General features: G+C 36.5%; 1 protein-coding gene, 1 long non-coding RNA gene and 2 pseudogenes across 3 annotated transcripts; 1 reads left to right on the plus strand and 3 right to left on the minus strand.

The window, feature by feature from the left end:
• Positions 1-8,356: 8,356 nt before the first annotated feature.
• On the minus strand, positions 8,357-19,504 carry LOC132279490 (polyadenylate-binding protein RBP47-like). 2 transcript variants are annotated; one of them, XM_059781477.1, is made up of 6 exons: positions 18,819-19,504; positions 16,186-16,666; positions 9,875-9,951; positions 9,666-9,796; positions 9,457-9,553; positions 8,357-8,768 (listed from the first exon to the last, which is right to left on the minus strand). In XM_059781477.1, exons 1-6 carry the CDS (start codon positions 19,158-19,160, stop codon positions 8,598-8,600), a joined length of 1,299 nt encoding a protein of 432 aa, XP_059637460.1. In that variant the 5' UTR covers positions 19,161-19,504; the 3' UTR covers positions 8,357-8,597. The 2 variants fall into 2 exon arrangements, with proteins under 2 accessions (XP_059637460.1, XP_059637461.1); XM_059781478.1 differs by having other exon boundaries at positions 9,875-9,942; positions 18,819-19,503.
• A 1,084-nt stretch (positions 19,505-20,588) lies between these two features.
• Positions 20,589-30,874, plus strand: LOC132279491 (uncharacterized). The gene is made up of 2 exons (XR_009471328.1): positions 20,589-20,845; positions 30,607-30,874. It is a non-coding gene; the product is annotated as an uncharacterized LOC132279491 (long non-coding RNA).
• A 14,672-nt stretch (positions 30,875-45,546) lies between these two features.
• On the minus strand, positions 45,547-45,645 carry LOC132280341 (small nucleolar RNA R71; annotated as a pseudogene).
• A 6,600-nt stretch (positions 45,646-52,245) lies between these two features.
• LOC132280308 (small nucleolar RNA R71) lies at positions 52,246-52,344 on the minus strand (annotated as a pseudogene).
• Positions 52,345-72,089: the final 19,745 nt, after the last annotated feature.

The following is a 72,089-nucleotide window of genomic DNA, read 5'->3' on the forward strand; positions in this document are numbered from 1 at the left end:
CTAACCCTAATCCATGTACAATTAGAGGCTAAGCCCTAATTCCAATCCTAACCGGCCCATGAAACTATCAAAGTTGTAACATACGGCGGCTACCTTTACGTGAATTTTAATCCAAAGTTTAAAACTGTAACTTAAAAAAAAAAATACTAACTCAATTTTACACTATCAGAATTATAGTAATTAACTACCAAGTTTAAAACAGCAAAATACAACTAATTAATTAAAACACCTAAACAATTAATTCCAAATAAATAACCTAATTAAATAATTAAATCAACTAAATAATTAATCAATTAAACTAGTAATTCCAATTAGCAAAATTAAAAAAAAAAATAAATCAAGTAAGTCAATTAAATTACCACAATAGAAAATAATTAAACAACTAATCCAATACAATGGCACATAATCAAATAAAATGCGACTAAATAATAAATGACATAAAACTTAAATCCCATGAATATCCTTTTAAAATTAGGGGTATTACAAGTTTACCTCATAATATATTACCTCGAGTTACAACACAAGTCACCTTAAGAGATGCTCTTCAGATTATGCTACACTTCGCATATTTAGGTGTCAATGTTTTCCATTCCTTGGCGATACAAGGAAAGACAAACTTTCTCCAAAATTGGTGTTATGTGTTTTCTTAGGCTATGGAACCTAACAAAAAGGATATCGGTGCCTTGACCCACAAACTGGTAAAATATATTTCTCTTGCCATGTTCGGTTCAATGAAAATGTGTTCCCATTTACTCAACTATTTACCACTGTCCTCTTAAGCCATCCATATTGGTTGAAGATTGGGCTGCACCAATTGAACCTACATTACCTACATCTCGTGGTCTGTTCCTACCTCCATCGTTGTTATCTACACCACCAACTATAACAACAGTCCCACCAATTACCATTCCTACACTGCCACCAACACCTCCAACTGCTCACAAAGTCCCACTAATTCCCATTCCCACGGTGCCACCAAAACTTATCATTACTTATCACAGGCAAAATATTGTACCTTCATAGCCTAGTGCTACAAACCATGTTGACTCATTACCATGTCCTAACTCAACCTAACCACCATTAAACCCAGCCAGATCAGTAGTACATCATATGGTGACTCGACTTTGTGATGGTACTATTCAACCTAAGAACCTCTTTACAGGTTATGTGAGCAAACACCGACTACCAAGATGCCTCCAAAGTGTGGTTCATTCTTTTGTTGACGAGCCTACAAGTTATATTGAAGCATCCAAATCACCTCATTGTCGAGCTATAATGCTTGATGAATTTAATGCCCTTCTTCATCAACGAACTTGGTCGCTTGTTCCAACTTCTCAAGCCTATAATATAGTCGGATGTAAATGTGTTTATAAGATCAAACGACATGCTAATGGCTCTATAGAATGACACAAGGCCAGACTTGTTGCAAAAGTTTACCATCAACAATATTGGCTGGATTTTGATGAAAAATTTAGCCCAGTTGTTAAACCCCCTACTATTTGACTTATCCTCTCTCTTACCATAAATCGATGTTGGCTTATTCATCAACTTGATGTTAAAATTGTCTTCTTACATGGCATTCTTCGTGAAACAGTTTATATGAAGTAGCCACCAGGTTTTATCGACAAGGTTTTTCCTATTCATGTTTATCGTTTTCACAAATCCATTTATGGGCTGCGACAAGCACCAATGATGAGCGCTGAAAAGTACACTTTTAAACCCATTAAGTTCGAGTATTCTAGAACCTTTATCTATCTTATTTTCTCATTTTAGTACTTATTTGTGTTTTTGTCTATTTCAGGTCGATCATGATAAAATAGGCTAAAAATGGTTTCTTAAGGCCTTTTTGGAGTCAAACTACGTCTTAGTGATGATCCGGAGCAAAAGGAGGCTGATTTGGAGCAAAAAGAGGCTGATGCTGAAAATCTGCCAAGTTGGATCGATCCAACTTTCTGAGATAAATCGCGGAAAAATTGAGATCGATCGAACTTTTCTCAGATCGATCGAAAAGTTGGATCGATCGAAAATCAAAGTTGGATTGATCGAACTTTTGCTGGCAGCGAGCTGTCTTATTCCGTGCGCGCCCAAAAGTCCACCTATCACATAGTACGGGATCAGATATTTTTGGGCCTATATTCCTAACTTAATGACTAAGAAAAGGACTTTCTATATAAAGGAAAGTGACCCATTTGTAAAGGAGCTTTTTATCTTTTTATTTTTTACATTATATTTTTTATTTCTCTCTCTAGCAAAGTTAGAGATTAAGGTTAGAAGAAAAGAGGGAAGTGGAGGCACATCTCAAGATCCATCTCTAGACCACTCTCTCTCTCTATCTCTAGAGCTTTAAAGAAGAAGAAGAAGAAGAGGAAGAAGAAGATGGAGCCATATTTGGAGCTTGATTCCATGACCACATCCACCTCCTCCATGATTGGCTAGATCTACACTTAGGGCTTGAATGAGTCCTAAGTCTTATGTAATCTAAACCCTTGTATTTCTATTTTTGGGGATTTATATATATTGTTGTGATTAGTGTTCTAGCCTTGTGAATTTAATGAATTTTGGTATATTTCTATGATTTTTATGGTTTAATTCTTCCTATTAATTCTCTAGTTTATTTACATGTCTATGTGTGATTAAATTGGGAATTATTTCTTACATGATTCATATGGATTAATTCTTTTTATTGATTCTCTATTTGATTACATGTTGTCTTATGTGTGATTATTTAGGAATTAATCTCTACACTAGATTCTCTATATTGGTTGCATGTCTATGTGTGATTAATTAAGGATTTAGTGATGGCTAAGTATGGTTTTTCATTAAATGGGTTTGTAAATTAATTTGATGGTTTATACTTATGCTTGATGGGTTGTTCTACAATTTAATTCGTGCTTGTAGGTAGGTAGACAATCTATGCTCGCTTAGATATTCCATGGATTATTATTGCAAATTCCATGATTCTCTAGATTGATGTGTGCTACAATTGTTGCTACTTAGATGGGTCATGCTTAAAATTGATAGGTTGTGCTACACTTAGTTTAGGTAGACAATTTATACATAAATTAGATGGTCCATGCTTAATATTGCAATTGGTAGTCGCATTTTGTTCACAACAATGTATTCCCCATTAACGGAAAGCAAGTGGTTAATTACATGAGCTTAGTGGTGATTCCAACACCCTAAGTCCTCTCTTCATATCTCTTAAATCCCTATCTCAACTTAGTTTATTTTAATTGTATTTTAATTTCCTTGCATCTTAGTTTAATCAACCAATATCTCTCTTTGCAATCATTTGGTACATTAGAGTTGAAGTTGAATTCCAACACATATAATCCCTTGGCACGATCCCTACTCACTCTTGCTACGTTAGTAGTAGTGTTGGTAGTGGTTTTTATAAATTTAAACTTGACCCAAAAGGCTTTTCTTGAACCGCACATTCACTACATTATTTTGGCGTATATCGAGCGGTCTCGTCAACCAAGAATATGGTTTAATGGCTTTAGTGCTGCACTATTTGAGCTCGGATTTGTTCAGAGTAAAACTGATGCGTCTATGTTTCTCCACTATGTTGACCATGATATCACTATTCTCCTCGTCTATATGGACGATATCCCCATCGCTGGTTATAGCAATGCTTTTATCTCAACAATCCTCACTAAACTGCACAAGAACTTTGAGATTAAAGACCTTGGGTCATTACACTACTTTATGGGGACTGAAGTTTACCGTGATTCTTATGGTATCCAAATGAGTTAAACAAAATATGCTCTCAGCCTTCTAAAGAAAGCTAATTTCCTTCTAGCTAGACCATACTTATCCCCCATTGTTGTTGGTTCTAAATTATCCTTATATGATACTAGTAACCTTGTTAATACCACATCTTATCATAGTCTCGTTGGTGCACTATAATACCTTACCATCTTACGTCCTGATCTTACGTATGTTGTGAATCAGGTTTCCTAATTCATGCTTCAGCCATGTGAAACTCACTTAGTCGCCATTAAAAAGATTCTTCAGTACATCAAAAACATTCCTCATTTTGGCATGCATCTTGTTAAATCTCGTGATAAACATCTGAGGGGATTTTCTGATGTTGATTGGGCTGGTTCTCCGTATAATCGATGCTCTACTATTGGCTTATGTGTTTACTTTGGTCCTAACATCATCACTTGGGCCATTAAGAAGCAAACCACTGTTTCTAGATCAAGTGTTAAATCAAAATATAGGGCATTAGCACACACTGCATCTGATATCCAATGGCTTACATACCTTCTTCAAGAATTGAAAATCCCATTACACCATCCTCCAATCCTTCACTGTGACAATATCAGTGCTACATACTTAGCCTCTAATCCAGTTCTTCATGCTAGAACCAAACATACTGAGATTGACTATCACTTCTTGCAGGAACATATTTTACGTGGCTCTCTAAAATCTTGTTTGTTCCAAGTGTTGACCAGATATCAAATTTCTTCACCAAAGCTCTATCGGTACCCCGGTTTCAACTACTAAGGGACAAGTTGCTGGTTCGTCCTTACTCCACCACCATCTTGAATGGGGGTGTTAAGAGATTAGCTAATGATATATTGGATAAACCAGAAAATTAGGTCAAAGGAAAATTTGGATAGGTTTGTTGAGATAAGTTTGTTGGGAGAATCTCTCAAGCTCTCTCTTATTATTGTAACTATAAATACACAATATGACACCATCATTTCAGTATTGTGAAAATTTTCCAAATTATTATCTTCTTCTTTTATCTATTCTTAGTTTTTAATTACTACCAATTGTACTTAGACATATCCATTTCATTATATAAACCTCAACAAAAATCAGAATTAGAAATAATAACAATAAACTAAGTTGCAACTATACATGGATGCCAACTTAAAAATATATTCGAAATCAACAAATCAGAGGGATATGTCGATACACACGCACCCTCAGTCATACACATTGCATAAATCGATAAAAGTTAGTTATTTTTGTAATCGGACCGCAGGTAACTACCCAATAAAATAATTATTTTCGGGCTACTAACCCGCATATAACTAACCAAGTGACCACTATAATAAAGTTGGGGAGCCTGAGCTCACCCTACGAGTGCTAAGCCCTTGCTGTCATGGATTAAACTGTACAATAATCCCCGAGAATATCCTAAAATCATCATCCAATTTCACAAGATAAACATATATATATATATATATATATATATATATATATATATATCTAAATTTCACTTCACAAGCGCACATAAGCTCATGCTTTCCAGACGAATCTGGTCTTAAAGTCCAATGCTATCATGGCATGTTCATGAATTCAGTGACAACAACATAGGCAATAATTGATCATAGTTAACCCTATATAATCAAGAGGGCATTTTATCAAATCTAATACAACATAGATATCCACATAGTCATACTTCCAAAAAAACAAGCTCACGATATCCTCCACATAACCTCAAAAGTAAATATAACACTTATATGTACAATTACAAAATTTGCCACATCAAGTAAGCACCTTGGCTATCAACTAATATCGCAATAACAAGTCTAATTAACATATTAGGCATGCAATCAATAACAATATCATTGAATTACCATTAACAAGCATTACTAGCTCAAGTATGAAATTATAAATACACACAAAACAGAAACTTTGGGCGAAATTTTAAATAGGTCCCGCTAAGAATTTCTTGTGGATCTATAGATGAATGTGGTATATTTACTTTCTCAAATCCGTTTCTGGGTAAATGAGAAATTAGCTTTAAAGTAAGGTATTTGATAAGCTTAAATGGGTATGCAAAATGTGAGAAGTTGTTGTTCCACATTGAAAATAAAGTGAAATCAATTGGAGTATATATAGCCTAAGTTTGGGATTTAGGTTTGGGCCCAAGGGTACCCAAGTTTTTAAGAGGAAGAGGACCTCGGCAAGCTTGGGTCCAAACCATTTACCACACGCGAGTCGCTGCCGACCCGACCCGGTTCGGTTCGGGCTTGGGCTTGGTTGTAAAATCCGGTCCGTTTTTTATTAAATGGAATGTTGATCTTGGCGTTTGGGTTTAATTTATTTTTGGGAATGGTTGTGTTTGGTCCAAATCAGTGCATACAAAGCGTCACCTGGTGTGAACCAGTGCACCCCATTTGAATAGGTGTTTTTGGTGATGGTTCAAGCTGAACCATTGTGTCCTGTGGTTGTTCGAGTCAACTGAAAAGACACCTGTATGCCTATAAATACCCCCTTGGGTCATTTGCAAATAACACCAAACTCAGAAATCTTCTTTTCTAATTCTGAGTTTTCCTATTTTCTTTTCTTTTCCTTTATTTGCATACACATAGTGTTAATGTGTGAGTTTGAGTCTGGTTCAGAGAGAGAGTATTTCATCGAGCCGGTTCGGCTATTTCTCTAGTTTGCAATATTGTTACCGAAGAAAGAAAGGTCTTTATATCCTAAGAGACATACGTTACAAAGGCTGTCAGCACCATAGCGGAGCGAATCTGTCTTAAGGAGATAAAATTAAATTCTACCCTCGGCCCATTACCAAGTTTCTTTATTTATATATAGTTCGGTTTTATTATTATACTAATATAATTATATTTTATTTAGTATAATATATATCATTAGAGAATTATAAATATTATTGTTTTATAATAATTATATATATATATATATATTATATTTTATATAATATTTAAATAGTAATACTATACTATATGATACACATACACATTTCTGGACAACAAAAAAAAAATATTACGAACCAGTCAATATGCAGGCGAACCATGGTTACTACTACTCTTTCTGATATCTCTCTCCAATTTGTGTATGAGATCGGGGACGGAGGCAGGATGTAAGGTAGGGGGGGCAACAATTTGGGGGGTAATAGTGAATTTTTTTTAGTAATTTTGGGGGGGGGGAGGAGTAGAATACTTAAAAAAATAATAATAATTCAGTGGATGGGGTTTTGCGGGAATGATGGACATCATATGCATAGAATCAGCACTGTTTCTTTGGAGTCTGAAAATTCTGAAGGGTCGGATAAGCGTTTCATCCTATAAATGGACTTCACATATCACTAACTAAGGGGATCAGCTTTTTCTAAAGCATTTAGACCACGTTCTCCTATGGTCACACACTCATGCTTTATGCACATGTATAAACACAAATAACAGTACATGATATAGTATATATATACGTGTGTGTGTGTGAGTGCGTGTGTAATACTTCTGTTGTGAGTTCATTTATTGAAAATCATACCAAATAATGGAGTTTATGGAAATGGTTAAATGGCTCCTCAGATACTTTCTTATATTCCATAATTTTTTATTGAAAAAATTGTTACATCGAACCACTGTATTTATGTCATTTCGTTTTTCAAAAAGATTCATGAGAGTGCAAATATAACATCTCATTTGAAACAATTAATAATAATTAGAACCCAGTTTCAGAATCATTTGAACTTCATTTGAAATTTCAATTTTGTCAACACCTAGGCATGCCCATCCATATGTAGTTGATTGTGATGCAAATGTTTTTATAATGAATTACATTTTTCACACGAGTTATTGAGATGCAAATGTTTTCTATTCCAATTGTAAAATTTGATTCGATAATAGATTGATTTAAGGTGTGTTCGGTTGTATAGAATTAAAATTTTTAAATTTTTTTTTTAAAAAATAATTAAGAAAAACAAATTTTTTTATTTTTTATTTTTTTATACTAAATTCTACCAATTCTAATTCCAATCCCAAGACTTTAATTTCATACACTGCAGTCGAACACAACCTAGTGTAATTTACCATGCAATAAATGTGTGCCCATTGAAACAAGTAACAAATGCAATGCCATTCAACGAAAATCATTCTTAAACTGATTCAAGTTGCAGACTTGTGCAACGGAAGGGATTTGAATTCACATTCGCTACACTGTAGACGTGATTCATCCAGACACCAAAAGTTCGTCCTACCATCCAAAATACAAAGCTACCCTTAACAAATATAAAAATACATAAAAATATATCTCTCTAACATATATAAGGTTTACTTTTTCAATTAACTATAAATCTACATCATGCAGTCAATTGCTTGAAATCAAATAAATATTGTCCATCACTCGATTCACTCGAGCTGCATCATTTGCAATGATAGAATGCGAATTCCAGAAAGCAAAAGCACGGAATAAAATAGCATGATACATCACCACATACTTTCTTATCCGATACAAGCTTTTTCCGAGAGCATAACATGTACTGGTCATGATAAGAAGAGCCTGTAAAAAACTCCCTCATCAAATGACAACCATCATATCATTCAGAACCAGACCACACTTCTGATTTATTATGAAGCACACAATCACACCATTTTAAGCAAATTAATTTATTCCCATTAAGAAGTTTCATGCTAAATCCCGAACTTTTTAACAAATGTTCAATAAAATTCCTAGAAAAAGCTACCTCATGTAGTCAAAATTCAGTTCCGCGGGGATCACGAAAATTCTACAACCAACCAAGCTACAGACAAATGAAGCGCTTAAGCTCATTCTATTCTGCTAAGGATGTCTTGTCACTCGAACTAAATATGTTCTTGTGGACAGACAGCCATTCAGCTTACTTGTTGTTGGTGGGTGCCGTACGTGGGATAAGCCCCATACGCCGCTGCTGCTGCAGTGTACATGCCTGGGTCGTGAGGTGGTGGCAGAGCATATCCATAACCATCATAAATTTGTCCTCCGTAATATGCGCCATTCCACTGGTTGCTAAAATCACCTCTCAACTGCCAAAAGCCAGAAATATCATCAAGTAAGGAAATTTCAGATGCAGATTTGAATCAATTGATACCAAGCTGCAGTTTGGAGGAAATTTGTTGCATGATAATTTCAAGTAAGGAAAAAATAAAACTGGCAAACATAGAACATAAGATACTTAATTTTTCAGACAGATTTGAATCGTTTGATGGCAAGCTGCAGTTTGGAGGAAATTTGTTGCATGATAATTTCAACCACTAAAACGGTTCTAGTTCCCATCATATTCTAAAGCATGAAATACATGCTGCTTTTTGGAAATAGTTCAATAATGATATTCAAGAAACTTATATAACAAATTTCTCGCAAACAAGAATTTTTTAAATAGTTCTCCTCAAGAAGCCCAACATAAGCCCAATGCCAAGTAGTTAGGAAAAGACCAACGGGTCGGTGGCCTAGCGGTATCAGGTCCTTACCTCCCAAAGGGAGGTCAAGGGTTCAAGCCTCAGTGGAGGCATGTGTGTGTGAATACCAACTAGGAAAAAAAGTAGTTGGGAAAAGACTATGTTTTTTGTTGTTGTAGTTTGTTTTCCTTGGGAAACCCAAACATAAACTCTACATTGATAATTTAAAAAATATTTATCTTGGGATATTTTTCCCCACTTCAAGAATACATTAGAGGGAGAGAGAGGAGAGCAGGGAAGGGAAAGAGATGATTGCCTGTTTATTTGCTGGATTTCGTCCCCAAGAAAGCCGAACTGTTTGCTTGCCAATCACTGTACCATTCAGTTTCTGCAGTGCCGACTCAGCATGATTTCTATCAAGATAAATTAAATGGTTGACAAAGTAACTAAAAATTTAGCCAAAGCCAAAAAAAATTGACATACCATCCGATGATGTAACTAATAACAATTTCAGGAGTAATCTACCTGTTAGCAAATTGCACGAACCCACATCCTTTACCAACTGGAATTTTTACAGAAACTATCTCACCATACTGGGAGAAAGGCTGCCTGAGATCCTCATCGGTGACGTTAGGGTCAAGCCCTCCAACAAATATCTGCAAACCAATCCTTGATTAGCCTAATATAAGGTGTTCACCGGTGGTTAAAACACAAGAAAAAGCTGGAAAACTAACTGTTGTATTTGTAGAATCTCCGTCAGATTGGGGGCCCTGGGCCGAGGCACCATTTGGCACATACCCACCTATCAAAACTAAAGCAGATTTAGATTTAAAAAGAAACGACAAGTGAAAAAATTTAAGATTACAAGCAATTGTTACTTGGAACTTCATGCATGCAAATTGCAAACCATTATTTTAACCTTCAGTAGCCTTGATTGGCATACTATTGCAGAGAACAATATAATTTCTAAGAGAACAAAGTTGTTAAAAGTTTTGAGTGATCAAAATTGTGATATTTACTATCGCCGATTTAAGACCAAAAGCAACCAGTAAACAACTTAATAGAATAAATGGAGTAACTAAATTCTTAATGTTCTTATATATAAGGGACATAAACCAGAAAGAAACAATTCTGAATCAACAATAAAATCATGAAGAGATATTTGTTATACTAAAGGTCAAGTATTTTTCCACGTCTGCCAGAGGCTAGAGCCATCTTCAAGATAAAATGCACAAAAAGAAAGCACGTGGTGGTTTTAAATCTGAAAAAAATTGGTTGCAGAAACCATCCAAATCATTATTTCCTTAAATATACGGTTGAACTGAAAGCAGTAAAATTTGCAATAATGACCTCAGCTGTAAAGGCATATTTTATTTCAGTTTGTCAGCTTGAAGAGGAATAAGATCTTACAACAGAAAACTGCCACCAGCACTACTTCAATCTCACAATGTGTCTCCCTTCAATGCAACCATCATACCATAATGTGTTAATGCAACGAACCAACCATCCCTCCACTTCCACCAAGATGCCTCCACCACTAAAGATTGCCACCACCAGAACAACCCAGTCTCCCTGCCCCAATGACAGCAACTTGCTACATTATATACTCCACATTCTCCTTCATAATATCACTCTACAGCCACCAACTCCACCACAACCACCATTGATCGATCCATCAGTTATGCAACAGCACCATGCCACCACTATAAACACTTTCTCCTCTACAAATACCACTAGGAATAAAGGTACGAGTAGAGTGGGTTTAAGTGACCCCCAACTGAAATTAAAGAGTTGTGGTTTATTTGATATTATAAAAATAAATTAAGATTTTTTGTGATTGCCTTGTCTAAAGTCAAATATTTCAGGTATAGAAATAGATAGGGTCATTCATTAATACCAAAAAGTGACGAGAGTTCTCCAGAATAAGGAATTAAGGTTAAGAACAATAATCGCTAATAATTGCCAAAATAACTACAATGGCAACCAAGGCCAACCCCAAAATGTGGTTGACTGGTCAAAAAGCATTGGTTAGTTGTGTAACAGTGTAACTGAAGGGAACATATTCTACATGTTAGCACAAAATTGTCAATATACTATTTATATCACTTAAAAAATAAAAAATAAAAAGCATTTAGAGTGTTCCTCCCACCACCAGAATTTAAAGTTTAGACATTCAGTTTTTATATTTCTAAGAATATATGCGAGAAGTTGATTAAATTATTATTTTATTTTGCAATGATTCTTTATTTTTATTTGTCAACAACATAAAAATTAATATTACTGATTGACCAACTTTAAAAAAATCTTGTCTTCACACCAGAATACTAAGATCAATACCACCTTCACCCCACAACCATTGCCACATTCACAACAACAATTACCAAGCCAAACAAAGAGGCAATTGCACCATCTCATCCTCCATCTCTGTCCCCACTTCAAACATTGTTGCTAAACCACTACCTCCGCCAGGTCTATCTAAGCTGAAAGTAATATACTCATCTAAACAACCCACCCCTAAAATCAATAAAATGCAATTTGTTAGAATGCAATTTATCCAAATTCATACTACCTAATAAACACAACTTCTGTCCAAACAAAGCTTTAGGATTTATGCAGTTATAGGTTTGATTTCAATATTACTTTAGACCTCTTTATGGTTGGTGGAAGAGGACTTCTGATGAATTTTAAAAGAATATTTGACATTTTGAGCGCACTATGTGGACTCTTTATTGTGATTGGATAAGAACTTGAAAATGTATGTTATTTATGGGTTTTAAATCAGATTAAATGGCCTATTAAAATCAATTGAAATTGCTTCAACAAATGATAAAGGCCAAAAATAACAATGGTGGAGGCAAGGAGAGTGGACGTGGCTACATAGGATTAACCAAAGATTATGACTATACAAAGAGCCAATGGGATCCATGCAGCTAACTCCATGTATTTCAACTTAACGCTTGTTAAGTTGAGTTGGATGCAATTCCATTTCTTCTCCTTGTTGATAAACAAGTTCCACAGCTGGTTTAATCTTTTCCTGATTCAGATTCCATATTCCTTCACAAAAAATCCAATATCATTTTAGCCAATCATACTTGGACTCTTTCAAATATGTGAGTACCCAAGTAAGAAACTGGATATGCGTCCAACATGTCTTGATTGACATGCACCTAAGAAGCATATCCAACAATTGAAGTCTACCAAATAATTGTACATAAAATTCTAGTATTATGTTCCTTATGTTACATCAGAGCATCAAAAGGACAAGTTTTACAGCTTCAAAATGAATAAGTTCCCATTTTTGAATGCCCTCTCACACAGAAACATCATTTGCTTAAAAAAAAAAAGAATATTAAAAATATATATAAATACATAGTCATGTCTCAATGTCCTAGGTTTTGTATAGTTGATAAATCTGACTCTTTGATGAACACCCACACGAGAAACATGTAGTCAAGTCCATAGCCTTCAGCAAGCAAATGAAGAAATTCAAACTTAACTTAAGTATTGAACCTAGATATGATTTCTTTCTCCAAGGCTCCAACAGATTTTAAAGGAGGTGACAAATATATGATTTCTTTTCATTTGGGGTATAATTTATTAAATTTTCTGTTTCATAACAACAAAATTCTTATCCTAATTGTTCACAGTGCATAATCATGATTTGGACAACCTCAAATCAAACATAGTTGGTATCAGGTGAGGTTTTATAAAAAAAAACCTTGATGCATTTTACAATAGTAGTACTCGCACCAATCAACATGATGTTTTAATGCTGAAAGACACCATGCAACACCAAGAAACGGTACTTGCAAGCCATGCTGATAACTTTTCACCACAAGAAAAGGCGGCAACAATATACACAAGGCTCCATGCATATGTTCCTCCCATGAGGAACAAGTGCCACAGTACATGAATACTCCTATAAACTCAACTGGAGTTATCCTTGGTCATTAGATCAACAACTGTTTCCCCTCTATTTTTATTTAACAAAGACACACACATCTTTATGCATTACAATACTAATGCAATTATTCAATTAAATCTCAAACCAAAATTAATAAGAAAATAAAAACAAATAAATAATAAATAAAAATAAATAAATGCACAATAAAACTAGTTATCTCACTAATTCAAAGTCATGTGGACAAGATATATACTTATACACACACATTTGTGCATGTGTCGGAGCAGGATCTAGTTAAACCTGCTGAAAGAATAAGTTATTCACAATTCTCAAAAACTACTATGATTTATCTTTTATCAATCCAAACATTAAATTGAATGTCGCATATTAAAAAATCACTATCACATAGTGGTTAACTGCTGGAATGAATTTAAAAAGAGTGACTGGAATTATGGATTCAATTCTGACCACTCGTTTAACTTGGGCTACAGATTTTATTTAACTCTGCCCGTGTCATGTTTAGTGCCTTTATCTTTACACAGCCAGACCAAGCCCGGAAAAGGATGGTTGTGTTACCTAGCCTAAAAGCCAGAATAAAACTTTTGTCAGGACCATATGAACATGAATCATAAGAGAAAAATAGGATTCATGTAGTTGACCCCAAATAGTTTGGGAGAGAGGCATTGTCAAGTTGAGATGTAGATCAATTGAACTTTAATCTCAATTTTTAGTTTTTGTTACCAGTCTATCTTTGTGTTGGTGGTTTTGGGTCTTAACTTCCAAATCCTAGGTCAAGGTTTCGAGATTGGTACAGAAGAAAAAATATATAGTTTTTGCTTGTCTTTTAAAAGGTAGTTAAGTTAAATTAGGTAGCTGAGAACTTGAGTTCAGTTAAGTTTGGTAGTTGAGTTACCTACGTCAAGAGCAAATCGGAGTTTTCAAAGCTTCAAAAAGGTAAATTCAACTCTCACTATTGTGCACTCACTAATTTAGGGTTTACATGCATTCATTCATATTATTAAATATGTTAGGCTATTTAAATTGCATGTTTTGATCCATAAAAACAAGTTTTGAAACACATAAAACTGTTCTGGAAAGTCCAATTCTATTAGAACTAGGACTGGGGGTTCGACAAATTGAAGGATCTCTGGGGACCCAATTGAAGGATCCCTTGGGACTCACTGAAAGGATCAATCAAGACTCACGGCACTAGATTCAATCGATTGAACCTCAAACAATGGAAAGTTGTGGAAAGGCAGTTCCCAAATCCGATTTGAACTCTTTTAAACCTAAACTTCGTCAGCCTCCAAGTTCTATAAATAAAACCCTAAGTCTACAGGAAACATGCCAAGAGAGACAAATTGCATGCAAGCATAGAGCATTTATTGAGCATCATGTTTTTGTCAGGCAATTTTATAATGTATGCAAGAGAACTTTGCTAGAACTTTGTTTCTTTCATTCATCATCTATGAACTTTGCTAGAATTTTGTTTCTTTCTGTTGAAGGATATAAATATTAAAAGTTGCACCCACTCTAAAAGCTTAACATGGTATCAGAGCCAAAGGTCTGGAGTTCAAATCTCACTGTCACCCTAATTAAAAATTGAAGAACACGTGTTGGACCAAGAAGAAGGCCACACATGAGGGGATGTGTTGAAGGATAAAAATGTTAAAAGTTGCACCCTCTCTAATAGCTTAAGCTTTTAGAGTAGATGGTTGTTAACACTTTCATTCATCATGTATGCATACAAATGGTGAGTGTTCATGTGTGTTGAAACATACAATTCCTAGAACTTAAAGATCTCAAAACCTCATTAAGTTTCACATATCAAACAACTGATAGAACGTCACTAGTCATGGGATCAATGTGTTAAAGGAGAAGCAAATAGCGTGAGAAGCAGATCCGTTGGCTGACAGCGGCAAGAGCACAAGTAGACAGTCTAGCGGAAGTCTAAGTCAATAGGTCACTGGGGGATTTTAAGATTTGGGAATCTGGTTGGGGTTTTCCATGTAAAGTCAAGTGTTTTGATGTGTAATTGTTTGATTATTCATTTTTGCTCTCTATACTTTAAGTAATTCATATTACTACATATTAAATATAAGTATTAGATTTTAAAATTAATTATTGATAATCAAAATCTGAACAAGATCTATTTATCCTCCTCTAGATCTAGGGCTTTGTGCATTCTGATGTATCAAAGCCTTGGGGTCGATCTATAGAATCGAATAATATTTTACTATAGAATTATGAGTTAATCAACCAAACGTTAACCTGGATTTAATTAACTTGTAAATTGATAGTTGACATGCATGACAAGCAGGATAAAATGAGTTGTACAAAAAGTTATTAGGCACAGTAGAGCAGACTAACTTGATCATGTCCCATGTTTGTGTGCATATAAATATATGCAGGTAGTTTCAAGTTCAACATATCTATGCTACAGAGTATTCAAGAATGTAAAAGACATAAGAAGCATTTACACATCATAGGGTCAAAAAATAGTAAGTAACATGCATACAGGTAAAGAACATTAACTATTAAGTTGTAAGTACCTAGATAAAGGTTAGTCAACGCTGGCACATGTAAAAAATTGGGCAATGCAACAATGCACTATCAGGAGAATAATGAAAGGTAAGGCGTACACAAAAACAAAACTTTAAACCTAAGTGACTGGAATAATATATGAGAATGGTGAAGCTTGTGAATTTATACAATATCAAGGGGATAGAGAGCCCAAAAATCATCAATCTTTTTTTTTTTTCCTAAATAAAAAATCATCAATCTAACTAAATCATCCATGGAAATTTACATTCCAGCCACTGATACAATTAAAACCTCTTCCATAATTTCCAAGAATTCACAACTAAATCTAACCTCCTTAGAGAAAAAGACTAGGGACAAAAAAAAAAGGGGACATTTTTAACCCCAAGGTAGAAATAAGACAATGCACTATTGAAATACACATACCTAGTAAAAATCATGGTTTATTTGTCCATATGCTACAGACACCATTTCAGGTGAACCATGTATGGAGTCCTTAGAAAGCAATTAACATAATGTATTATTGCAACAAGCTTTGCTTTTTCATTGGAGAAAGCACTTTACAACAACAGTTCTTTTACAAGAAAAATTAACGCTTACCTGGAGAAGAATATTGCTGTTGGAATCCAGATGATTTCCTCGGTGTTGCGGCACCAATACGCATGGGCCTGATTGAACAGTACACACCATTCATTTCAGTCATGGCCTGTGATCTCTCATTCTCGTCACCAAACCTTACAAAACCATAACCTTTTGAACGACCGGTGTTGACATCAATTACAACTTTAGCAGCTTTAACAGATGGATATTTACTAGCAAAAGTTTCATGCAATAAGCTATCAGTAACATCTGAAGCTAAATCTCCTACAAATATGGAAAGATCAGAACCGTTATTGGAACGCTTATCACCCATGCTAAATGTAGCCCAGTTCAGACGGAAAGGTTGTTCTGTATTAGGCATCATGCAGCCAGTGTAGTTCTGTAGAACTTTCTCAGCTGCACCATGTGAATAGAATTCCACAAATCCATAGCCCTCCGACAAACCAGTCTGTTTATTACGAATAACCTTTATGGAAGTAAGCTGCATAAAAAAATAAAAATAAAAACATATGTTGATGTAAATGGCACAAGCACATTGTGGTAATTATCTAAACAGAATTTAAATTACTATTGCTCATAAAGTAAGATCATATTTATCAATTTGTTCAATTAAAGAGGGGAAAAAGACTGAAGATCGGGAAACCTTCATTTGCATTATTATCTGCTAGTTTTATATATTGGAAAGAAGAAACTGTTGTTTGGAGCACAAGTTGACAATATTCAAAATTCAACTGCAAGAGGCTTTTCAAATTATAAATTCTTTTACCTTTTCAATCAATTGATAACAACCTATAAAGTCGGATACTCCTCCCGTGCAATATCTGGTATATACAAGGTGACGATATGTAGTGGTGCATTAAACAGGTCCCAAAAAAAAAAAAAAATTGGAATATGATTCTGAAACAAGGAGATATGTTGTGACATGTGACGCACTTGCAATACTTGAATGGAGCTCAGATCACTTCAATAAATTATTCTGTTTTATGAATGTGTTGTCATCATATCCACTGCACTATCTTGGTAAATAAATTAGAACTGCTTTTGTGATTACTGATAAATATGAGATGGAAAGTTTCAATATTTATCCATTTAAAAAATAATAATTTTATTTGTATAATATTGATTTAAAGTTCTCTCTCCATTGTATCCTAATACTAATTTTAGGATATGCCGTGCTGCTCCAAGAAAATAATCTACCTTGGTCTGTATCTGTGCTTCACAAACTGATTGTGTCTTTACATAATAAAACATACCATGATAACATCTTTCACATCTAATGAAACTCTACTCAGAAAGGGTCTTGTCCCAACTATTTGGGGGCCAGTTACATGAGGCTTGATTTCTCATTCAGCTCTGTCTATGACTGTATCCTCCACAATCAATACCCAGTGGTTTCACATTAGGAAGGGAAAATTATATAAACACAAAGAGGGTAAAACACCACAATATATTTAGCTCATTCGATGTTTTCAAGAATTATATTATAATTGAACCTTCAACGTTGTAGTGGATCCTACTGCAATTTGATCCACAAGGTGACATTCAGGTTATACATACATAAAGATTCAATAACCTACTGAATATTAAAAATAATGATTTGATCGAAGTCTTCAATTTACAAGACAAGAATTAGCAATTTTTTTTTTTAAACCTGGATTCTTGGAAGCACAAAACTATTAAAAAAAATTAACTGGAAAACAATACTTTTTTTCTTTTCTTTTTGTTTGTGGTGGGTGGAGCATAACTAGAGGAATGTTATGCAAATAAAATTGACAAGAGAACATATAAAAAAATTATACCAGTTACAGGACAGTTCTAAATAACCTATGAACAATAGGATTTTGAAAGGGGAAAAAAATTGATGATTTCTAAAAAAAAATGGAAACTGATGAAGTCGCATCATTTGCAATGTCATCATACATGTACATGAGCCGCGTTGTACATTGTGCAACAGTTAGAATTTGAAACATGTCGGTGGTACATATTGCTTTGCACATAAACTATATCATTCATGATTGTATCAAATCCTTTAGGCAGCCCATTATTGTAGGCACTAGGCATTCCAATAAGATCATCTAAACACGAAACCCGGGATACATTGCACAACCATTCCAGTCAGGCATATTTGGAGAAGTTAGTAAGACACCCATATCAACCACAACCACTTCAAATTGGCCCGACTGGTCCATACAAGAATGTCCTTATCCTACCAAGAAAATGTCCTTGTCAATCATGATTCTTGGAAAAGCTGAGTCTTTTTCAAGAAAAGCAACAAACTTTAACACTTTCCACCTCACACAAACTGCACAAAGTTAGGCCAAAGTTATTGCATGTCACAAAACATCTAATTCGTATACCAAGGAAGCGTATAACTCAACACAACACCCTTATTTCAACTATTTCTAAGACCAATATATTGAGAAATCTGAACTCTGTTTAAATAATGTAAAAATTAACAAATATTCACAGCAAGAATTAAAATTTAACCAAGTAATAGCATAGTAATGTCCACTAGATAGACAAATCTGAATAACAACCAAGCAATTTCGATACAAGGACCAAGATATATACTGTTATCAATGTGAATGATAGTGGGTATATACGAATTGAAAGGGTGAAGAGTGATAGTATACCTCGCCGGTGGAAGCGAAGCAGTTGTGTAGGTAATCCTCGTCCATCCAATTATGGAGGTCGCCGACCCAGATCGTCTTATTCTCGCCGTTAGATCCTTGTTGCGGTTGATATTGCTGAGCTTGATATTGATGGTGGAGGTGATGCTGGTGGTACGGCATGTAGTGCGGAGGGTAATGTGGCGGCGGCATCATCTGGTGCTGCATTACCATCGCCGCCGCCGGATACTGCATCGCCACCCACTGCTGCTGCTGCTGCTGCGGTGGAGGTGGCCCAGCCGCCGCTGCCGCATGCGGCTGTTGGTTCTGTGGCGGTTGTGGATCAGAGGCGTTATTCGATTGCATCTTTATTTCTCTTTACCTCTTTCTCTCTCTAAAATACGAGATGATAGAGCACAGAGACACCACAAATTGGCGTGTTTATATATAAATATATATATCTCTGTATATATATGTGTCTGTATGTAGTGAATCTGAGTCCCAGAGAGAGAAACGTTAGACTGGAGTTGAGTTTGGGATGTAGAGAAGATTTTCGTTCAGGACGAAGGATTCATGCGAAGTACTACTATGACGCGGTTTTGGTTTGAGCCGTCAGATTGAACGGTGATTTTTATATTAGCCGTTGATTGTGTATTTGGATATAGTACTACCGTTTTGGTCTGGCTCGGCCGCCAGTTTCTTCTTTCAGCAATGCAATCAATACTGAATAGAGCAGATATTTTCAGGGTTTTGTTTTTTATTTCTATTTTACATTTTCTTTTTTCTTTTTTCTTTTTTTCTTGTATTTATATTATCAAATATTTTAAAATAATTACTCCAATTAATTTAAATAAATGTGGATAGATGTCATCGTGACATTATTAATATTTTTAATATAATAATAACTTGAGGATTAATGTAATCAGGATGTTATTAATATTTTAACTTCGTAATAATATCTACAATTACTTAAATAAAATTAGTTAAATTTGTCGTCATTCATTAACGTAGAACAAATCATTATTAAGTGTTGATTGTATTAAATGTGATATTATTAAGTTTGTATTAATTCTTAATTGTGATATTATTAGGTGTTGATCCTATTTTGGAATAGTTCTTAATTAAGGTGTTGATGACAATAAATTTTTAAAAAAATAATATTCAGAACTAATAATTAGTCTATTTATAAAAATAAAACAATTATGATCATGAACATATATTTAGGTAATTAGTTGCGCTAATTTGTCAAAGTGAAACTATTAAAATTAACCTGAAGTGGGGCCTAAAATGGAATTCCACTTTAGGCCATCAATGTTTATAACTATTTCACTTTGATAAATAAATCTAATTAGTTGGCCCAAAAATTATGACTCTATTTAATTTTTTCTAATCACTGCCATTGTAATTATTAGGTTTTCTCTACTTTTATGGAATTATTAAAACATAGTATTTTTGTATGACCAAATTATCCGTCCTTTTCTTCTTTTCCCCTTTTCCTCTCGTTATCCCTCTTACGTTTTTATATATATACACAAGGAATCTTCTCATTATGGATTCTTTCCTATAAAGCACGGACACTCTTTCCAGGGATCCCATACCAATGTCGAACATTTTTCGAACACTGACACCCGTGTCCGAAACTTGGACACTTGTCCGACACTTCTGCGAAGTGTCCATAAATTATTTTTTATTGAACACGGCTAGAACACACAGCGGACATGGCACGAACACGACGGAGTTTATTTTGTAATTTTTTTAAAGATAAATAGGTACCTAATGTAATTTACTAATTTTAGAAGTAAAAAATAAAATTTTAAAAAAATATAAAACAATTACATACTAATACTATTATACTAAAGACTACACAGTAAAATTCTAAACACCGATATATGTTCTGTCTTCTGTGCCCTAGACCCAAAATTCCCAAATCCTATGTTCCTTCGCCGATTGCCCAAGGCGATTCCTCTCCCAGATGCGACTACAAGCTCAGCGACAGCAACTCTTCACCAAATTTTTCGTCTCTCCGGTGTCTACTACAGCGACTCCACCAAGTAGGTTTCTTTTCTCTCACTTCATCTCTCCTCTTCTTCAATTAGATCTCTGTTACTCTCTACGTACATGAACAAGATTTTTTTAAGGGTCCCTTCACCTTTGTTATGGATTTTCTACAGACAAAGTTCCAGACAAGAGAAATTGGCCATATTTCTTACCTTTATTTTTTTCTTTTTTCTTTTTTTAAGGGTTGGGTGGAATATGTTGTTCTGTGGTCACTGTTTGCCAATCAGTCATATTTCTTTGCATTGTCATTTTTAAATTTCCTTTAAAAAAATATATATGATTTTAAACACCCTTTTTCAGATGGTGGTTGTTATTCTAATGGTGCATTTAGATTTTTGTGTTAAAATGTGATGTGATATATGAACACTACATTTGAATTTGAGGGATATGTCTAAATAAAGTGAGCTTCAAGAATCCTAATTTAAATATTTGAGACTGTATTGTAGACTCAAATTATATGTGGTTCTTTGAAAATAAATGCATCAGTTCATTAGTTATAAGTTATAACAGAGATAAAATTATTAAAATTAGTCTTGTTATTTGTTGTAGTTTTATGGCCAATGATGAAAGATGCATATATTGTAGATTTTTGGTTATTGAACTTATGACTTTTAAGTGATAAATTATTTGCTTGGTTCTTAAATGCTTAGATAATGAATTATAGATTTTGAATAAATAATTATATATATATATATATAGCCGTATCCCCGCCGTGTCTGTGTCGTACCTGTATCCCGTGTCCGTATCCGTGCTTCATAGATTCTTTCCTTTTTCTTTTATTTTCCAGTTTCTTTCAATTTCCTTTATTACATAGCACACACTGCCCCCAATGAATCCAAATTATTAGATAAAAGTTTCAGAAAGTGGGGAAAAAGAAGGTTTTTTTTTTTTATTTTTTTTATATTTATTTTTAGTTAAAGGTGGGAAAAAAAAAAAGTTGGTTGTATATAATTGAAAAAAAAAAAAACAGTTTCATTGTATATAACTTTTATAAAAGAAAATAAAAACGGAAAAGAATCATCTAAGAGAAAGGTATATACATATATACGTATATATATAAACGTATATAGATGGTGATAGGAAAAGGAATAAAGATTAGGTGATACCCCCAATTTTCAAGCGCGGATTGATCAGGTTCGCACTGAAAACCGGGATATATCAAATAATTAATGATAAACAAATACGAAATACAAAATGATAAATAAGAATAAATAATAAAACGCTGAATGGAAATCTAATTTAAAAAATAATCAACTGATAATAAATCCTCCAATAAAAATTAATAACTAAATAAACCTCTAACATTTACAACTCGAGAATTCATAAATTAAGTACCCTTAAATAATTTCATAATTGAAATAATAAATATTGTCTACGTCTAATGAATAAATAGATAAGATAATATCCTACATCGAAAAATCCAGTAGAATAATGAAGACTGTCTTTGATCAACAACACGAACACAACCCTAAAACTGGAACTGACGAGGACTTGAAAAATGATAATAAAGTGTGGATTAAACTCACGAGCAAGCCTTTTCTATTACGACCCAAATCAAAGAACCGATAAACAATTTATCTCTAACTAAAACTCATTCAATAGCTATATAATCGTACATATATATACACACTAATAGATCGTCACCAATGCATAGGGAGCCTTAACCGGAATAAATGGCGACCACTCATTAACTTACCTGGAAAAATAGCTAATTCTTCCTTTCTACACGAATTTTTGGTCGCCGTCCCTTCTATTGGCTACTACAGAAAGACACAATATCAGATTTCCACTTCTTCTTCTCTCTCTCTCTCTCTCTCGATATATTTCTTTTCTTTTTTTTTTTTTACGAAATACTATACCCCTAGAACTGATACAACGTGGGCTATAAAAGGATAATTATAACTGAGAGTTGAGATAGTCTAGGATTCCTTTTTAAAATTTAACTTTTAAAAACTCAATTATCTCTAATATATCATTCAAATACTAAATAATAAATAATATAATATAATATACGAAAGTTAAGGGTTTTACATCCTACCCGCCTAAAAAGAAATTTCGTCCTCAAAATTTGCATACCTTATTCGAAGAGATGTGGGTACTTTTCCTTCATTTCTAACTCTAGCTCCCAATTAGCATTTCTCTCGTCCTGATGATTCCACTGCACCTTCACTAGAGGTATCTCTGCCTGCCTCAATTGTTTCACCATACGGTTAATAATGCGAACAGGCGTCTCAACATAAGTTGTATTAAGGCACAATTAAACCTCTGTGCAGTCAATGGCCTGAGTCTCGTCCCTCAAGCACCTCCTTAACATAGAGACATTGGAAACAACATGAATAGCTGATAGTCTAGGTGGTAAATCCAATCTATACGCCACTTCCCCAATCCTCTCTGTGGTCTTAAAAGGTCTGATGAATCGAGGAACTAGCTTCCCTTTCCTCCTATCGAATCTCGTAACCCCCTTCCTTGATGAGACTTTCAAGAACACAAAGTCTCCTACACCAAATTCCAAAGCTCAGTGGCGTCGATCTGCATAACTCTTTTGTCGACTCTGAGCTGTACGAAGTCGATCTCGAATGATAACAACCTTCTACGTAGTCTCTTATACCAACTCTGGCCCTAAAAAACTACCATCACCAACCTCAGCCCAACATATAAGTTAACGACAAGGTCTACCATAAAGTGTCTCATATGGTGCCATGTCGATACTAGCCTGATAGCTGTTATTATAAGCGAACTCAATTAGTGGAATGTGATCCTCCCAACTGCCCCAAAAATCTAACACACAAGCATGAAGCATATCCTCTAACACCTGAATAACTCTCTCGGACTGGCCATCGATCTGAGAATGAAAAACAATACTCAAACTCAAAGGAGTACCAAAAGCTTCATAAAAACTACTCCAAAAACGAGATGTAAAACGAAACAATAGACGTTGGCACTCCATGGAGCTTAACTATCTCTCTGATGTAGATCTTACACAAATCCTTTACGATATCAGTAGCTCGAATGGGTAGAAAATGAGCTGATTTAGTCAATCGGTCCACTATTACCCACACTGTATTATGGTTATGTATCGATCTTGGTAACACCACAACAAAATCCATCATCATATGCTCCCATTTCCACTCAGGCACGGCAAAGGCTGTAGTAGTCCTGCTGGTCTCTGGTGCTCAGCCTTCACTTGCTGACAAGTGATACATCTAGACACAAACTCTGCCATATTATGTTTCATGTCTTCCCACCAGAATTGCCTCTTAAGATCATGATACATCTTAGTGCCACCTGCATACACTGTATCCTTAGAGTGGTGTGCCTTCTCTAAAATATCTCTATTTAGGTTTGCTAAGTCTGGGACACATAGCTTACCTCGAAATCTCATACCACCATCACCTCCACATGTCCAGTCAACATTACCCTCATCATTGGCAGCCTTAATTGCTTTGGCCTGTATCCTGTCATCCTGAGTCTGAGCATGAATGATCCTACAAAGAAGAACCCTTGTACTTTAATAACTCAGCATAATAGAGGACTTTGTCAATGCCTCTAACATCATCCACTCCTGAATCATCATAAAGGCAACTAATCATTTCGGTTTTCGACTCAAGGCATCTGCTACCACATTCGCCTTCCCAGGATGATACTGAAGGGTTATATCAAAATCCTTTATCATCTCTATCCACTTCCGTTGCCTCATATTCAACTCCTTCTGAGTGTAGAGCTACTTGAGGCTTTTATGATAAGAGAATAACTCAAATTTCTCACCATACAAGTAATGCCACCATACCTTCAATGCAAAAACCACTGCCGCCAACTACAAGTCATGCGTAAAGTAATTTTGCTCATGTGGCTTAAGTTGCCTAGAGGCATACGCTACCACCTTACCATTTTGCAGCAAAACACAGCTAAGTCCCTGATGTGATGCATCTGTGTAGATAACAAATCTCTCACCACTGACAGGAATAGTAAGAACTGGTGCTGAATTCAATCTCGTCTTCAGCTCCTCAAATGCTTGCTCATAGTAGTGGTCCCAAAAAAACTTCAAATCATTTTGAGTCAAATAGGTTAAAGGTGTACCAATCTTGGAGAAACCCTCAATGAAGCACCTTTAATATCTAGCCAGTCCCAAGAAGCTACGAATCTCCGTGACAATAGTAGGCCATTTCCAACTCATCACAGCCTCCACCATGGCATAATCCATTGAAACTCCATCCTTAGAGATTACATGCCCCAAAAATTGAATCTGCTCTTGTCAAAAGTCACACTTCTCAAACTTGTCATAGAGCTGATGCTCACGCAGAGTCTAAAGTGTAATGCTCAAGTGTCTCTCATGCTCCTCCTTAGTCTTGGAATATATCAGAATGTCATCAACAAACACCACAACAAACTGATCTGAGTAAGGTCGAAACATTCGGTTCAACAAATTCATAAAAGCTGCTGGAGCGTTAGTCAACCCAAAAGGCATGACTAAGAACTCATAGAGGCCATAACGAGTCCTGAAGGCAGCCTTAGGAATATCCTCCTCCTTAATCCTCAACTGGTGGTAACCAGTCCTCAAGTCAATCTTAAAGAACAACTGCGCCCCTCTGAGCTGATCAAACAAATCATCAATGCGTGGTAATGGATACTTGTTCTTAATAGTAACCCTATTCAACTCACGGTAGTCAGCACATAAACGGAGCGACCCATCTTTCTTCTTGACAAACAAAATAGGTGATCCTCAAGGTGATTTGCTAGGTCAAATAAACCCACGACCTTGCAACTCTTGAGTCTGTTTCTTTAACTCGCTCAATTTAACTGGCATCATTCTGTAGGGTGCCCTAGAGATAGGTGAAATACCGGGAATGAGGCAAACTTGGAATATCCTGAAACACATTTACATACTCTAACACTGTATGTAACTGCTCTATAGTCATGCGTTGCTCAACCACCTTAATGTGGGCAAGAAATCCCATAGTCATGCCCTCGAACTCCCAACATTTATACTAAGAAGGTAACTGTCTCGAAATTGAGAGTACAATAATCCTCTGATGATAGTCTAGCTGAGCATGATATCTAGCCAACCAATCCATACCCAAAATAGCGCTAAAGTCCCTCATCCGTAATACTATCAAATCAATAGGATACTCCAACTCCCCAATTGTAACAGGACAAGTACGACATATTCTATCAAGTGTCATTGTGCTTTCGAGTGGAGTTTTAATAGATAGGGCATTACTTATTTGTTCAGGTTCAAGTCCCAGTGTGTCCACAAATGATAGTACAATAAAATAATATAAAGAACCTGAATAAAATAGTACTTTAACGATACTGCTATAAATAGTAAGTGTACCTTCCACTGCTGGTGGTGCACGGTCCTGTTTCCTATCTAGAACAACTGCATAAACCCTTACACCTCTGTGATGCTGTAGTGCCTGACCTTTGTCATCCTTGCGAGGCTTGGGACAATTACGAGCCATATGTCCTTGCTCACAACAATTGTAATAATACTAGATGAACGGATGTGGTTGTGCATCATGAGGTATGGCCGGTACTAAAGCTGTGGATTGATCACCTTCTCTGACGTTTCCCTGCTTCTCAATCTTGTCTGCCTCTTTGCCAAGACTGACCTTACCAGTTTCTCTGAGTCTGCTGTTGCTGCCCTCTGATTTTGTTAAGAGCTGCTAGCCCCCTTACTTTTTTATTTTTCCTTACGTTCCTTCTCTTTATGAAAGATAATGTTATTATTCTCCTCTATTGCCATGGCACATTCCACAACTTTAGCATATGTGTCATAACTATGACCAACCACAAACTTCTTCACATGAGAGATCAACCCTCGCTCGAACTTTCTGACCTTGTGTAACTCATTCGCAATATGAGGATAGTTCTGTAAACTTTCTCTCATACTCTTTTTTTTTTTCCTAAATAACTTTCTCTCGTACTCACTAACTAACATATCACTATTATGCTCCAACTGTATGAACTCAGTTGCCTTCTTGTCCTTCACCGCTAGTGAAAAGTATTTGTCATTGAACCGAGTTTTAAAATTGTCCCATGTCATAGCTACAATGTCCCCAACAATCTTGCTCTCTGACTGCACCACTGACGCGCCTCACCAGATAAGAGAAAAGTACCAATTTTCCTCTTTTGTACCTTAATGCAGTCCATCATCTCAAAATATTTCTCCATATCTTCAATCCAATTCTCAGCATCAAGTGAATCGGTAGGTCTGACAAATTCAACAGCTCCCAATTTGCATATATCTCTGATAAATCCAATCATCGGATTCAGCGCATGAGGTGCATCCTCTAACCAAACATTGTCATGGCCAACACCACCATGACCGGAGCCTCCCTAACCTCCGCCTCTAACAGGGCGTCCTCTGCCTATTCCAGCTTTTGATATGCTATTTTTAGTAAAGAATATTAATAATAAGCCTCACAAGTAATAGTACTTTAAACTGGAGCATGGTAAGAGATCAGATAATTTGTATAACTATATACTCACTTTCCTACTATCACTTCTCTTAGCCAGGTGATTCTTAGCCTAGGCTCTGATACCAAACTGTACACCTCAAATTTTTTGTTGGAATATGTGAATGGAACTTACCGTATTGTTAAGGGATGCATTGCACTTAAAATGTGCTATAAAGGGTTGTGAGAAGAAGAGGTGCAACCCAAATTTATGTCTGTTCAATATGAACCACACCCAAAGTAAATAGCCACACCCAAAGTGAATAGATGTGTGAAGGGTAGTTTAAACAAATTTTGGTAGAAGGGATGCGAGTAAAGGGACACGTCCATTAACCAAGTGGCACCAGTTTCTCTAGAAATACCCACCTTTGGTTGCCATTTAAGAAAGGCAATTGATTATTCATTCCTTCTCTTAAGATGAACCCAACCTAAGTGGGTATGTGTAATGACCCGGTCATTTTCCTTCCTTTCCCTTTTCTCAGATTTTTACGAATATATATATATATATTTTTTCCGCTGATCTTTTCCTTTCTGAGTTCAGTTTCTCGTCACTTAGTGTCGTCTCGGGTGCTCTGGAATGATTCCCCAGACTCTTTTATTTGAATTGACAACTTCCTTTGAGGATCGCGTCATTTTCACATTTTTATTTTTTTTAATACTATTCACTTTTCGTCTTTTTTCCCATTTTGTCTTTTCCCTGTTTGTCACTTTGTTTGTATAACCTCACTTTTTGTGTTCGAAGTTGGTTTTTGACTTCACGTATCTTCATTCTAAGTGGTTTTCACGAAATACGTATCTTTACTTTTGCAGTAAAGTACTTTGGTTACTCCCGGTGTCTATAGGGACATAGATGCATAGTTTTTCAGAACTTTTTCTTTTCTTGGGGTGTTTTTCGTAAATATCTTTTGAAAATATTTTATTTCAGGGGTTTTTAAGAAAATATTTTGGGAAGATATTTTCATTTGGGTCATTAGTGCAGTTTTTACTTTTTGGAGGGGCTATTGTGCAATTAAGGAAAGTTATTGCAAAAATGTCTCGTTTTGAGCCCGAATCCTTGTACAGGATTTATTTTTACTTTTTGTCGAGTCGTGTACTCTTAGAATTGCCTTCTGGTCGTTTTCCCTCAATTGTAGGGTTTCTAGCCCCGGTTGCGCCGAACTTGTTAGGGGCATATCTCTTTACTCGGGACTCGATTTTTGATGTCGTTTCTTCCGTTATTCATCTTTTCTCATTTTGGTTCTTTTTTGTTCACGGAGTTTTTCCATTTGAGCGCGTCTGCGCGAATTCCATTTTTCCGGACCCGGCGGGGCACTTTTAGGGTTTTACTACAAATAGAATGCCTTAAAGTGAAAAATCACTTTTTCACCTTCTTCTTCCCTCTCTTGGCTGGATTCCATGGCAGCCAAGGGGCTGCCACCTTCTCTCTTCTTTTGAGCTTCTTCCCTTTGTTAAAAAGTCGTAGTGCCTTTGTATTTTATGTTTGTTTTGACTACGCACGTCTTTCCCCCTTATTAGAATCCATTTTTGGCCATTTTTTGAATTCGGGTTTGAGGTCAAGTTTGGATTTTGGTATGTCCTATTTGAAGTTTAATGTTCACCATGTTGTCTCCGACATAACCTAGGAGTATCCTCAGATTCGGAACATTTTTCTTTCTGTGGGGATTTGAGATTTTTATCTCAAATGGAGGTAGGGGATGTTATAGTTTATATTTTTGTTGTCTTGCATACTATTGATGTTTATACAACTTGTATGCATGCTTTTGTTCATAATCTAGAATTTAATTTAATTATTTTCTATGTTTAAAATTTAATTCTCATTAAGATATTCAACTTAGAATTAAATTGTGGCATGCTAGAAATTTAGGCCTTGGTATAGTTGTTGACATATATTAAATTTGGATTATTTGAATAAGAATAACAACTTTTATTTAATATTTTTCTTTTGGGAAAGATTAATTCATATAATTGTATCAAGCATGAAATCAACTTGTAATGTGATATTAAAGTAGGCCTAGGTGAATTCTTTAACATATGTTAAATTGAGAGCATTTGGAGTTGTTTAAAAATCTAGAGGAAATTAATTAATTAGTTTAATTAATTTTATTCTAAGTGTTTTAATCACTAAATTGGTTGTTTGATGTGATATATGTGATGACCATGCTATATCCGTCAACATATATTAATTTGAGATTATTTAGAATTGATTTGGAATCTAGAGAATTTAATTATTTTTTATTTAATTAAATTCTATGTAATTGCTCCATGGATTTATTTGTGTTTTGGAAGTTGTTTCTATGTTTAAATCATGGACTTGGACTTGTTGTACATTCACTTAGTGACATTTTGAGCATTGGATAACATTGTTGTTATATTTAGATTTATGAGTTTATGTTTCCAATATTGAGTAACATTGTTATAGCGTGTAACGAATCACACACTGAAGATTCAATATTTGTCATGCCATTGTAGTTGTGGACGTGGAGCATGTATTGTATGTGTTTCCAAATTTGGTTGTGCGTGGTAGATAGTTGATTATCTTGTATATACATGTTGATATATACGTTATTGCACAACTTGTTGATTTTGAAAACTTGGGGATGTCGTTGTTTGACTACGGCTAGGACATGGTTCTAGTATGAGGGATTGTCCCTCTATAGTCTAGTGCGCACATAGGGAGGTTACCCATGGGCTAGTAACCCTAAAATAACTATGGTATCGGTCTGATCTGGCGTGATATCCAAGTATCTACCTTGTTTGATTTCACTTTTCATTTCAAGTTGATAACTAGATGATGTAACTTATTGTTCCTCAATTGATTTCCCATTTTGAGTTTCAAGAAGTTAACTTTGAGAAATCATGCTTTATGCGTTGTATTAGAAGTTCCAATGTTGGTTAAATTGCATCGATATTGTGATTTGTGTTTTGATGTTCAAATGTAGCTTAGGAACGATCCCATAGATTCATTTAGAACATAGACGTTAGGTGGCATGATCCAATTTAGTTGTTTTTGTGTTTTAGATTTCAAGTTGAGGACTTTGAGAATCTATATGTTGTTGCTTTGTATAACATGCTTTCATGTTGTTAAATTGCATGAATGATGTGATTTATGTTAGAAATGATTTAAGGTAGCTTAGGATGCTTCCTGAGTCTCATCTTGACATAGACGTTAGGTGGCATGAGCCCCTTTGACTTATTCAACCTCAAGGTGATAATTTTGTAAAATGCTAGGTCAATGCATGCTCATTTCCTACGCGTAGCTTTATGTTACTCACCCAGAAGTTACTGGGGATTTGTTTCAGGTATGAAGACTCGGTTCATGATACTCATCATACTTTAGATGACTTGTAACTTTTAAGTTTCCATTTCATGCAAATGTTAGCATGAAATGTCATTTTGTAGCCTTATATGTCTAAACTTGTATCTTTGATTCCATATATGTAATGTGTACATAAGTACACCTTTTACGATGTATTTGACTTGTGTGAGATAAAGCCGGAGGCCAATAACATTTATATTGTATCTTATGTAATTCTTGATTTCATGAAATGTTATAAAAATATTGAAAAATGACAAGTCATTGCTTCACCATGTTTGCATCGGGTGTGGGAATTCCATTTTTATTCTTTCATAGAGTCTCATCAATCATGTTTGGAGTGTGTCCAAGGGTCAAATGGTAATTTAAAATCATTTGTTAATTTTGGTTTTCAAATTTCCCATTTCTTTTTCATTTTTATCATTTTTAGCCGTCGAGGGGGTCGGATTTTGAGTCGGGACTTCTCGGGAGCCTCGGATCATTCCCACGCATTTAGAATTATTTATTACACTTGCATGCACATTCATTTCAACCTAGAAATACATTTAGGGTCAAATGCATACTTAGTGCAAAGTTGCATTTTTTTAGTTTTTAAGCCCTTACTGATCTAGGGGCATTTTGGCCATTTAATAGTGTGTTTTTTTCATTTTATCTCACGGAGCCGGGTAGAAAATTTGATTTTGGGAGGGGTTTCTTCTTCGTGTTTTTTCAGAAAAATTCGTTTGATAGCCCGTTTCTGCTCTTAGATGTGGGTAGTTACTGTAGCAGTTCTATTTGGCCCTCTTGACCTCTTCTGATCTAGGGGTATTTTAGGTATTTCACAGTGAGTTTTTTTCGTTTTCTTTCACACAGTCGGGTAGAAAATTCGATTTTAGATGAGGTTTTTTCTTCGTGTTTTTTTTCCAGAAAAAGTCGTTTCGGACCTCGTTTCGATTCTCAGTTCTGGCTGAGCCTTTTTTCTTCCCCTAGCATGTCAGGATGCTTGTGGGGATGTTCATGGGGTGCTCGTCTTGACGCCGTAACGTCGATTCTTGTTTTCTCTCATTCTCCATCATCCGGACTCCACATCGAGTGAACTTTTTTTTGAACTTGACTAATTTTTCGCTGTTTTTCCAACGGTGTGCTCGATTGCACCCGGATCTTCCTGAAAAATTATCAGTTTACCCTTTTAGCCTTGAGTGCTCATTTTTCTTCGTCATACCGTTTCTCCTTTGTCCGAACTCTGAATCATGTGATTCTTGAGTCCATCTTGATTAGTTTTTCATTGTCTTTCCAGCGGTGTGCTCGGTGGCACCCGAATTCATATTTTTTAAAAATTATCATTTTTCCCATAGGGGCTTATTTGTCATATTTTCGATCTTTTGCTTCCGCATCAGTTCTCATTAAGTTCTACGACATCATGGAAGGTCACTTTGACTTCTTAGAGTCTTGTTTTCTGTTTTTGTTTCTGCATTCGGATCCGTTATCGGGTCAATCTTCGGTTTATCACAGGACGCACTGGCTTGAAAAACTAGGGCCGTCACAGTATGGGTTCAAGCCATGGTTAAGTAGTCTGAGCCACTTAGGCCCAAAATCAATTTCATTGAGCCATATTAAATTTGGTCCGAACCATTTGGTTTGGATTGCACCCAATTCATTATTTCTATAGTATAGATGCATTTTTGAGTCAAAGGGACTATTACACGGAGGAGATTCGTCATATACACGAGTTTGTAGTGCTGCTATTGGTAGATGTAGACCGTTGTATCCTGGGAGATAGATGCTACTGAGTCCGTTAGCATTATAGTAGGGCGAATATGTCTTAAGGACATATTATTCAATACAAGCATCGGTCCAGATTTTTTATTTATTATTTATTACTTTATTTTGTATATTTAATTAAACATATAGTTGCATATTTAATTAATCATTTATTAGCATATTGTTAATTATCTCATAGCATATTAGTATAAGGGTTGTTATATCTTAAATGTCACATGAAACATATATTTTACCAACAATACTAAGACATATTCAGTCATTACGTACATTTTATTATATGTTTCTTTTTAAGATATAAATAAGTAAAGATTATACTAATAATTGAGATATAATAAAATAATGTTATGTACATTATTATATGATAATATGCTAAATATTGATGTGTTCAATATTATGTGAATTGAAGCATGTTATATAAATAGATTATTGGATTATTTATATAATTCAATATTGGTTGAATTATTTTAATTTTGTAATATGAATTTATGTAGTTATTATATTATCATAAATTTGTGCCAACTAGAGGTGGAAAAAAAAAAGTACTTCGTTACTTTTATCAATGATTGCAAAAGATACTGTTATGTATATTTGGTATGAAGTAAAGATGAAATCTTAGAAATGTTTAAACATTACAAAAATGAGGTTGAGAATCAACATGGCAAAAGATTAAGGTGTTAAGAAATGATAGAGTTTATGAATACGAAACACCATTTGTTGATATTTGTTTAAAACATGGTATCATTTACGAAGAAATGCTATGTTGATAAGTTCTGGTTTAACTCAGAATTTGTGTGGGGAAAGTTTTACTTTTTGCAAATTATATTCTCAATAAAATACCTCAAAAGAAAACTAATGTGACACCATGTGAATTATGGGAAGGTTGAAAACCTTCCTATAAATTCTTAAATGTGTAGGGGTGTCTAACTAAGGTTGCAGTTCCTACTCATAAGAAAGTTAAAGTGGGACCTAAAATGTGACGACCTTGTAGGTGGGTGTGTCGTGGACGGGTGCAAGAGGCACTGATAGGCTACCACACTAGGCGAGCTACAAGTGCACAATCTCACATTGCTTAGGTAAGGGAAATGTGAAGTGCTTTATGTGGTAGTGTTATCTCCAATTGGTATGAGGCCTTTTGGGATAAAACCTAAGAACAAAATCATGTGGTGGAGTGATCGTTACATAAAATCTTTGATATGTTATGCTCATAACAGTAGTGCATATTGTTTTTTTATGCATAAATCATATAATAAAAATAATGATGAGCTTAGATGTAGCAAGAGGGCTAGAAAGTCTAAATCTTTTGGTACTAATTTTCTAGCATGTTTATTGGAGAATGAGCCACAAAACTTTAAGGAAGCAAAGTCTTCTTCTGAATATTATTATTAAATTATTTTTTAGATTAATTATGTGATATAATTAATCATGTGATATAATATTAAATTATATTGTTATGCAAGTTCAATATTATTTTTATAAATGTTTACTTTTATTTGATACTATAATATTGAACTATGTAGTTGAATTACTTAGTATATATTGTAATTCAATTTTACAACATAGTTTATTTAATATGTGATATTATTGAATTTGTATGAATTCATGACTGGTTTGTGTATGTAACACAACAAACAAAAATTAACTAGTCCAACTATATCAATTCTCCTAATAGTCAAGGGAAAAAAGATCTATACTAGTATTTAAGACACGTATAGCTGTGAATGGGCTGAATAAGAGAAGATTTTCCAATAATTCTAAAGAGTTTAATGGAAAATGTTATCGATACATTAAGCAAGTACACTGAGACAAACTAAACAAGTTAGTTAGCTCTAATGTACAATTTAGCTAAAAGCTAAAATGTTACTGAGTTGCAAACTAGTTAGCTTAGATATAAGCTAAAATGATTAATGAGGTGCACAAAACCTAAGAAGAAGATGAAAATATGTTAGTTGGTTCTAGCTCTCAACTTGATAGTAAAAAACACGAGGGTGATGAGTAGCCATTTTAGCCATAAGCTATTTGAGCTATATATCATATCTGCTCATGTAGGAAGGAATAATACTACTTGTAAAGTAGTAGTTTTTGAAGAATATTCTTCAAAACAAATTACTCTACTATCAAGATAGACTACTTAGATAAGTCTGTACTAAAGCTATGAGCTACTAGAATTGATAGCTAAATAACTTAACTTCAAGATAACGGTAATAGCTGAGAAGTGGGTGCTCATCATGTAATGACTTGGTCATTTTCTTCCCTTTCCTTTTTTTGGTGATTTTCTTTTTTCACCTTTTTCCTATTTTTGTCTTTTCCTTATTTCGTCTTTTTCCCGTTTATAATTTTTCCTTGCATAACCTTACTTTTTGTGCTCGGATTTGATTCCAATTTTTCATGCATCCATGATATTTGATTTCCATGACATTTGTATTTTTATTTTTGTAGAAAAGCATGCTAGTTGCTTTCATTTTTCGTAAAGGGCATGGATGCATACTTTCTTGGAAACATTTTTGATTTTTGGGATTTTAGTGTAATTATGTAAAATAATTATTTTTCATTTTAGGGACCTTTTTGCAATTTAATTTGGAAGATATTTTGAAAAAGGACTTTTTTGTAATTTTTGGAAAGTGTGAAAAGTGTCACTCTCTCATGGTGCCACTTGTTGGCAATGGGGTGGAGTGACTTGGATGCATAATCTCTTGACATTTGGAGGGTGGAGATTCACCCACTTGTTGGCCTAGGATTGGTGCACTTGTTGGCTTGGATGGTTGACAAGTATAGGCTTAGGATTAAGCCTAGGAAGGAGCCATGGATTTGTGACAAGTGTGGGTTTATATTTTAGTCTTGCATTGTATGTGTGTGAGAGTTAGTGTAAGAGCACATAATGAGTAGAGGAATACTAGATCCTCCACTCATCATTTTTCACTTCATCTTTTTCATTTCACTTGTTCTCAAAACCCTAACCTAGCCACCATTGGAGGAAAAGTTGGCTTAGAGCTTTGACTTCATTTTTAGCTTCCTTCCACTCACCTTAGACCATAAACCTTGGGAAGTAAAAGTTTCCTCTTGCTCTTCTCTTCAAAACCCTAGAATTGTTTTCCATTTTTAAGCTTGGTTGCTTGGAGTATAGAGATTCAATTCTCTATTGAGATAGGGTGATAGTATGTTTATATTTTAAGTGTTTTACAATCCTTTGGGGTTTAATATATATTGTGTACATACTTTTAATATGATAGTCTTGCATATTATAGAAAATCATCACTTTTTGACTTAGGGTTTATTGATATAAGCATGTATGATATGTGTATACCATGTGTAGAAAGATTATATGATTTAGTAGTATGCTAAATTCTAGTATTTTCACATGTGGTAGTATTATAGAACTCTTGTAGAATTATAAATGTTATATACAATTTCTAATGACTTGAATTACTATATTTATGGTGGTGATAATTCTATAATCTTGTTGATGACAAATTATGATTATTTTAAAAGCTTGTTGCTAAAATGTTAAGAATTAGTGTATAAAGCTTATTGTTGATACATGATTTAAATTTTTATGTTGGTGGTATTGTATTGTGCATAATATCATGATGAGGACTTTTCATGGTTTGTGTGGTTTCAAAATACTTGTATGTGGAAGGTGGTTTATATGTCTTAATTATAGTGTATGAGTTTTGAACTTGATTATGATTTTGGATTCTCTTGGGACATTGTTACAAGTGATATGGCTAGAGTTTGGCTCTAGTGCGGGAGGTATGAGTTCTCCCCAATTGAGATAGTGCGCATTGGGTGGTCTTCCTAGCGGGTTAATGCCTGGAATAACCGTTTTGATCTTGGTTTACCCTGGGATGTGATGTCCAAGTCTTCCACTAATTGATTTCGCATTCAATTCCAAGTTGACAACCAATGCTTAATTGTAACTTGAGATTTTTGTTATTGGCGAATTGATGTTGTTAAGTACATTGATATTGATATGTGTTGTTAAAAAATCATTTAAGTTAGCTTAAGATGATCCCTTAGAACACCTTGAACATAAACGTTAAATGGAATAATCCCTTGTATTCGTCTATATTGATCTTACAATGATATTGAAACTTTAGGGTATACGCATATGTTTCTTCATACGAGTAACTTGATTACTCACCCTAGTGGTTTGGATTATTTTACAAGTAAAGAGACTATATTCTTAGATGCTCATCATCCATAAAGGCTTATGAGCAATTTGAAACATTTTTGTATATTGACATGCAAGTGTTTAGCATGCTTTACTTTTGATGTCATATTTTGTATACCATGGGTGTATGGCATTTTAGGAGCTAATGTAGCTCCCTTGATGTGTAATGATACTTAAGCACTTACTTTTGACACAAAAAACATGTATGTAATAAGGCCAAGGGTCAAACATGTTTACTTTAGTACTTGTATCCATTTGGTACCAAATTTCGCTTCAAAAATGTATTTAAACTAATTTTGGAGGTTTAGCATATGAAACTCTAATAATTGACATGTATGAGGCCATAAACCATTGTTTTACATTCAATTATTCATTTTGAGGTTGTTGGCATGTCCACATATTCATATCTCCTTAAAAATCAACTTTTAACCCTTGTTTTTGAACCAATGCATGATGGGAATTGAGGCTTGGGTTAAGCCTCAACACTTTTGGAATTGATAAGTACTTAAATGTTGCACATTTCAGCACCTAAGTTAGGGTATTTTAGTCCTTACATCTATCTTACTTTCATATTTTAGTCCTAATTTATATTTATGTGTATTTCAGGGTAATAAAGTTCAAACGGGTTTAAATTGGTCCATTACCACAATTTTTGGAGTCAAGCAAAAATAATCGGAAAAAGCTTAGAAAATGGCAGAAAGAGACCACAGCCCATTGTTCGTATAGTGTGCTTATCATTCAAAAGCGGTCAATTCTACTTTTTTCCGGGCCTTTGATGATGTTCCAATGATTAAGAAGCAAACCAATTAGTTCGGGGCCAAAATAGAGTTAAACGGGGCTTAAAAGAGATTTCTAGCATTGGGGGATCGATCCCCCAAAGTGGGGGATTGATCCCCGTATAAGTAGCAAGGTGCAAAAAAATACGCCTTGGGGATCGATTCCCAAGGTTGGGGGATCGATCCCCAGGCCCTTGGTAGCATTGCGGGATTTATTATTTACTTGGCTACGGGATATTCTTGTTGGGGCTTATTTTGTGAACTATTGGCCTCCAATAGGGTTTGTGCTTAAGGGAAATAAGGAACTATTAGTTGGGAGTTAATTTTTATTATTTGATTATTACATTTTATTTTTCTGAAGATATAACGTTCTCTCTAGAGAAAAGGGAGGAGGCTAGGGTTTTAAGAAATTTTACAGGCTCTCTGTCTACAATTGAAGGAAGAAGAAGAAGGAGCCAAAAGATGGAGATGGAGCTTGTTGACACCATGATCGTCTCCTCTATAAGCTAGTTCTTCACTTAGGGCTTGGATGAGCCCTAAGTTCATGTAACCTAAACCTTGTATTTCTTTTCTTGGGGAATTAATATATTGTAATTAATTGTATGGCCTTGTGATTTATTTATATATATATGCTTGATTTAAAAAATTAGGGTTTGTATTGATGAATTCTTCCATTAAAATCTCTATTTGATTATATGTCTATGTATGATTAATTAGGAATTTTATTCTTCATTAGATGATTCAAACTTAATTCTTTTATTAATTCTATATGTAATTTGCATGTTTATATGTGATTACTTTAGAATTATATTTTATACTAGATACTTCTTGTAGTTATGTTTAGTGATGGCCATAGCATGATACTTATTTGATATAATTGTCAATTAATTTGATGGATAAATGTTTAATCTTGATGGGTTGTTCTACAAATTAGCTTACTTGTCATTAGTTAATTATAGTTAAGTAGGCAAATTGTGCTTGATTATGTCAATTCATGCTTTTAATTACAATTTGTATTATTCTTTTGATTGATGTGTGCTCTTATTGGATACATTTGTGAATGCGTATGGTGGGTTATGACGTAGTCTTGAATGGGTTCTACACTTTAGTTTAATTGTCATTAAGTAGACAACTCATTCTTGATGTTGATAATCTATGCTTACAATTGTGATTTGTGATGATAATGTGGCTACATCTATAATTACACTAATGATTTCCCCATTAATTGAAAGCAAATGGTTAATTATATGAGCTTAGTGGTGAATCATAATCCTAAAACTCTTTTCCTATTTCTTTAATTCTTAATTTAATTTACATGCATTGTCATTTCCATTTCCATGTTTTTAATTGAACTCTAGTTTAATTATTTCACCAAAAATCTTTTTTTTTTTTTGTCTCTCTCTCTTTTGCAATCTCATTAGCACTAAAATCAAGTTTAATCCCAACACGTGTTGAATCCCTTAGGAATGATTCCTTCTCATTTCATACTTGACGGTATAAGTGTTAAGCGGCTTTTATATAAATTTAAAGTATGATGCCCGTTTGATACCATTTCCAAAACCAAAGTATTGTGCATTATTTTGTGCACACGCTCGGGTCACATCAGGAATATAACAGGTCATTTAGCAGCTTTTCGAGTCATTTCAGTCGTTCGAAATGTCATTTCGGTCGACCGATGGCTTTTGGGAACTTTATTGCACAGTAAAACACTAATTCCAGTAGCCATTTTCGCTATTTGGGTCTATTTCGATCGACCGATGGCTTATTTCGGTCTACTGAAACAACCTCCCCTCAAAATTATGTTTTTAGAAAACTTTTTGTCTATTTTAGTCATCCGAAACTCTATTTCGGTCATTCAAAATAGCCTTCATGTACCAGCCTTCCAGATTTTGTTTCAACATTGACTTTCCAACTTCAAAAGGTCATAACTTCCTCATTTATAATCCAAATGGGGTGATTCTTGAGCCTAAACTCAGGATTTTGAGTCATCTTTCCAATGATACCAATTCAATTCTCAGATTCAAATCATAGTGGGAGTTATTCATGTTTTAGTGAGGTAGTGTCAGTTTTCGCTTAAACCGGGAAAGGGCGATTTTGTGGGATTCTTGGCCAAAGTTCTTAGAACCTCTTGGAATGTTGTGAAATAATTAGATTATGTTGTATTCACCTTGTTTGACTTGTTTAGAGTCAATTTTCTCTTTTTATTTATGAATTGACCATTTTGCCCTTAATTGACAGACTTTGCCCGTTTTGACTCTCGTTTGCTCATTCACTTTTCTTGAGTTACGTGACTTCATGGAATGTCACATTGGTGTCTTAGAGATGATTTTATCTCAAAGGACTATGGTTTCATCTTTTGCGTCCGCATTTCGGATCCGTTATCGGGTCAACTTTCGAGTCATCACTGATGCACCAGGTTAAAAAACTTGGGCCGTCACAAGTGGTATCCGAGCTCCTAGGTTTGAATACCTTAGTACGACGGGTTTTGGGTGTATATCATGCTTTTGCTGATCTACTTTGATATATTCACATGCCTTTGATAACATATTTTATTGTTGTAACATGTTTACGTGTTTTTTGATAACACGCTTGGTAGTATGACATGTCTTTATGCTTATATGCCTATGTGGTTAAGAGCATCTTTGTTTGACATGTATGCTTATTTGCTTAAGTGATTAACTATTTAAATAGCTTTCTTTGATTGCTTTACCATGACCGTATGTTGCATACCTTGTCTTGCTTCGTGTTTTGTGCATTCATAGTATGAGTTGCATTCGGTCATAATAACTTGTGTTATTGTTGACCTCTTTCCATATGTACATTTAGCATCATGGTTGTCACACATGGAGAGTCTTCACATCAGGGCGTTGAAGAATAGGTGGCTGACACCGAGTTCACGAGGGGTCCGGGAAAGCCCAGGATTCCAAATTGTGGCATGGATGCTAATCCGCCGCGGGTACTGACTTATGAGGAGCGAGTGGCTCAGGGAATCAATCAGGGGATCATTGAATCCCTACAGGAATTGATACGCAGGTAAGTGGCAGGGATACAGATTCCGGCACGGGCACCAGCACCGATAGTCAATAAGGCAATGGAGTACTTTATGTGACTACAGAGGGTTAAGATTGATCCATTTACGGGGAGTTCAGATCCGCTAGTCTCAGAAGCTTGGTTAGACCTTATAGTTTGCAAGTTGGATAGTATGGTGGTACCCACGGACAGGTTGAGGATTTCCTTAACTGCTTCTATGTTCATGGGAGATGCAGATATTTGGTGGAGGTCTATGACCAATGTCCACAATGTTGAGTTGATGACTTGGAATGAGTTCAGAGATTTGTTCTTCGAGCGCTTCTTTCCGAGGGCTATGAGGCGGGAGATGAGGATACAGTTTACAGGTCTTTATCAGGGCACTATGAGTGTCATTGAGTATGAGACATGATTTACTTCTCTCTCTTGTTATGCCGAGGATATGGTGGCGACGGATGTGGCCAGGGCAATGAAGTTTCAAGATGGGCTACATCTTGACATTAGGCCACAGGTCTCAATTATTGATTTGAGGACTTACAGAGAGGTAGTCCAGAGGGCTATGCTAGCTGAGGCAGAGGAACGAGATCAGTCACGGATCAGGGGTTCACATAAGTAGCCTCGCGGAGACAATCCATCATCTTTCGGGAGTCAGTGGAAGAAAGCTAGGGCAGGGAACAATACTCACTCACAGGGGGCACCGCAGCAGATTCATTCTGCACCCACAGTTCCTATATCTACGGGATTAGCCTAGAGTGTGGTTTGTTACCATTGTTAGCAGCCGGGGCATATCAAGCCTCGCTGCCCACAACTTTGACCACAGGCTAGTCAGACATCAGTTTCTACGAAAACAGGCTAGGGAACTTGCTTCTATTGCAAATGACCAGGTCATCTCAAGAAGGATTGTCCAAAGTTGTTGAATAAGTCACGTAGTAACACAGATTCATTGATGGTATCGGTATAATCTACAGTGGTTCAGTCTGGTTTTAGAGTTCCTCAAGCACCACAGCCAGTGGCGCCAGTTGACACTTATCCAGCCAAGGGTTCTACACCTACTGCTTCTACACATCAGTCAGGCTATCATGGTAGTTCACAGTAGGGCTCAGGGACTCAGGGATGAGCCTACGCTCTTCCACAGGTGGATACTTCCGTATCCACCTCTTCAGTTCGAGGTATCTTTCTAGTTTTCAATTCTTGGGCATGAGTTCTTGTTGATACATGTGCATCACATTCTTTCATTTCTGCATCATTTGTACATTCATTGGGTCTGAAGGTCACACTTTGGGATAGTGTTCTTTGTGTTGACACACTAGTTGGGGGTCCAATGTCTTTGGATTGTGTTTATCGGGGTTGTGCTATTGAGATAGCTGAGCGGACCTTAGAGTTCGATTTCGTTGTTCTCGACATGACAGGCTTTGACGTCATTCTCGGGATGGATTGGTTGTCATTCTTTCAGGCTACAATCGATTACTTCCGTGGGAGGGCGTCTGTTTGCACTCTTAAGGAAGATTGTTTCCATTTTGTGGGAGATCGGAGCGATTCCCACCTGACGATGGTTTTCAGTATTGATGACTAGAGTTGCCATAGATCCTACTTGGCTAGTTTGCTAGTTGACGAGGATAGCAGTTTGGGCCGGGTTCTTCCAGCCGTTGTTGAGGAGTTTGTTGATGTCTTTCCAGAGGAACTGACAGAGTTACCTCCTTTAAGGGAAGTTATTTTTGCCATTGATGTCATTCCCGGTACAGCACCCATCTCTATAGCACCATACCGTATGGCACCGGCAGAGCTTGATGAGCTGAAAGGTCAGTTGGATGATTTGAAAGCTAAGGGCTTTATTCGTCCTAGTGCTTCACCATGGGGAGCATCGGTTCTTTTTGCGAAGAAAAAGGATGGGTCTTTGAGACTTTGCATCGATTATCGCAAGTTGAATCACGCTATGATCAAGAACAGATATCTTTTGACTAGGATTGATGACTTGTTTGATCAATTGAAGGGAGCGACATGCTTTTCGAAGATTAATTTGAGATCAAGTTACTATCAGTTAAGGGTTAAGGATGAAGATATATCCAAAACCGCTTTCCGCACACGGTATGGCCATTATGAGTTTTTGGTGATGTGGTGAGCGCTGAAAAGTGCGCATTAAAACCCCTTAAGCTTAGGTATTCTAGGACCTTTATCTATCTTACTTTCCCATTTTAGACTAATTTCGTGTTATTGCCCTTTTTAGGTGTTTATCCTCAAAATAAGCTAATTCAGCCAAATAAGAGCTTAAAAGAAGCTAACTCAAGCTGGATAGAAGAAATGAGCAAAGTAGAAGCAGATTGAAGCAAAGTATGGAATTCAGCAAGTTCGATCGATCACAAGTATATTTCGATCGATCGAAAGTTCATCGATCTAGGTATTTCAAGATGGATCCAAGCTCTTTTGTCCTTATCCAAAGATCTCACAAAGTTTGATTGATCCAACAATTCTCAGATTGATCGAAAAGATTCCATTTTATCCTATTGTACCACCCTACTTACCACTTTTGTCTAATTCCCCAAAATATCTCAGATCTGTCCTTATCCAAAAAGGCGACGCCATGGGAGGATCGATCCAGCCAAAGTTTGATAGATTTCAGCCGTGTTCAATCGATCTCACCACAAGTTCGATCGATCGAACTTCCTTAAGCCCGAAAAAAGACAAAATCCAGCTCATTAATCGAACTTCCTCAAGCCCCAAAAAAGACAAAATCCAGCTCATTAAAGCTTGGCTCATGGCGCAATCATTGGAGGAATATTGATGTATGAGCCCAGACTATTGGGTGTGACATTTGACTTACCTATATAAGGAATATGAGCCACTTTTACAAAAAAAAGACTTTTGACACAATTTCCATATCATATTCTTAGTGAGGAAGAAAAGAAGAGAGGAGGCTAGAGACACAAGCTTGGAGTTCTTCCATCAACCAAGAAGAGGAACAATTTCTACCATAGAATTAGCCCTTGAGGGTTGGAGGACACCATCCATGAGTGGCTAGACATCTTCTTGGGGCTAGAGTTAGCCCTAAGCATGCTTTCTACATCTTGATTTATGTATTTTTGAGGGGATTTGTATTGTGATATATGTTTTGACTTTTTTATATACAAAGATCTTGTTTATTCAATGATTTGTGTGGTTTAATGCTTTCAATTGATCATTTCATTCTATCCATATGTCTATGTATGCTAGAATAGATGTTCATGTGTTTGTCTCTAGATTTTGTGTTATTGATGTATGTCTATGTGTATTGATGCTATAGATCTAGAGATTGTCAAGACATAGTGCTTAATAAAATGCTCTTGTGGTTTATTTGATGGTTCATACTCATTTCTTGATGGATTGTGCCTTTTCCCTTAGTTTAATTAGTTTAATTTCATGTCATTAGCTTAATTGTAGTGTAATTGTAGTTTAGATGTTAAATGGGAGGACAATCCATGCTTGTTGTTTGATGTTCCATACTTATGAAAACAAGTAGCGTATGTCTCTAACCTTGTGATGTGTTTGGATTATGAGCTTAAAGAAAGGATTAATGGCTTAGTTTGATATATTGTGCTATCTACTATGTTGCTTAGACAATATATACTTAATTAGTCATCCATGTTTGTTGATACAACAACACACACACATTATTGTTGCAATACATGTTTTCCCCCTCATTAATCATTCATTAAGGGTGTAGAAAAGCTATGCTTAGTGGTGATCTCTAAACCCCAAGATCTCTCTTTCTCTTATTTTCTCTCTATTGCATTTAATTGTTGACTTTAGTTTAAATTGCATCTTAGTATAATTCAATCACCAACCAATCTTTTGATCACTCGACCTACTAACCCTAATCTCGATTCCACAACCTAATACGGCCCACCAATCCCTTGGGACGATCCCTACTTGCCCTAACTATATTTTTAGTAAAAGGTAGTAGTGGCAAATTATATATGTAAAACTTGGCCACACTCATCTTAGTCCACTTTGCAAGCTTTGGTGCTTGACGAGCACACCAAGTTTTTGGCACCGTTGCCGGGGATTGATTGAAGGCAACGTTGCATTTGTGGAATCAATTAGGAATTAGTATTCTTTTAATCGTGTCTTTACTTTATTTTCATTTTCATTTTGGTTACTTATTGTGTTGGTTCTTGCTTGACTAGGTGCATTGAGTTAGAAGGTAAGCAAATGAGCATTTTAAGCAAGGAGCTAAGTAAAAGCAAGGAAAAAGCTAAAATTTAAAAAATTTGCCAGGCTAAAATTAAAAATTGAATTGAAATGCTAAAGGATCCTTTGTGAGCTTTTTCTTAACTCAATCTTTTGTTAAATCGTCGGCCCTTGTGGAGGCTTGTATTTCAATATCGTGAGCCCATGTGGAGGCAATTTTATTATTCTTTGCATATTGTTGATAGCATGGGAGTATGGGATCATTGTATGTGGAGGAAGTTTGTTGATTATTGAATTGTTGCGAAGGTGAAGTGATTGTTGATTGTTTGTTACTTGTTTGAGTTTTGCTTGTGCATGCATGGTCGAAGGTCATTAAATCCTACTCTTGTCTGTCTTAATTTGAATTTAGAATCCATTGTTCGTACACCTAGGGGAAGGGGTAATTTTAATCATTCTACTTCTACAATGGAAGTACATAATGAGGACTATGTGGAGGACCTTTGTCACATAGACCAACAAGGTATCCTCTACCCCAATGTGCATCATAATAACATGCAAGTATCATTAGGCATGCCGAAGCCATTCATTTACCCACCACAACAACAAGGCCAAGTTCCATTGGGAATGCCTAGGCCAATGTTTGCTCCACAACCTCCCATAGTTCAAGGCAATTAAGGTGCCCATGTTGCACCTCCAATATTTAACCCTCCCCTTACTTTTAGAGATCACTATGTGCCTAATGAATATAATGCACCCACATGTATTCAATTGCCACCATTTAGAGCACACCACTATGAAATCAAACCACAAACTATTCAAATGCTTCCTAACTATCATGGACTTCCAAGTGAAGAACCTTATAAGCATTTAGATGAGTTTTTGAAGTATATTCCACCGTGAGATACACGGACATGCCAGAAGAGGTCTTCAGGCTTAACAATCTTAGGCCTTTTTCAATAACTTCTTGGACAGAAATGCAACAAGAGTTCTTGAAGAAGTACTATCCGATTTCTAAGACCAATGTCATGAGAACCTCAATTCGAGAGTTTTCACACGGGGATGGGGAAACGTTCCATGAGGCATGGGAAAGATTCAATGAATTACTTAGGAAGTGTCCACATCATGACATGCCCAAATGGCAATTAGTTCAATATTTCTTTGAGAGTTTATCCGATAATTACAAGGGCATGGTTGATGCTTCTATGGGTGGCTCTTACATTGATAGGCATGAGGATGACGTGTGGCATCTTTATGAGAGCATGAGTGAAAATTCTTTGCATCGAACTTTATCTTTTAAGAATGGTAGGAATTCAAGTGGAAGGAAGAATGTTGGCTTACATCAAGTTGACCATTCCAATGAAATAGCCGCCGAGCTGAAATCATTATCTCAAAGGTTTGATCAATTCTTGATCAACCAAAACTCGGCAAATCAAGTATCTTCCATCCCTAACCATTCCCATCATGCATCCAATGAATCATGTATGACGTTCAAGTGTTTTACATTCTACTTCCAATTATCCCCATAGATATGTGCAAAGTAAGCATCATGAACAAGTCAATGCAGCTTTTGTTAATCAAGGGAACAATCCTTATGGCAATCACTATAATTCTAGTTGGAGGAATCACCCGAATTTCTCTTGGAGAAACCAAGGGGAAAGCTCAAACCCTTCCCAAGGTAGTTTTCAAGGAAAGTACATTCTACCTCCAATGCAAGGCCAAGGATCACAAGGATATAGACCATATCAATCACAAGGAAATCAATTTTCTAATTCTCATTTTCCTAATCAACCATCATATTCTCAAGGAAATTCTAGGAGTCCCGCTTTTGAAGAGAAAGTTTTGACCGCTTTAGGCACTCTAGAGGCAAACACTCAATTGTTTCATTCTCATTCTCAATCCATTGCTAAGCTAGAAACCCAAGTAGGGCAAATAGCTAGTACTTTAAATGCTAGAAAGAAAAGGAAAATGCCTTTGAATGCCCCACCAAAGCAACAATGTGTTGTGGAGACTCATTCCTTATCAAAAGTCCTATAATAGAGCATGTCAATGCGGTGACAACCTTGAGAAGTGGGAGAATCATTGATAACCAAGTGGGTATGTCCAATTAAGAGAGTGAACCGGTGAAACCACAGGTTGATACCCGTCCCGTTTCACATCATATTCCTTCTTCATTGCATATACATGATCATTCAAATGAGAAAGTGTCAAAAAGTGATTTGAAAAGTGAGTTAAAAAATGATTTGAAAGATGAATCAAAGCATGATTTGAAAAATTCTTGTGTTGATGTTTCAACAAAGGATTTTGAAAAAGTTTTTGAGCCAAGAGCTCCATTTCTGGATGCCTTGAAAGGATCCATTTATCTTGACAAGCAAAACACAAAGACAAATGAAATCATTGATGTGTTTAGGCAAGTGAAGGTTAACCTTCCGCTTTTGGATGCAACCAAGCAAATTCCTGTTTATGCCAAGTTTTTAAAAGATTTTTGCACCCAAAAGAGGAAAAACAAAAGCCAAGCACCTAGGAAAGTGGTCTTGACCGAGAAAGTGAGCTTTATTTTGCAACATAACACTCTTCCAAAGTTCAAAGACCCTGGTTTACCTACTACATCTTTATGTCATTGGTGACCATATCATCAATCGGGCTCTCTTAGACTTAGGAGCAAGTGTTAATCTTTTTCCATACTTGGTATATGTCAAATTAGGCTTAGGAGACTTGAAACCGACGTCGGTGGTTTTGCAACTTGCCGAACGATCCATCAAAAAGCCTAGGAGTATCATTGAGGACGTATTGATTAAGATTGATAAATTTTTCTTCCCCGTTGACTTCGTTATCATTGACATGGAACCGGTCCTGAATCCTAAAAGCCAAATTCCCATTATCCTTGGCCATCATTTCTTGGCAACCGCGAATGCCAACATTAATTGTAGGACGGGGATAATGAAGATCTCATTTGGCCACATGAAGGTAAAGTTGAATATCTTCAATCCAACCCCGAATTCATTTGATAAGCATGAAGAAGTGAATGTTGTAGAGAAATGTCATGCTAATAAATGTGAAGGAATAGAGTCTTTGCTTGAAACCAAAATTTCAAAAGGGTTATCTTCAACCCGGAATTTGAAAAAAGTTGTTTCAAAATCTTGTTTTGAAAGGGCATGGAAGCCTAAAGATCACATTGAAAAAGGACCAACAAGTTCCTTTAAGCCTAATCCAATAAGTTCTCTAGGGAACCATTTGTTGGGTGGAGTTCAAAGTACTTATCACCCCATTAAGGAGGGGATGCACTACAAGATGTTTGATTCGGGCTAAAAAGGCCCAACGTCTTGCTAGAGACGTTAAAGACTAGTACATTTCGTAGGGTGTCATAACCCTATTCCTCCCTCATTTCTATTTTAAATTTCATTTCTTGCGAAGTCTAGATATTTGCTTTAGGTTCATATACATTGCTAGGAACTGTGATTGGGATTGTATACACTTTCATGTTGAAAATAGATATTTTGTTTCTGTATGATCGATCTCAAAAAAGGTTCGATCGATCGAACATCATGCCTGCATCCAACCTGCATCCAATCACCTTTTTGTCCAATCGTGCGAAGGAAACCTGCATATTTCAGCTCTCTGTCTCGATCACAAGTTCTTCGATCGATCCAACTTCATCTTGGATCGATCTACGGTCTCAACACTGAGAGAAAAATTTGAACCCTTTGCAAAAGGCCTCTCTGTCCTATCGTTCGAACATGTCTGCAAGTTTTTGCATGTTCGATCGATCTGACTCTTTCTGGGATCGATCTTGGAGAGATCGATCTCTGTTCTTTGATTTACTGTTTTAACTTTAAGTTTGACTTTTGTTTTGAATTTTAAATTTAAAACTCCAAAAATATTTTATTCTGAATTTAAAAAAAAAGGGTTTTCAAAGTTTTCAAAAATACTTTTATTTCTTGTATTTTTTTTATTTTATTTTTGTCTATTATTTTTCAAAAATCCTAAAAATATTTTCTTTTTATTTTATTTTATTTTATATTTCAAAAATTCCAAAAAAATAATTCTTTCGTTTTTTTTATTTTTATTTTACTTAGTTTATTTTTATTTTATTTTTCAAAAATAAAATATATATATATATATATATATATATTTTAATTTTTAATTTTTGATTTTTAATTTTCAAAAATTCAAAAGCTTTAAAAATAATTTTGTCTTTTAGTGAGGAGAGATCGATACTAGTTCGATCGATCTAAGATTCAGTTCGATCGATCGAACTGAAGAGAGAATGTTTTTAAAAATAGAGGCCTAGGGTTATTTCATATCGATTCAAAGGTCGATCCAAAAAACCCTAGCTTCCCCTCGCCGCTGCAACCCCACTATTCCTATCTTCCGGCGAGTGCTCCGGCGATTCCATCGTGCCCGAATCTCTTTCCCTCATCTTAGATCTTAGATTTTACCTCTCTCTCCTTTGATCCACTTCTCTCAGTTTCGGGGTAAGATTCGAGATTTCTCTTTTGATTTCAAGCTTTATATTGATGAATCCCTACTTTCAATGCTAGATTTCAAGTTTTCCATGTTTAATCTTCCCATTTTTGAAGCTTTGACCCACTGTATATATGTGTATATATTGATGAGCATTGAAAAGAGCATATTTAAACCCCTTAAGCTTGAGCATTCTAGCACCTTTATCTATCTTACTTTACCGTTTTAGATTGATTTCGTATTATTTCCATTTTCAGGCACTTATCCCGAAAATAAGCTAACGCAGCCAAATAAGAGCTTAATTGAAGCAATTCTGGGATTAAACAAAGAAAGGAGCAAAGTGGAGAAAGAAGAAAGCAAATGAAGCCAAAGGTGGAAAGCAGCAAAATTCGATCGATCCAAGTTCAAGGTTCGATCGATTAAACAATGATCGATCTCAGCACTTCAAGATAGATCCAAGCCTTGGCCCAAAAGCATAAAGTCCAAAAGTTCGATCGATCCAAGTTCGATCGAACACTTTTGTCCTTATTCAAATGATTGATCCTATCCACAGTTGTACCACCCACTAACCACTTTTGTCCTTTTCCCATAAATATCTCTCTAAAATATCTCGGATTTGTCTTTTCCCAAAAAGCTTAACCAGTTGGATCGATCTAGCCGAAGTTCGATAGATCTTAGCCAATTCGATCGATCCAAGTCTAAGGTTCGATTGATCGAACTTCCTCCAGTGTGAAAAAGTTAAAGTTCCAGTTTGTGCAATCTGTCCTCTATCCAATCATTAGAGAATATTCTTTACACGACCCCAGCTCATTTTGTGTGCCACTTGACCTACCTATAAAAGGAATATGATGCACTTTTTGAGCATATAGACTATTTTAGGGTTTAATTTCTTAGGGAGGAAGTTGAGAGGAGGAGGAGGCTAAAGACACCATTGGAGATTATTCATCAACCAAAGAGCAAGCCTCTTCCATGGAGTTAGCCCTTGAGGGTTGGAACAACACCACTATGAGTGGCTAGACATCCTCTTGGGGCTAGAGTGAGCCCCAAACATATTTTCTATATCTTAATCTTGTGTATTATTGAAGGATTAGTGTTATGATTGATGTTTTGACACTTTGATATATATGGATCTTGTTTATTCAATGATTTATGTGGTTTAATGCTTCTAATTGATCATTTCATTCTATCCATATGTCTATGTATGCTAGAATAGATGTTCATGTGCTTGTCTCTAGAGTTTGTGTTATTGATGCATGTCTATGTGTATTGATACTATAGATTTGGAGATTGTCAAAACATAGTGCTTAAAGGAATGCTCTTGTGATTCTCTTGATGGTTCATACTTATTCTTTGATAGATTGTGCCTCTCCCCTAGTTTATTTTCATGCTAGTAGTGTAGATGTAGTGTAGTTGTAGTGTAGTGTTAAATGGGAGGACAATTCATGCTTGTTGTTTGATGATCCAAGCTTTTGAATGCAAGTAGTATATGTCTCTAACCTTGTGTTGTATTTGGATTGTGAGCTTAATGAAAGGATTAATGACTTGTTTTGATCTATTGTGCCTTTCACATGTTGTTTAGACAATATATGCTTCATTGCTTAAATATATTGTGCCTTTCACATGATATTTAGATAATACATGCTTAACTAGTCATCCTTGCTTGTTGAATCAACCAAACACACACACACACCAATATTGCAACACACCATTGGCCCTCATTAATCACTTGTCAATGATATAGAAATGCATTGCTTGGTGGTGATCTCTAAACCCCAAGATCTCTCTCTCTTACTTACTCTTAATTGCATTCTTTTTCCATTGCTTAGTTTAATTTAGTTGTTCTCTAATCAACCAACCAACCAATTGTTTGATCACTCGACCTACTAGCCCTAATAATGATTCCACGACATTGCTCGATCCTCACAAATCCCTTGGGACGAACCCTACTCGCCCTAGCTATATTTATAGTGAAAGGTAGTAGTGGCTTCTATAAATGTAAAACTCTTGGCCCTCGCCTTAATGCACACTCTTAAGCTCATGGTAGGACGATGCGTACCATCAGTTTTTGGCGCCGTTGCCGGGGATTGATTGATTAGATTAGGCAACGTCGGATTTGTGGAATTGATTAGGATTAGTACTCTTTTGATCGCGTCTTTACTTTATTTCTATTTTTCTTTTTGGTTACTTATTGTGTTGTTCTTACTTGACTAGGTGCATTGTTGGCGAGGAAGCAAGCAAAGGAGCCATCAAGCATTTAAGCAAGCAACGAAAGTAAAAAGCTAAAAATTCTAAAAAAATTGCTAAACTAAGCTTTGAATTTGGAGTTGAAGTGCTAAAAGGCCTTTGTGAGACTTTCTTTACTCAATCCCTTTTGTAAATCGTCGGCCCGCGTGGAGGCTTATTTTTAATTGTCTTGCATCATTGTTGTTAAAGCATGGGAGTATGAATTAAGTGTTTGTGGAAGAAGTCTAATTGCATTGTTGTGAAAGCATAGTGTTTGTCATTCTTTGTGTTTTTTGTGTTTTGCATTGTGCATGCATCGACGTCGTTCATTGAGACCAACTCTTGTCCCTCTTGATTTGCATCTGGAATCTATCGTTAGAAATCCCAAGGGAAGAGGAAGGTCAAATAGAGCTAATCTATCAATGGATGACCATAATAACAATCATGTTAAGGACCCTGGTCACATAGACCAATAAGGTATCCTTCATCCCAATGTGCATAATGAGAACATACAAGTACCATTAGGCATGCCTAGGCCATTCATTCACCAACCACCACAACAACAAGGCCAAGTTCTATATGGAATGCCAAGGTCAATGTATGCTTCACAACCTCCTATCAATAATCAAGGAATTCAAAACCAAGGTGTTCATGTTGCACCTCAAGTAGCTAATCCACCTCTTACTTTAAGAGACCATTATGTGCCAAATGAGTATAATGCACCTACATGCATCCAATTGCCTCAATTTAGAGCACATCATTATGAAATTAAGCCACAAACCATTCAAATGCTCCCTAACTATCATGGACTTCCAAGTGAAGAACCTTACAAGCATTTGGATGAGTTTCTTGAAGTATGTTCCACCGTAAAATATATGGACATGCCAGAAGAGGTTTTAAGACTCAAACTTTTTCCATTCACCTTAAAAGACAAGGCAAAGTATTGGTTTAACAATCTTAGGCCTTTTTAAATCACTTCTTGGGCAGAAATGCAACAAGAGTTCTTGAAGAAGTACTATCCAGTTTTTAAGACTAATGCTATGAGAACCTCAATCCGAGAATTTTCACATGGGGATGGAGAAACGTTTCATGAGGCATGGGAACGCTTCAATGAATTACTTAGCAAGTGTCCACATCATGACATGCCCAGATGGCAATTAGTTCAATACTTCTTTGAAAGCTTATCAGACAACTATAAGGGTATGGTTGATGCTTCCATGGGTGGCTCATACATTGATAGGCATGAGGATGACGTGTGGCGTCTCTATGAGAGCATGAGTGAAAATTCTTTGCATAGAACACTATCATCCAAGAATGGTAGAAATTCACAAGATAAGAAGAGTGTTGGATTACATCAAGTCGACCATTCAAATGAAATAGCCGTCGAAATAAAGTCTTTATCTCAAAGGTTTAATCAATTTTTTATTAACCAAAACTCGGCGAACCAAGTATCTTCCTTCCCTAACTATTCTCATCGTGCATCAAATGAAACATGTATGACTTTTTCTAGTGTTCTTCATTCTACTTCTCATTGTCCTCACGGACAAGTGCAAAATGAACCTAATGAACAAGTCAATGCAACTTTTGTGAACCAAGGGAACAATCCTTATGGTACTCATTATAATCCAAGTTCGAGGAATCATCCGAATTTCTCTTGGAAAAACCAAGGAGAGGGCTCAAACCCTTCCCAAGGCAGTTTTCAAGGGAAGTACATTCTACCTCCACTTCAAAACCAAGGATCCCAAGGTTATAGACCTTATCAATCACAAGGGAATCAATTTGCTAATTCTCATTTTCCAACCAATCTTATTCCCAAGGTAATACTAGAAGTTCCGCCTTTAAAGAGAAAGTTTTGAATGCTTTGGGCACTTTAGAGGCTAACACGCAATTGCTTCATTCTCACTCTCAATCTATTGCGAAGCTAGAAACCCAAGTAGGGCAAATAGCAAGCACTCTCAATGCAAGAGAGAAGGGAAATATGCTTATAAATGCCCCACCTAAGCAATAATGTGTTGTGGAAACCCATTCCTTATCGGAAGGTCACACCATTGTACATGTTAATGCGGTGACTACTTTGCAGAGTGGTAGGGTTGTGGACAATCAAGTTGGAATGTCCAATGAAGAGAGTGAACCGGTGCAACCTCAAGTTGTCACCCGTCCCGTTTCACATTCCATTCCTCCTTCATTGCATATACATGATCTTGTGAATGAGAAAGTTTTGAAAAATGTGTTTGAAAAAGAAGTTTTGAAAAATGATGTTGAAAATGTTTTGTTGAAAAATGATTTGGAACAAAATGATTTGAAAACTTCTTGTGTTGAAGAGAGTTCAAAAGAAAATTTTGACAAAGTGTTTGAACCAAAAGTTTCATTTCCGGATGCCTTAAAATGATCCATTTCAAAAGACAAGCAAAAGGCAAAAACCAATAAAATCATGGAAATGTTTAGGCAAGTGAAAGTTAATCTTCCACTATTGGATGTAATCAAGCAAATTCCGGCTTATGCCAAATTCTTGAAAGACTTGTGCACCCAAAAGCGGAAGAACAAGAGCCAAGCACCAAGAAAAGTGGTTTTGACCGAGCAAGTAAGCTCAATTTTGCAACATAACACTCTTCCAAAGTTTAAGGACCCCGATTCACCCACTACATCGTGCATTATTGGGGATCATGTCATTAATCGGGCGCTTCTTGACTTAGGAGCAAGTGTTAACCTTCTTCCATACTCGGTTTATGTCAAATTGGGCCTAGGTGAATTGAAACAGACGTCGGTAGTTTTGCAACTTGCCGACCGATCCATTAAGAAGCCTAGGGGTATAATTGAGGATGTTTTGATAAAGATTGATAAATTCTTCTTACCCGTTGATTTTGTTGTCATAGACACAGAATCGGTTCCCAATCCTAAGAGCCAAATTCCTGTTATCCTTGGCCGTCCTTTCTTGGCAACCGCTAATGCCAACATCAATTGTAGGACGGGGATAATGAAGATCTCATTTGGCCACATGAAGGTGAAGTTGAATATCTTTAATCCCATACCCAATTCATTTGACAAATATGAAGAAGAGATTAATGTTGTAGATAAATGTCATGATCTTCAATGTCAAGGAAATGAGCTTTTGTGTAAGACCAAAACTTCCAAAGGATCATCTTCAACCTTGCATTCTCAAAATCTTGTTTCAAACTCTTGTTTTGAAAGGGCATGGAAGCCTAAAAGTTATGATTGCATAGACAAGGGGCCAAGGGTTTCTTTTGAGCTTAATCCAACAAGTTCTTCAAAGAACCATTTGTTGGGTGGTGTTCAAAGCATCTATCACCCCAACAAGGAGGGGATGCATTATAAGATCTTTGATCTAGGCTAAAAGAGCCCAATGTCTTGCTTAAGACGTTAAAGACTAGCAAAGACAATTCGTAGGGTGTCAAAACCCTATTCCTCCCCCATTTCTATCTTTCATTTCATTTCTTGCGAAGTCTAGATACTTGTTTTTGGTTTATATGCATTTCAAGGAACTTTGGTGAGGATTGCATAAGCTTTCATGTCATTAATGAGCATTCTGTATAGTTCGATCGATCTCAAACTTGAATTCGATCGATTGAATTCCATTCTGTATCCAACACTTAGAAAATTTTTCGACCTGCAGAAACCTGCATCCAAATCACCTCTCTGTCCCATCGTTCAAACTAACTCTTAGATCTATCAAGAGACTTTTGATCGATCCAACTTCCAAGTTCGATCGATCTCATGATTCAACACTTAGAAAATTTTTGAGCTTGTATCAACTTGCATATTTCAGCTCTCTGTCTGATCGATCGAAACATTCCAAGATTGATCTGAAAGTTCTTCGATCGATCCAACTTCCAAGTTCGATCGATCTCATGTTCCAACACTTGGCTAATTTTCTGAGCCAAAAACTTGCATATTTTTGCTCTCTGTCTGATCAATCGAACTTTTGTTTCGATCGATCTCAGTTCTTCATTTCATTATTTTGACTTTTTAAATTTTCAAAAATCAAAAAATATTTTCATTTTTATTTTTTCATTTTATTTCATTTTATGTTATTTTTCAAAAAGTTTCAAAAAATTCAAAAATATTTTAATTAATTTTTAATTATTAGTGTTTATTCAATTAAATTTAATTAAAAAAAAAAACCAAAAATATTTTATTTTATTTTTCCAATTTTTAATTTTAATTTTAATTCCAATTTTTAATTTTAATTTTGCAATTTTTAAAAATTTCAAAAATCCAAAAATACTTTGAAGAGAGTTCATCAAAGTTCGATCGATCACAGTTGAGTTCGATCGATCGAACTCTGTCGGGAATGTTTTTAAAAATAGAATCGAGGGTTCTCAAGATCGATCATTTAGATCGATCTCACCCTCTCTCAAGCCCTGACCCCTCCTCTCGTCGCTGTCACTGTGCATCATCACCTCTCCCACCTCCGGTGAACCTCCGGCGAAATCAGTGAGCTTCAACCGTCTCTTCATCTTTCCAGATCTCGGATTTCATCATCCTCTCTTCATCTCATCTCTTCCCATCCATTTGAGGTAAGATCCGTGACCTCATGCTTGATTTTCGGCTTAGATTTCATGTATCCACGCTTTAGATGTCGAATCCATGATTATTACATGATCAAATCCACCATTGTTGAGCTTCGAAGCATTGTATTTCCATATATATATATATATGTGTGTTGCTTTGTGTATATATTTTGCATATTTTTGGATTTTGATCTCATATTGGAAGTTTGGGCCTCGTTTAGTGATGGGGATTTGTTGATTTGATGTGTTGTTGGGCCCACGAACACGTTCATATGGGCCCCATGCTTCTAAAGTCACAGATCTATAACCTTTGAGTTTTCAACGTAGCACTGTTAAGACCCTGGATTTTTCAACCCAGTGTGTCTTATGATGACCCAAAACAGATCCAAAATGTGGAAGCAAAAGATAGAACAACAGTCTCTAGAAATAAAACACTCCTTGAAGACACCAATGTGACCCTCAACGAGGTCATGAAACACAAAGGAAGCAAATGCGGAAGCGATGTTTCAAAAATAGATAAGAATGAACCTAGGGGTAAAATGGTTATTCCACACTAAAATGGGTGCCACCATGCACACCATTGGAAAGAAAACGAAAAACTAATGAATTTAGACTCAAGAATCACCTGATTTGGAGTCTGGACGACAAAGATATCAAGTTCTGAAGTCAAAGGGAGGGAAACCCTATCCCGGTTCGAACTAAAAACAGACACTACCTTACTAAAACTTGAATATCTTTAGCTATAAGAAGAATATGAAGCTCTAATTAGTACCATTGGAAAGCTTATTTTGACGCAGTCAATTTAGACTCAAGAACGGACCAATTCGAAGTTAAAACGAAGAAGATATGATAGTTTGAAGTCGGAAGTGCAGTGTTGAACCAAGACACAAACACACACACACATGAACAGTACTTCGAGTGCTCATGCAAGGGCTTCAAGCACTCAAATGGCACATGCCAAAGAGCTAAAACTCTCTGCCCCATCTTTGAGCGCTCGAGCAACATCTTCGAGCGCTTGTTCTGCTAAAAGCTTAGCAAAAATCTGAGTTTGAAATGTGATTTTGAGGACTTTCTGGGCATTTTTGAAAAAAACACAAAGAAGAAACTACCCTCAAAATCATGTTTTCTGGCCAACCATGCCAAAATAAAACTTTATTTTTCATGTAAAAACCCCAAAATGCCCTTAGATCAGATTGGCTCAAAAAGGGCGAAAATGTAACTTTGCACCAAGTATGCATTTGACCCCAAATGCACTTCTAGGCTGAAACGAATATGTACGCAAACGTAATAAGTGATTTTGAGCACGTGAGAATGGTTCGTGGCTCCCAGAAATGGCTGAGTCAAAATCCGACCCCCCGACAGCCAAAAAGGCAAAAAATGAACTTGAAATGGAAATTTTGAAAACCAAAATTCACAAATGACCTTAAATTACCATTTGGCCCTTGGCCACACTTCAAACATGAATAATGAGACCCTATGAAAGAATGACAACAAATTTCCCACACCCGATGTAACCATGGCAAAACTATTGCTTAACATTTCTCAATATATTCATAATATTTCATGGAGTCAAAAAGTACAAAGGATACAAAATACAAGTCATTGGCCTCCGGCCTCATCTCATACATGTCAAATACATTGTAAAGAGTGTACTCATGTACACATTACATATATGGAATCAAATATATACATTTTGACATATAAGGCTACAAATTGCTTTTTAAGCCAACCTTTACAAGAAATGGAAATCTTCAAGTCCACTAATCATCCAAGCATGACGAGAATCGCAACCTTGATTCTTGTACCTGAAAAATGTCCCCACAACGTGGGTGAGTAACATAAAACTACTCGTAGGAGATGAGCATGCATCGACCTAACTTTTTACAATTTTATCAGTTTAAGGTGAAACATGTTAAAGGGGCTCATGCCACCTAACGTCTATGTCAAAAGGTGACCCAGGGAGCATCCTAAGCTACCTAAGATCATTTCTAGCATAAATCACATCTTTCATGCAATTCCAAACAACATAGGAACATGCTATACAAGCAACAAGATATAGATTCTCAAAGTTATCAACTTGAAATCTAAAATGCTAGAATAACCAAAGTGGGTCATGCCACCTAACGTTTATGTTCCAAATGAATCTATAAGATTATTCCTAAACCACATTTGAACATATAAGGCATAATGTACTTAACAACATCAAAGTTCACAATGATTCACTAAAATTATAAAACATAGATGTGCTTAATAACATCAAAATGATTCACAAAAATCATAAAACATAGATGTACTTAACAACATCAAAATGATTCATTAAAATCATAAACATGGATGTACTTAACAACATCAAAATCGCCAATAACCAAAACCACAAGTTACAATATAAACATGATTGTTAACTTGGAATTGAATGCGAAACCAAATAGTAGAAGACTTGGACATCTAAGCTCGGAATTCTGCCGAGACCTCAATGGTTATTCCGGGCACTAACCTGCAGGGAAGACCACCCTAAGTGCGCACTATCTCAATTGGGGAGAACTCATACCTCCCGCACTAGAGCCAAACTCTAGCCATGTTATTGGTAACTATGTCCCAAGAGAATCCAAAATAAACCAAATAAGTTCACAACTTATACATAATTTATATAATGCATGAAAACACCTTCTATGCACAAGTAGGTTGAAACCATACAATCCATGCCTTAGAGTTTCAATTCTAAAATGGCATACATAATGTCAATTACAAAATGTACAATTCATTACACAAGGCAACAATATATTCCATAAAGAAAACATGTTCTCATGAATATAAATATAACAACAAAGTTGTCCAATGCTCAAAACACAACAAAGTGAATACATAACAAGTTCAAGTCCATGATTTGAATATAGAAACAACTTCTAAAATACCAATAGATCCATGGAGCCATTAGATAGAATTTAATTAAACAAGATAATCAAATTCTCTATATTTCAAATCAAATTTGAATAACCTCAAATTAATATATGTTAAACAACATAGCATACTCATTACGTATATCAAATCAAAAGTGTCAAATGAGCAAGATAGCATCATATAGAATTTAATTAATTTAAATTAATCAAATCTCTAGATTTCAAAAGTTATTCAAAAGATCCCAAATTAATATATAACAAGTACCAAATCATGGTCATACCATATCTTAAGTCTAAAATGGAATACAAGTAAAATACAATTTACTAGAATTTAAATCAAATTAAATCCATTTAATCTCTAGATTTGAAAACTCATCTAAATCATCCCAAATTAATATATATCAAAGATCAACTCATGGCCATGCCATTTAATAAGTCTAAAATGAGTTATAAGTAAACTACCATTAATCATAATTTCTCAAATTAATACAATACATGCATACAAGTTGTATAAGCATAAAAAATATGCAAGATAACAAACATATAATCCTATAACATCCCCTACCTCACTAGAGAAGTGTCTCTCTAGAATCCAAGGCAAAATCAACACAAAATGGCAAACCCTTCTAGGGTTATGAAGAGGAAGATGAGGGGAACAAAATGTATTCCCAAGTTCAAGCTTGGAAATCAATAGAAGGCCCTCAAAAATCAAGGTCAGAGCTTAAGGCTTTAGACTCCATCCATGAAGGCTAGGGTTTTCTTTACAAGAGAGGGAGGAAATGAAAAATGATGAATATGAAATGTGAGTGGAGGGGATAGAGATCCTCCACTCACTATGTGCTCTTACACTACCGCTCACACACACACTAATGCAAGATCAAATTGTGAGCCTACACTTGTCACTCATCTAAGCATCCATTGTAGGCTTAATCCTAAGCCTACACTTGTTAACCATCCAAGCCAACAAGTGCACCAATCCTAGGCCAACAAGTGGGTTAAGCTTCACCCTCCATGTGTCATCATCCAAGGCCTTAAAGTGTCTCCACATAAATGTCAACAAGTGGACCAATGAGAGCATGACACTTGTTATACTTTCTGAAAATTGCAAAGAGGTCCTTTTCTAAAATATCTTCCAAATTAAATTGCAAAATGGTCCCTAAGACGAAAAATAATTACTTTACAGTAATTACAAAAAAACCCCAAAAGTTAGGAAAATTACAAAAAGGTTATGTGTCCATACCCTTTACAAGAAAAGTAAGCACTTAGTATGCTTTTCTACAAAAGTGAAAATACACATAGCATGGAATTTAAATATCATAGATGCATGCAAAATCGGAATCAAATCCGAACACAAAAAGTGAGGTTATGCCAACAAGTGACAACCGAGAAAAAGACGAAAGGTGAATAGTGTCACAAAAGTGAAAATGTGAAAATGACTCGGTCCTCAAAGAAAGTCGTCAATCCACGGAAAAGAGTCTCAGAAACCATCCCCGAGCACTTAAGATGACACTAAGTGACAAGAAGCCGAACTCAGAAAGGAAAAGATTAACGGAAAAAATTATCCGTAAAAATCTGAGAAAAGGAAAGGAAAGGAAATGACCGAGTCATTACACGCACAGTTCGATCGATTGAACTTGTATCTCCAATTGATCTTGGGAGATTGATCAAACTCATGTCTTTGATCGATCGAAGTTGTGAGATCGATCTCACTTACTTTCGATCGATCCAACTTTTGTGATCGATCTCACTTCTTTTTATGATCGATCAAACTTCACAGATCTCACACACACACTTCATTCATCATATCTTATGTTCATGCTATCATATCTATGCCCAATGCCTGTGATATTCCACATTGGATGCATTTCATACTTACATTGTTTAGCATGTTTCATATTCTACCACTTGTATAGATTCATGTTATATTTGTTTTGTCTAGTTTACTTGACATATATGTTTCTATATTGTGCTTAAAATTTCTTATTCTGGCACTAACTCCCATTACAAGTTTTTCTTTTTCTTTTTGTAGGCCATGGTTAAGAGGAAGACCATTGCCAACAGGCAACACGGGCCCACCCGACATATCAGGCCATGGACAGAGGAGCCAGCAGAGCCCTCTTATGTACAGCGGGAGCCAGCACATGCTACCTCACCTTAGTCACCATCTCATGAGCCTAAGGATGACTACATACCATCCACCTCTGTGGCTCATCCTGCATTCACTCCATCGCTATCTCCACCGCATCATGGGGCTAAGCATTCACCTAAACCAGCTCAGCTTGCTCAGCCAGCTCATCTGGAGCGTGATAGACCCACGCCTCGATATGCGCACATGACGCTAGACCATGAGTCAGAGTTCGACATGGCCTTTTTCTCTAGATCAGTGCTGACCCAATCTGCCTACCATGATATCATTCAGAGGGGCCTGGCCGCTATTCTTGCCCCTGTCACAGAGCCGGTCTACCCGCGGCTGGTACAGTTGTTTTACCAGAACCTCCGACCATCCCCGCGTACCACAGCCGAGATGTGATCGATTGATCAACTATACATCAACCTTCGCAATAGCACGAATCATTGTAAAATAGGGCTATTGGTCGGGTAAGTCGAACCACTGGGACTGCGCTAGTTTAAGGCAACCTAAGCGTCTAGAATCGTTTTAGAATGATAAGGGGGAATAGGGTTTTTGCTTGGTTTGTCACTAAAGCTATGAAATTAAGATGCATAAAATAGTAGATTGCAAGGAATATAAAGAGGTGAAATGCAAGTAGAGAAGACTAGGGAGATGAATCCGTGTCCATCCCTATACACATGCTAGATTAGAACTAATTAAGGGGAAAAATAACATATAATGGTCAAGAATTACATAACAACACATGGTTGCCATGTAATTGATCAAGAAGTACATTAAGTCTCAAACAAGTATAATCTATCAAAAGGGTAAACATGCTTAGACTACCTAACTAAAGTGTAGCTTATACACATTTACTTAAATGAAAGACTATCAAGTTCTTGACAAAATGATGAAGCACATGGAGTTAGAGATTAAGCATACACCATCAAAGGATTTCCTAAGCAATGGTCTATCAAAGTCACCTATCAACATGCCATGAAACCATTTCATAACCTTGTTCTCATTCTCACCATGAAAACTCAAGCAATAAGATTCATACAAGACATCACCTAACAATCAAGATAATGAACTTGAAGAAATCAACCATACATAGATAAACATTCATTACAACAAATGAAAGGCTCTTAGTTATGAAAAAGACCATAGAAATATACATTGCAATCCCCCAAAATAGACTACCCTAGGACATGCTTACAAGGGAGGGACTTCATCACCTCCCTAGAAGAAGAATTAGTTACCCATTGGAGCCTTAGAATGAAGAAGAAGCTTCCATCTCCAATTTTCGAGCTCCCTCCTTTAAGCTTCAAGAACACCTTCTTTTCTTCCTCTCCTCTCTCCCTCTATCTTACAAAAATTCAAGGATAGGATGCATGTGGCCCTTAGTTGCCTTATATCTATCAACTAAGCTCTCTCTCTCCTCCAAAGACATTCCCAACCACTCCATAAAGAAGGAGGGTGGAAATGTGGAAACCAATGCACAAGTGGGCTGAAAAGGGGTGCATTTCCGAGCTGCAATCTGGCTAATTTTCGAGCACTCTAAATTAGTGTAATGTGCAACATGCTCTTCTTGCTCAGCACTGACCTACTTTGGTAAAACTGCTATAACTTTGTGCCCCGAACTCCGAATGATGATCTGTTTGAAGATTTGTAGAGCTGATTCAGTGCTTCAAAAAACTTTATGTTTTGATGAAGACCCAATTCTCAAGTTTGGTTGGTCGAAAATGGGGAGAAAGGCAGTACTTCAGTGCTGCCAGGCAGTTCTGCGCACCTCTGTTAAAAAGATCATAACTCTCTGTTCCGAACTCCGAATGACGAACCGCTTGAAGATTTGGAAAGCTGATTCAGAGCTCTAAATCTTTCATGTTATGATGGAAGTCCAGTTCTTGAGTTTTCTAGGTCAAAAATGGTGACAAAAGTCAGGTTCTACCGCTGCCAGAAATTCAGAATTGGCACCTTTTTTGTTCATAATTCCACAAGGCATCATTTTTGCTTCCTTTTTGCACTTTAACCTGAAAATGCACAAAAACATGCAAGTGGAGTTAATCTACATAAAATAATCAATTAATGGACTTTGTTAATGTAATTTAGGGCGCCTGAATATACAGTATTCAGCGCTTATCAAGATGGTCACTTCTGTCGATGGCCATCCGATCACCATCACAGTGGACTCTTTAGCCTGTTCTTGCCGCTATCCACACAGATGTCCTCCAGAGCTCAGGACACATATCCAAGGCTATTCAGGCCTTCTTATACCGACATGGCAGTTTTTCTCACAGGTCACCATGCTAGTGGCGAGACCTTCGCCACCCAGACATTCCTTCCCAACGACCTATGGTTCACCGATTCCGTTCTTTATCGGAACATATACATGGCCGGGCACAAGATCCAGAGGAGGGGCGATTATCTGACAGCCCTCTACTCCTTCTACACCGGGCACTGGGTGTCCATTCCCGCGGTTATCTGGAGTGTGATGAGGAAACTGTATGACTAGTACATCAGCAAGGAGACGCCCAGATGAGCTAAGTCTCTTCCCTTCAGCCACCTCATCACCCAAATTCTCATAGACCAGCGCTACCCCATCCATCCTCGGGAGCACCCTGAGAGGTTCTTGTCACTTCCTCAGGAAGGACTGGAATAAGAGCTACCGTTCCATTATTACCGGGCTGCAGGACCACACAGTAGTGGCTACAGTAGAGTTAGAGCTAGAGGAGGCACAGGCCTAGGCAGAGGCAACAGCAACACATCCCGCAGCAGACGATGCACCAGTCGATCCAGCTGCCGAGCATTTAGATATAGACTTAGAGCGCCCTGCAGATGACGCAGAGCAGGACTCTCCAGCCTGGTCGCCCATTCATGAGCAGGAGCAGACTTAGGAGCTTTCTTCTGATTCATCTATGCCTGAGGCTCCAGATATGACCCCCGGCTTTGGAGTACGTCTGCAGACTCTTGAGGATGCTGTTGTCGCCATTCGAGCTGATCTCACAGCCCACAGAGCTGATTTACTGCCTTCCGCATGGATGTCGTGACCATGTTCCGAGATCTATCCAGAGACATCCGCGGCGCCCGACCTGCCCGTCCTACCTCATCCTCCTGAGCTCCTAGTCCTTTCTATCTTATGATCCCTCTCTCCTTTTGATACTTTACTTTTGTCACTGTACATTATTATTTTTATAGCAGGTGCATCACAGTGACTTCAGTGAGAGAATGCTACCCAATTTTCAGGACCACCCTTATACCTCTCTCATTTCTTTATCTGTTTATCCCATTTACACTTGCATGTCCACTGTGCACTGATTATTCCATTTTGTTATCTGATGAGTTTATCCAAGTACCAATTTTCAGGACCACAGTTCATCCCAAGTTTGGGGGGGCCATGCCACCCACTTCGGATACTTCAGTCCTGATCATTCTTGCTTAGTTGCACTGGTATACTCTTTCCTTTGTTCTCTTGCACATTGAGGAAATTGTGCCATTTAAGTTTGGGGGGAATGGTGTGTTACAGTGTTAGTTTTAAATTCAAAATTTTGAACATGACTTGTGTATTTGAGGGATATTTCTATGATTGGTCTATATCTAGTTATGATTTTGATCTTTTGAGGACTATATTGCTTAAAATTTAAAAATTGCTTGACTTGAGAGTCCAATACTCCTTGTATGCCTTTTGGATGCCATTTAGGAGTAAATTTTTTGAAAGATTGATATCGTGCTTGCATTTGTGGTCCACATCATCCTGATTTTGTGATTGTTTTGAGATTCACTCTAGAATTCTACACTAGTACAGGCACACACTAGCATTCATTTGTGGGGTACATGCTTTGTTGATTATTGAATTGGTTATATCCCAATTAAGCTAGTAGTGCATTGAAAGCTTTCATTCTTGATAAAGGTGGATAACAACCCCTTTTCATTAAGTAGCTGGGATTTTAGCCTCATCAAGCACTGAACTTCTCGCACAGAAAGGTAGAGGGCCCAAACTCTAGGTTAATAATTGTATTAAAAAAAAAAAAAAAGAAGTTACAAAAGCAATAAAAAGTGAGGACTTCTCCCAAAAGGTGAGAAGTGGGAAATAATTAGATGGTTGTTGTCTTGATTTGTAGCCTAGTTGATTTGAGCTTGTAAGTCTGTAGGGGTATTTGAATGCCTAATGCCCTAAAGCCGTCTGGTTTGGGAGTCATTGACCTAACGCTCGACCTCATGAATCACTAGAAAACTTAATAGATCAACACATTGCACCATACTTCCATCTTTGATCCTATATATATATAAAAAAAAATCGAGTGAAAAGAATAAGCGCACCTAGATAAATAAAGCTTTAATAAAAGGTCTACTTTTTGTGTTGATGATCGGTATTAGATTTGTGTGCTAGTTTGAGGATAAGGATGTGGTTAATTCTTTAGTTGGCTAAGATAGCAACACATTTGATGCCGGTCCACTCAAAAGGATTCTAGAGTTGTTTTGATTTGCATGATCATTTTCTTGATGTGTGGAGGACCATATGTGCTTGCTTGATGTTGAGATTTTGGGAGATTGCTTAGAAATGTTTGAAAAATTGCATACTTGAGGTAGTTTTCTCCCAATGATTGTTTGCAATATTGGTGCCTCTTTTGAAAGAATGAGCTTAATGTTTGTGGGTACCATTTCTGGAAACCCTCACGAGACTTCACTCGTCTACTAGGGGTAACCTAGGGGTTTAAAAGGCTTGTTGCATATGCTAAGTGCAATTGTGTTCCCTACGAAAGTGGCGTTATCCATTTATTGTTTTCTAGTTCATAGTTGTATAGTTATTCATTTCATTCATTTACTTTTTAGTTCATTGCTAGGGACTAGCAATATTTAAGTTTGGGGGTGTGATGAGCGCTGAAAAGTGCATATTTAAACCCCTTAAGCTTGAGCATTCTAGCATCTTTATCTATCTTACTTTACCATTTTAGATTGATTTCGTATTATTTCCATTTTCAGGCACTTATCCCGAAAATAAGCTAACTCAACTAAATAAGAGCTTAATTGAAGCAATTCTGGGATTAAACAAAGAAATGAGCAAAGTGGAGAAAGAAGAAAACAAATGAAGCCAAAGGTAGAAAGCAACAAAGTTCGATCGATCCAAGTTCAAGGTTTGATCAATCGAATAATGATCGATCTCAGCACTTCAAGATAGATCCAAGCCTTGGCCCAAAAGCATGAAGTCCAAAAGTTCGATCGATCCAACACCACCCTTCGATCGATCGAACACTTTTGTCCTTATTCAAATGATTGATCCTATCCACAGCTGTCCCACCCATTAACCACTTTTGTCCTTTTCCCATAAATATCTCTCCAAAATATCTCGGATTTGTCTTTTCCCAAAAAGCTCAACTAGTTGGATCGATCCAGCCTAAGTTCGATAGATCTCAGCCAGTTCGATCGATCGAACTTCCTCCATTGCGAAAAAAGTTAAAATTCCAGCTTGTGCAATCTGTCCTCTATCCAATCATTAGAAAATATTCTTTGCATGACCCCAGCTCATTTTGTGTGCCACTTGACCTACTTATAAAAGGAATATGATGCACTTTTTGAGCATATAGACTATTCTAGGTTTTAATCTCTTAGGGAGGAAGTTGAGAGGAGGAGGAGGCTAGAGACACCATTGGAGAGTCTTCATCAACCAAGGAGTAAGCCTCTTCCATGTAGTTAGCCTTTGAGGGTTAGAGCAACATCACCATGAGTGGCGAGACATCCTCTTGGTGCTAGAGTTAGCCCTAAGCATGCTTTCTATATCTTAATCTTGTGTATTATTAAGGGATTAGTGTTGTAATTGATGTTTTGACACTTTGATATATATGGATCTTGTTTATTCAATGATTTATGTGGTTTAATGTTTCCAATTGATCATTTCATTCTATCAATATATCTATGTGCCCTAGAATAGATGTTCATGTGCTTGTCTCTAGAGTTTGTGTTATTGATGTATGTCTATGTGTATTGATGCTATAGATTTGGAGATTGTCAAAACATAGTGCTTAAAGGAATGCTCTTGTGATTCTCTTGATGGTTCATACTTATTCCTTGATGGATTGTGCCTCTCCCCTAGTTTATTTTCATGATAGTAGTGTAGATGTAGTGTAGTTGTAGTGTAGTGTTAAATGGGAGGACAATCCATGGTTGTTGTTTGATGATCCAAGCTTTTGAATGTAAGTAGTATATGTCATTAACCTTGTGTTGTATTTGGATTGTGAGCTTAATGAAAGGATTAATGACTTGTTTTGATCTATTATGCCTTTCACATGTTGTTTAGACAATATATGCTTCATTGCTTAGATATATTGTGCCTTTCACATGATGTTTAGACAATGCATGCTTAACTAGTCATCCTTGCCTGTTGAATCAACCAAACACACACACACACACCAATATTGCAACACACCATTGGCCCTGATTAATCACTTGTCAATGATATAGAAATGTATTGCTTGGTGGTGATCTCTAAACCCCAAGATCTCTCTCTCTTACTTACTCTTAATTGCATTTTTTTGCTATCACTTAGTTTAATTTAGTTATTCTCTAATCAACCAACCAACCAATTATTTGATCATTCGACCTACTAGCCCTAATAATGATTCCACGACATTGCTCGATCCTCACAAATCCCTTGGGACGATCCCTACTCGCCCTAGCTATATTTATAGTGAAAGGTAGTAGTGGCTTCTATAAATGTAAAACTCTTGGCCCTCGCCTTAATGCACACTCTTAAGCTCATGGTAGGACGACGCGTACCATCATATATATCAGTTTTATATTTTTAATTTTGGGGGTCATGGGCCTAATCAAGTGACCAAAATTGTTGATTTGTTGTGTAGAGGGGCCCACGAGCTTGCTTGTGAGGCCCCCGTGCCATCCACGTCACAGATCTGTGACTTTTCGAATTTCACCTCACAGTTCGATTGATCGAACTTTTTCTCAAATCTATCTGTAATAGATCGATCTCATTTATTCAAGATCGATCAAACTTACATCATTCTCACATTTTTGTGATTGATCGAACTTCATAGATTTGCATTACACACTTCACACACCATCTTTTGTGTTTCATGCTATCTTATACATGCCCAATGCCTGTGTTTTCCACATTGGATGCATTCCATACTTATATTGTCTAAGCATGAGTCACTTAATGTCATTTATTTCTCATCACTTGCATAGATTCATGTCCTTTATTCTGTTTTGTCTATCTTATTTGACTTACATATTTCTATATGCTATGCTTTATTTCCTTATTCAGCTACTGACTTGTTCTACAAGTTTTCCTTTTATTTTGCAGGCCATGGCTAGGGTCAAGACTGTTGCCCGTGGATATTATCATCGCAGAGTTAGGCGGAGATTAGACAACCAGACAGGCCCATCTCACGTCCAAGACCCTATTCCTGAGCCAATGCCAGAGCAGATACAGGACCAGCCAGAGGCAAATACAGTTTAGTCCCCATCCGTTGACTCTAGACTACAGTCTTCGACTATGGCATCTTCTTCATAGGCTGATGCTGAGGCTGAGCATATACCATCTCTATCACCACCACCAGCTCAGCTAGCCCAGGATTTAGACAGACCATTGCCGAGATACTTACGCCTTCAGGTGGCGCATGAGTCAGTCTTCGATATAGACTTCTTCTCTCGGTCTGTTACATATCCAGTGTACCCGAGGTTGGTCCAGATGTTCTTCTAGAACCTCCGACCTGCCCCGAGTAACTTGAGGGAGCTGCGCACCCTATTTGTATCACTGTGGATACTTTATCCAGATCTTGCCGATGTCCACATGTCTGCCCTCCTGATCTCGAGGCTACATATCCTACTCTATGGAGGCCTTCCTATGCCGACATGGCAGTGGCACTCACAGGTCACTATGCAGCTGGCGAGACTTTTGCCACACGCACTTATCTGCCAGACGACTTGTGGTTCTTTGATTTGGTTTTATTCCGAAATGTATTCATAGTCGGCCACAAGATACAAAGGTGCGGTGACTATCTGATAGCTCTGTACGCCTTCTATACAGGGCATTGGCTATCCATTCCTACGCTTATCTGGAGCGTTATGATGAAGTTATATGTTGATCACATCAGCAAGGCCAAGCCTAAATGGGCTAAGTTTCTCCCACTTGGCCATCTCATTACACAGATATTGTGGGACCATCACTATCCCATCCAGCACCGGGAGCATACTGAGGCTGGAGCCTGCTCGTTCAAGATAAAGGACTGGGATAAGAGCTACAAGGCTCTTATCAAGAGTCTATAGGAGGATGCTGCAGAGGCAGCTAAGGAGCTTGAGATAGAGGAGATGGAGCAGGTAGCAGCAGCAGCCGATCCAGCAGATGCACCAGTGGTTTCTGATGAGCATATGGATATTGATTTAGAGCGAGAGACGGCAGTAGAGGAGCTTCCGCATCACTCTCCGGCAGGGTCACCAGTTCATTCTCAGGAGTAGACTCAGGACATATTGTAGTTTCATGATCCAGTCATATCTGAGGCTCCAGCTCAGACACCTAGCCTAGGAGAGTATTTTTAGACATTAGAGGATAAGGTTGTCTCTCTCCAGGTAGATGTTATCTCTCTCAGAGTAGACATCGTCTCCCTCAGCACAGATGTGGCATCTCTCCACTCAGACGTTCTAGCTGCGCTGCTGGGCATATCCAGAGATATCCAGGGATCATGCCCCACCCGCCCTACATCCTCTACCTGATCTCTCTACTTCTCTTTTATTTTTATCCATATCTGTGATATTAGACTGTTATTTTGATACTATTATATTATATTTTTGAGGCCAGTCTATCGGCCCTATTCCTGTGATGTATTATATATACTGTTTCCATTTTCTATATTATGTATGATATTTTTGGATGTCTGGATTTTATATTAATATATCTATTTGTGATTGACTCCATCAGGTGCATCCTAGTGACTTCAGTGAGAGATTTTTCAGGACCACCTTTTTCCTGTCTCCTTACTTCAATTTCTTATCCCATTTACACATGCATATCCACTGTGCACTATTATTATCCCCTTTGTTGTCTAATGAACTTTTATCCAGTGCCATCTTTTCAGGACCACAGTTAATCCCAAGTTTGAGAGGGTTATACCACCCACTTTAGATACTTGTGTCCCGGCCATTCTTTGCTTAGCTGCACTGGTATACTCTTTCCTATATTCTCTTTGCACATTGAAGACATTGTGCTATTTAAGTTTGGGGGGGTAATGGTGTTAATTGCAATATTTGCTTTCAATTCCAAATTTTGAGCATGACTTGTGTATTTGAGGAATTTTCTATGATTGGTCCATAACTAGCTATGATTTTGATCTTTTAAGGACTATATTGCTCAAAATTTAAAAATTATTTGATTTGAGAGTCCAATACTCCTTGTATGCCTATGCCATTTAGGAGTAAATTTTTTGAAAGATTGATATCTTGCTTGCACTTGTGGTCCACATCATCCTGATTTTGTGATTGTTTTGAGATTCACTCTAGTATTCTACACTAGCATTCATTTGTGGGGTACATGCTTTGTTGATTATTGAATTGGTTATATCCCAATTGAGCTAGTAGTGCATTGAAAGCTTTTATTCTTGATAAAGGTGGATAACAAACCTTTTTCACTAAGTAACTGGGATTCTAGCCTCATCAAGCACTAAATTTCTCGCGCCGAAAGGTGGAGGACCCAAACTCTAGGTTAATAATTGAACTTGCTACAAAAAAAAAAAAAAAAAAAAAAAAAAAAAAAAAAAAAAAAAAAAAAAAAAAAAAGAAGAAGAAGAAGAAGAAGAAAAAAAGTTGCAAAAGCAATAAAGAAAGTGAGGACTTTTCCCAAAAGGTAAGAAGTGGGAAATGATTAGATGGAGGTTGTCTTGATTTGTTGCCTAGTTGATTTGAGCTTATAAGTTCTTAGGGGTGTTTGAACACCTAGTGCCCTAAAGCTGTCCGGTTTAGGAGTCATTGACCTAACGCTCGATCTAATGAATCGCTAGAAAGCTTAATAGATCAACACATTGCACTATGCTTCCATCTTTAATCTTTAGGGATAGGTAAAAAAAAAAAAATCGAGTGAAAAGAATAAGCGCACCTAGAACAATAAAACTTTAATAAAAGGTCCACTCTTTGTCTTGATGATCGGTACTAGATTTGTGTGCTAGTTTGAGGGTAAGGATGTGATCATTTCTTTAGTTGGCTTAGATAACAACATATTTGATGCCGGTCCACTCAAAAAGGATTTTACTGTTGTTTTGATTTGCATGGTCATTTTCTTGATGTGTGGAGGACCATACTTGCTTGCTTGATGTTTAAATTCTGGAAGATTGCTTGGAAATGGTTGAAAAATTGCATACTTGAGGTAGTTCTCTCCCAATGCTTGTTTGCAATATTGGTGCCTCTTTTGTGAGAATGAGCTAATGTTTATGGGTATCATTTCTGGAAACCCTCACGAGACTTCACTCGTCTATTAGGGGTAACCTAGGGGTTTAAAAGGCTTGTTGTATACGCTAAATGTAATCGTGTTCCCTACGAAAGTGGCGTTATCCATTTATTGCTTTTTAGTTCATAGTTGTATAGTTGTTCATTTCATTTCTTTACTTTGTAGTTCATTGCTAGGGACTAGCAATATTTAAGTTTGGGGGTGTGATGAGCACTGAAAAGTGCGCATTGAAACCCCTTAAGCTTAGGTATTCTAGGACCTTTATCTATCTTACTTTCCCGTTTTAGACTAATTTCGTGTTATTGCCCTTTTTAGGTGTTTATCACCAAAATAAGCTAATTCAGCCAAATAAGAGCTTAAAAGAAACTAACTCAAGCTGGATGGAAGAAAGGAGCAAAGTGGAAGCAGATTGAAGCAAAGTATGGAATTCAGCAGGTTCGATCGATCACAAGTATATTTCGATCGATCAAAAGTTCATCGATCTAAACATTTCAAGATGGATCGAAGCTCTTTTGTCCTTATCCAAAGATCCCACAAAGTTCGATCGATCCAACAATTCTCAGATCGATCGAAAAGATTCCATCTTATCTTGTTATACCACCCTACCTATCACTTTTGTCTCATTCCCCAAAATATCTCAGATCTGTCCTTATCCAAAAAGGCACCGCCATGGGAAGATCGATCCAGCCAAAGTTTGATAGATCTCAGCCATATTCTATAAATCTCACCAAAAGTTCGATCGATTGAACTTTCTCAAGCCCGAAAAAAGACAAAATCCAGCTCATTAAAGGTTGGCTCATAGTGCAATCATTGGAGGAATATTGATGTGCGAGCCCAGACTATTGGATGTGACATTTGACCTACCTATATAAGGAATATGAGCCACTTTTACAAAAAAAAATACTT

This window comes from Cornus florida, unplaced genomic scaffold, assembly GCF_030987335.1.
Source record: "Cornus florida cultivar Cherokee Brave unplaced genomic scaffold, ASM3098733v1 CherokeeBrave_3.0.0_Hap2_Chr10, whole genome shotgun sequence".
NCBI classification, from domain to species: Eukaryota; Viridiplantae; Streptophyta; class Magnoliopsida; order Cornales; family Cornaceae; genus Cornus; species Cornus florida.

Coding starts and splice junctions, on each gene's coding strand:
- LOC132279490 (XM_059781477.1), bottom strand. CDS start 19,160: ATGCAATCGAATAACGCCTCTGATCCACAACCGCCACAGAACCAACAG. Junction 9,797..9,874: donor GAGATTCTACAAATACAACA/GTTAGTTTTCCA, acceptor ATTGGTTTGCAG/ATATTTGTTGGAGGGCTTGA. Junction 8,769..9,456: donor GAAATCCAGCAAATAAACAG/GCAATCATCTCT, acceptor GGCTTTTGGCAG/TTGAGAGGTGATTTTAGCAA.